This window comes from Sparus aurata, chromosome 7 (assembly GCF_900880675.1).
Source record: "Sparus aurata chromosome 7, fSpaAur1.1, whole genome shotgun sequence".
NCBI classification, from domain to species: domain Eukaryota; kingdom Metazoa; phylum Chordata; class Actinopteri; order Spariformes; family Sparidae; genus Sparus; species Sparus aurata.
In genome coordinates this window covers 29,186,155-29,258,243 of record NC_044193.1, presented here as the reverse complement: position 1 = coordinate 29,258,243, position 72,089 = coordinate 29,186,155, and the positions used below count along the sequence as shown (strand labels likewise).

The 72,089-nt window shown below is 41.9% G+C and overlaps 1 protein-coding gene and 1 long non-coding RNA gene across 2 annotated transcripts; one reads left to right on the top strand and one right to left on the bottom strand.

Annotated features, from left to right (window-relative positions):
• Positions 1-30,533: 30,533 nt before the first annotated feature.
• LOC115585648 (uncharacterized) lies at positions 30,534-32,121 on the bottom strand. The gene is made up of 3 exons (XR_003984736.1): positions 32,008-32,121; positions 31,023-31,102; positions 30,534-30,934 (listed from the first exon to the last, which is right to left on the bottom strand). It is a non-coding gene; the product is annotated as an uncharacterized LOC115585648 (long non-coding RNA).
• Positions 32,122-56,351: 24,230 nt separating this feature from the next.
• On the top strand, positions 56,352-60,581 carry pim1 (Pim-1 proto-oncogene, serine/threonine kinase). Its single transcript, XM_030423865.1, has 6 exons — positions 56,352-56,797; positions 57,066-57,172; positions 57,284-57,334; positions 57,515-57,881; positions 58,526-58,702; positions 58,817-60,581. Exons 1-6 carry the CDS (start codon positions 56,719-56,721, stop codon positions 59,029-59,031), a joined length of 996 nt encoding a protein of 331 aa, XP_030279725.1. The 5' UTR covers positions 56,352-56,718; the 3' UTR covers positions 59,032-60,581.
• Positions 60,582-72,089: the final 11,508 nt, after the last annotated feature.

Below are 72,089 nucleotides of genomic sequence, written 5' to 3'. Positions count from 1 at the left end.
GCTGCCACACATTAGTGTACAGCTCATGTTGATTAACTGACATGAGCTGTAATGAGTTTTGTAATATGAAATAATAATGGAGAAAAAAGCGGTCAGTTCCTTCCAACTCGTGAGATATTCCATTCCCAATACATCCTCACAGAATAGGTCAGATTCTCACCAGCGATAAATTATTACGACTCCTGAAAAAGCTGGGCAAGATGGCAGCGAGCTGTAAGTTTGCAGTTAAGTTTAGCAGTATCTTATATGGCAAATTTGGGCCTTCCAGAGAAGGTTCGTCCCAGGCTTGTCTTGGTTCAACTCGGTGCAGGAAAATGGGTAATGAAAATGCAAATGCTTGGTTTGACTCTGGGCAGCCAAAGTGTGGACCCATATGGTCATTTTTCTCTTGAGGACAGCCTGTAAACATCAATATATGGCAGAGAAAAGCAGCAAATTCTAGAACCAGAAAACATTGGGAACTTTTGCCTGAGAAATATAGTCAATTGAATAAACTTTTCAGTTTTGATTAAAAGCTCATTCTTGCTGCATTAACAGCCTAGTTTGCTTCTGTATTATATACATTGTAGAAGCCATAGCTTCAGTTTCCTTTCAGGTTTTTCATAGCATCTTAACATAGCATCTCGATGTATACATCTTGAACTGTGACTGCTGCTCTCGATCTCTGCTGGGTATGCCTGTGCTTCCCCAGTGGATCTCTTTTGCTTACATACATGAATAACATCTGACATGCCACACGTCTAACAATGTATAATTCATAGATGCAGGATCAACCTTTGATATCTGAGGATTGCAGATGGTATCAGGTCAAATGTGTTCACTAGGATTAGAAGATGAATTTTCCAGTGTTTAAGCACTAGAAGTAGAAGCACTTTGATTCAGTCTCCACAGAAAACATAACAAAAGTCAAGTTGATGTGGCAAGTTGCTTGGCTTTGAACCACTTTACAAAGAGAGAGGATGCAACGAGAGGAGCATAAGGAGAGAGCCTGGACCTCACAAAGGACTGACTAACAGAGCGCTCACACCAAAAGCGGCTTGAGCGACCGTGGCGACCAGCTGCCATTCATTTTCAATGTACGCTGGCGACAAGGAGCGACCGGCGGCGTGAGCGACACGATTTCAGCGATGCGATGTGAGTGACGAAAGCTGACAGATGCTCAACTGTATGCAAATGAGCAGCGGCGCAACCATGGCGACAGCCAATTGGGGGCTGATCTGGATTCCGAAGGCGGAAAAAGGCAAAAAAAGGCAGAAAATCAATTCAAACAATGGATGAGAAACGTATAATTGCGGTCTCCGGTTTCCCTGAACTATATGACGCCAGCTTGTTTGGGCCCTGCATTTCTATCGCAAATGTGCCGATGCTACACAAAGAAGGCTGCCCAAAGTGCGATCCATGGTGAAATAGGGAACCGACATAATAGATGGATTATTATATAGGCCTATGCCTGCTGCTTGAAAGACCCGCCCCTTCGGTCGCTTTGGTCGCTTCAGTCGCTGCCACCCAGGCGACTGCAGCGACGCGATGTGAGCGACCAGTGCGACCACTGGCGATTTTATCGCTTTTGGTGTGAGCGCTCTGTAAGAGAGAAACAAGGGTTCCATTAACACTTCCGATCTTATCGCTCAATCCCAAACTGGTGCTCACATATACATTTTAGGGATGAATGTTGTTGCTTTGTCTTTTCTTTCGCCAGACTTTCCTAATCATGCTAGCTTGGTATCTTGTTGCCACATTTGACAATACAACACCTGGCAGAATGATAGAGATGAAATCTGTATATGTTTTCTGCTATTTTCAGATTTGTCACTGTGTGAAGATTGTATACATTTTTTGCCATTGTAGCGCCCTGGCTCTAGGTATGGCAGTGGTAGTTGCACCATCATTTTGGTCCAGAATGAAATACTGTGTCTCAGTAATTGCTGGATGGATGGCCATTAAATATTTCACATTCAGAGTCCCCAGAAAACAATTCCTAATATTACTGGTGGTCCACTCAATTCATTAGCAAATGTAAGCACACTTACACTGCAAACTAAGATGGTGGAAACGGTAAACATTATACCTGCTAAAACCAGCTTGTTACCAGTGTCATTGTGTGCATGTTAGCTTGCTGTTATTAGCTTTTTGCTCAAAACACAGCTCTGCCACAGCCTCAAAGAGCTGCCAGCATGACTCTAGCCTTAGCTTTACATTTGGTGGACCTTGCCTCCCCAGGAGGACTGGCCTTTGTATCGTGCAAGATAAAAAAGGACCCAGGTTTGAAATATAAAAATGGCAGGATATACAGCCACATTTGGTGGACCAATATTGTGCTGTAAATAAAGAGAGAAGCACCAAGTACATTAGCCTACTTAAGGCAACTATTATTGGCTGATAACTATTAACAACAGACAATTCATAAAAAGAGGACAACTATAGGCTATCCTAGGGGCAGAAACACCACACACGACAGCCAACCAACAACAGCTTCACAAAATGTACAAACCCTCAGACGCAAAAGATTACGTTTCTAGCAAAGGCCACACCAACAGTCTGAGGCCCTGCAAATTCTTTAAAGCAGTACCAGTAGCCACAAGTGACATTAATATTTTTTTGGGGTAGCATCACAAACAGAGAGGAGCTATCAGATAAATCATAATCCAGCAATATTAAGATAATGTTGGCCAACATACATGGCAGATTGTCCTGTGGAGTCTGGTACAAGGGATTTCACGGAGGATTCTTAGAGTTTTGTGTGTTGCAAGGTGGGGCTCCCATGGATCGATCTAGTTCCGGTTCCAGATCTGAAAGTGGCATCTACATGAAAGCCTGGACCAAAGGTTTCCTAGCGGAACATCATTGTAACCCAATGAACGATTGTACTCACTTCATCTGTCAGCTCTTTAAGCCGGAGACTCCTGAATTGGAAATTTTTTTAGTAGACATCAAGGTCAAGAGGAAATATGATTCAAAGACTATCTTGGTGAACACTTTCTTTTTGCTCAGAGAACAGGAGTTACAATGGAATTGACAGTTTTTAATGGCTTTTATTGTATCTCTGTTAGAGGCAACTTCAACATTGCTAAAATGATTCTGCTCTCCCTCTTCAAAAACACACACACAAGGTCAAGCACAAGAATTCTGCTTATATTCTTCACGAAAGCAGACATCGCACAAAATCGGTGGGGTAAAGTGAGGAAGCCATCTCCTGAAGAACGATAGACATCATTATTTTAGAAAATGATGGCATAGTATTGAATGGTTCAAGGTTAAATCAACTCATAGTTCATCATTAAAATCTTTTCATTTTTTCCATTCATTCACTGTTTTCATTCATCAAAGTTCAGTGAAAAATAGCTCAAACATCAAAACTAACTCCACTCCATAAGTTTCATTGAAAATATTTGCACTGTCACCATTCAATCCTCTGGAATGTCAGCATACAAGTGTGGTGATATTTCACAGGGTCGTAACAACAATGCAATATGCTGATGCTTATCATGAAATGTTAAATGTTAAGAGCAAAGCCAATGAGTAGTGCCTTAAACCTGCATTTCTTTTTAAGGCCAACATGGAGTAACTCCACTGGTTTGAAAAAGAAATCTGATTGCATTTAATTTATGGGAAACTGACCCTTCTTCTGACAAGATTTATTACCTCACTAAACAGTTTCCTAATGAGTTCCTGGTCTCAATCACTATATCCGAGTTTTCTTAAATACGGTATGACGTTCATTTTGTAAATTATGGTCCTGTTCAGAGTAAAATAGATGATAAAACAGGGTGTCCTTTAAGGCGTTCCAACATTGTGATTGAATTGTCGCTACCATGGTGTGTGCTCAGGTGCTCAGTCAGATTGTGTCAGGATATCCTCCCCAGGCCCACCCTCTTGTCCAAATATCGTCCATCTGGCCAACAGCTAACAGCTAACAAACAAACAAACACAGGTGTAAATATAATACTTTTTCCTTGGTCCATACATTAAAGTATTTACGATACCATACAAAGCAAATAACATCTGTGAATGCACTCTGACAGTGTACTGTTCCTAACAGCGACTGCAAAGGAAGAGTAAGGAAAATGTTAAGTGGCTAAAGGGGAAATTTTCTTTATGCGTCTAAATTCTGGCGAAGATGAGAGATACAAAGTGTTTACATTCTGTCAGAGTGCATAGTAGTTCTCAAGAGTCACATTTGAGACTTTCATTTATTTCAACAACATACAGATACAGTTAGTCTTACACACACAGACATACACACACACACACACACACACACACACACACACACACACAAACTGCATATGAAGTCTAGATCATTTAGGCTCAACTTCCTCTCTCTGTGCATTATTTATGTTCAATGCATGAAATACAGAATAATCTTTCCCCTTAGGATAGGCTGTCCTCAACTAACCCAACATTTTCCCAACTCATGCATGTGTCTCTTATATGCACTCTATATACTTACATGCCTATATAGTTGAATTCCACAACATGTCATGTGCACAAATCCAATTAAGTAAATGTTGAGAAGGACCAATGACAGCACAGGCATTATCAACAGACGACAGCGTCACTGAAATGGAGAGAAGAAGCTCAATAAACTAAAAGCATGAAGAATTGACCTCTGCTGTGGCATCGGTCCACCAGCATGGGTTTATGTTTTTTTTTAAAAAATCAATGACATTTTAGGTTTTTTTTTCCAACAAATAATCAAGAAATAAAGCCAAACACAGACACTGCAAACACATCCTGCTTTTTACCTTTTACAATGTATTCTGATAAGAGATTTTCGCACTCTTCACTGTGACTGATTTGTTTATATGTTTTACATTTTCCCAGGCCTCAGCTTTTATTAGCTGTAGCTTGCTTGACAGTTTGATTTTGTCAGACTGGTTGGCTTTGTTTCTCCCTGACACCGACTCTGATATGATTGATTGTCAAGAGGATGTTTTACTGTGAAAGGCTCATATGAATACAATTTGAGGTCTGAATATGGAAACAGACAATGATGGAGAACTTTCATGTCGTGTCCGTTTTATCAGCATCCACACGCGTGCAGGCTAGAGTTGTGGTGAATATGTGTGTGTGCTCCTGTGCTGTGAAGACATTTGTGTAAAGTTAGGGTTAAGACTTGGTTTGAGGGGGAGGCAAATAATGCAGTTAGAGGGCCTGGGAATGTATATTGATAATAAGCGTTCTCACAAAGACAAAATTAATAACGTGTATATGCGTGACGAGTTCCTCTGTGTGAAGCTTAATCAACATTTCAATTGTCTGCATGGAAGGATCCCAATTAGTTTTCCAATTTAATTCAAAGTGTACATTTAGTTTAATTTTAATGATCTAGATAATAAAGCGGACTTGTTACAGCAACCAGCAGTGTGAAAATACTAACATATGAGTCAGTAAGAATATAAATAAGAGGGGATATATCATGCTCAATTTCAGGTTCATGATTTTAATTTGTGTCTCTACTAGAATAGGTTTACATGCCTTAGTGCCTTAAAAACACATTAGTTTTCTCATACTGCCCAGCCAAGCAGCTCTATATTGCCCCTTGGTCTGAAACACTCTGTTTTAGTTTTTCTCTCTTTAAAGCCTGCACCAGAGCAAATACTGAAGGGAAGGGTCTCCTTAAACTGATCATCAACCCATTAAGACAAACATTCAAACATAAAAGTAAAAATGGGTGGGCACAGCTTCAACTCAGTTTGGATGAAAATAACTAGAAGTTGCTCATTTAAACCTGAAATTGAAATGAGTTGATCCAAAGCTGCTATTTTTTACTAAAACTTTCACCTTTATCACTGGTACGGCTATTGACACATTTTACTCTGATGATACTCTTACTATTTCACTTTCATTTCCATAGAATTTGGGCACTAATGTTTTTTTTAAGGTTTTTTCTTCGGTTTGTCTGCTACAGATACACCTATACTTTAATCAGTCCAATGGTGTAGTCCCTAGCATGTACCAAAGCTCTTAAAGCACTGGATCCTACATTTCCCATAATGCAGCTTTGTCGCTTCTTTCATTAGACCCTGACTGACAAGTAGCTGCACACACATCTATCAAACCCAGCATCCCAAGTTTGCAACACAGGCCCTTGGTTGAACGGTGTCTCTAGACCCTAGCTGAGATAAACCTCAGAGTTATTTTCTAAAGCTTCACAAAGGCTCCTCCAGAGCAAATGCAGACATTATATTACAGTGTTCAGTAGTGCCTTCACATAGGGAACAAACTGCACTGGACAAATGGCACAGTATTCACCGATTCAGAAGTTTCCTCTGTCAGTTTTAAATTTGTTGAAAAATTTAAAAAATGTGTACATGCTGTCATTAACTCAGAGCTCAGAAAGGAGTAGCAACACTGTCCCCAATCTCCGGTTCATCCTCTCCTGCTTCCCAGCTACTTTCCTTTACCCGTTGCACTATTGTCTGCCTCTGTCACTTCTATCAAAAGGTTAAAGGAGGATAACTCTCAGTATCTTAAGCCACAGACCTGACATGCTCCCTGATATAATAGTGTGGTAAAGCACATCAGCACTATATTCCCAGGGCAGGTCTACATGGGTTGACATTCATTTCCAAAGTGTGTGTTAGTGTGTGTGTGTGTGTGTGTGTGTGTGTGTGTGTGTGTGTGTGTGTGTGCGCACGCGTGTGTGTGTGTGTGTGTGTGTGTGTGCGTGTGTGAGAGGGAGAGAAACATAGAGAGAGAGAGAGAGAGAGAGAGAGTATGATGATGAGAGGTCAAAGGTTAAAGATCGAACATGGTTGCAGGTATTGATTTAGCAGCCAATGATGCAGTGCTTCGAGGCTTTAATATGAGCCCCACGTACGTTCACACACTGATAAACTTAGCATTGTCTTAATTGTTTGTGTAGGGAAATATGATGATGGTGATGACGCGGTAGCTAATGTGCACCATTTTCTATTTTTCAGAAAGGACATAGTCCTTTTTAATAGCTAATTTGTGGACGGAAATAAACTTAAATGAGTATCTATGTTTCATGCCTCTGTGCATTTCTCTTACAGCTGTTTTAGACATTTCAGACCCATATATATATAAATATATATATATATATATATATATATATATATATATATATATATATATATATATATATATATAAAATATTACATATAATATATATTTCACACACACACAACAAACACATGTGCCCTTATACCTCTATATTATATATATTATATATTTCAGACCCATATATATATATGATATATGTACATTTGATTTGAACAGCTGAAAAATCTTACAAGGTCGACAACACTGTGTCAGTTATTGCTCCTCTGTAAGTAGTTCTGTAAGGGGAATTGTTGTTATACAGCAGTATAATGAGGACCAGGGACTTGCTGAATGGAGTATTAGTATGCAAGTGTGTACGGATGCACCATGCTGTGGGCTTGGCTTGTGCCAGTATGGGGGGTTATATACTGGTGGTGTAGGGAATTCATGTGTGTGCATGTATAGGAAATGCACACAGTCACACACACACACACACACACACACTGCACTTCTCTCATAAAAGGAAAGCAATTATGGCGGAGCAGCCCGGCTTTTGATGCTGGAAATGCGTGTTGAACATTCGTTACGCTCATGGTATGCTATGTGTCTGTGCAGACTGTATGTCAATGATGGGGGAGGTGTATCTAACGCATTGAGTAACATAGTTGTGATTCCAATGTATGCATTTATATTATAGCTCTGTGCATGAATGTGTCATTCCACATGCATGTATGATGAGCCCATCAACCACAGCTGTTAAAAATTTAAAACCGCTGCCTTCGTACACGATGTCAGCGTCTCATTACCTGTGCATGATAAATCAGCAGGCTGATTAATTCCATATGTGTTTTCATAAGGACTGGCATACATGCATACAGTACAACTGCCCAATGGGAGATGGATTGCAGACCTCTCAACCCACGGTGCAACTTACAGCCGACATGAACCACACCCTGAAATATTGATCAAAGTCTGCGCATCTCCACACAGACAGACAGAAACAATAAGTGTGAGTGCTTCTAAGATAGATGCAGTCACATGTGATTCAGACCGAATCTTCAAAAACTGAGAGGCTCTATGGAGCCTGTTTAATCTTTGCCATTAATTGATTTGCTTGGAAACCTATTTCTACAGTCAACCAGAAGGTTACAGTCATTCTTTGCATACTAAGGCTTAGAGTAAACTTTACAGCTCTCAGTAGTCAGATAAAAGCAAGCAATCCATATTGAAGAGGTATATCGAAGCATGCAATGCAGAAAAAGAAAAAGATTAGGATTTTTTTTTTTATCATTCCCAACAGTGCATTTACCAACAGGATGAATCTGTTCTGGAGTCCACAAAAAGAATATAAAACCCAAGGGGGGTTTTCAGGGGTGTGATATAACCAAGTCATCAGTGTGGTGAGTTAAAATGCAGTTTGTGTCTTCCCCATTTATATCCAGTCCGGTAAGTGCTAACCCTGTAACCACGAATAGTTTAAACATTGCATTGCATCTGGAAATCTTAAGTGAAGCACGGAATCATTTCAACATGATTTCCAGTGAAAGTGATGAATGATGTGATGAATGTGGAGTATCTACACTCCCCCACCACACACACATCTTCATCTATTCCCTTGAGAACTCTGTGCGTCTGCATATTTGTGTGTGTGTGTGTGTGTGTTCCTTGTGTGTATCTATCAGTATTTGTGTACCTCTCTGTCTCTGTTGGCCTGTGTATATTTACAGTTTGTGCTACTTGTGCGTGGTGCAACTTCCTGGAAAGCAGGTCTGACTAATCTGGCCACCCAAACAGCAACAAAAACAACACGCTTGAAGGATGACCTCCAACCACACGAGTATATCACACACACACACACACACACACACACACACACACACACAGGCGTACGGCTGTCTGCAGCTCCTCTGCCTTCCTCTCATGCACAGCCATCTGGCTCCAACATTAATGATAATATGATCACAATGGATTTCATAATGTTATTGGATTATCTAAAGGTCACCATGTCGCATTCATGTCTCACTCATGATGTAACAGTTTACAAATCCCCACCGCTGATATGTGTGTGAGGCTCATGTTTACATTTAGTGATCAGACAGAATGTATAAATATAGACGTATGCACACACAACCACACATAAGAATGAAGCAGCAGGGCTAAATGTTTTATCAGAAAAACAGGACAGGTCATAAACACTCAGCTGTCGGTTCATTTAGTAGCCGTGTATATTCTGTTTCTGTGCATAGTGAGACAGAGCTAGCTTCACACACATGTATTTGTGTTTCAGTAGTAGAATGAAGGTCAGGGCCGGAAAGAGACAGGATTACCTGGGATTAACACAGACTATCACTAGCCTGCTAATGAGGGCCAGGGGTTTCCTCACTCAGTCCTGCCTCTGGTGTCAGCGCCAGAGTATAAATAGCATTTAAACCTGCCACACTAATCCATGTTACATACAAATGAACCTAATCCATTTTTCATTCATTTATCAGTGGGACCGGTTTGGTCTCATTTGTGGTGATGGATCTGTGTGGGAGCTCATTAATGATGGTTTTACTACAGATGTAGTTGACAGCCCCGTAGGTAGAGGATGGAGGGATTATATTCCTCAGTTATCTGGAGGAGAGAAATGCAGTGTGTGACAGAAAATGTAGAAAGAATATCCAAATCAATCAATTTGCTGTACAAAGCTATGTATTTGATATATATTGCTTGGTTCTGTTAATGGGCATTTAAAGGGGAATTACACTTATCTTACACATAGTTGACCTGTTATGGTCAATTGCTCACCTGCTGCAAGCTCACATTTCCTAGCTTACGAGTTACTTCCTGGTTATGTTTCACACTGAATATGTGCAGTAGTTCACTGCTCGGCCCCTTGTGATATTTGAATTAATATTGAAAAGCTTTACAAATATAAAACCTCCATGGATACATAATAGAAGCACTAATAATTGACCTTTGTTAAAGTATTGATAACTATTTGTCGTGGTGCTCTATTGGGAGACTAATGTTTGAAGTTGCAACAATGCCAGTGGTCACTGGACAAAATTGGAAGTGAGGCTGAGCATCGCCTCTGTATCCCATAAATGTCTAATGAGAAATGGATACAACCTGTGAAGCATTGCCCTTTTCATCAACTTTTGTAAAATGTTCGACCTTCCGCGGTGTAAAATTACCCAGATCTCCCCTGCAAAAGCTGTGCACAAAGATGCAGCGGACGGTAGCTCCTCCAAATTATGCTACATTTCTGTATTTTAACTGTCATTTGTTTGGCTGTATTGCAGACACAAGAACTGCCTATGGCAGAGATACTGTCATCATCATTGGAGACGAAAGTGGGTGTTTTGGATTAAGAGCAGCAGATTTTGAGATCATCACAGCCCATGGCAACTTTCAACCATCCAAACCTGACTGGCTGGACCCTCCCAGGGAAGAAAAGAGTCAGAATAAGAGTCATGGTAATCCATCTTGGTTTGAGGCTGCTCCAGGCTAATGTCCAATTGTAAGAAAAGGAAATGGAGGAAATAGGGCTCAGGCTGGCAAAATCAAAAGGAAACTGGAGACTGTTGTGTGGACAGAGACTTGAGTCCACCACAACATCTCCGATCAAGCTGTCGCACTCGACGGATGAGCCGACAGCGTGCAGGACAACAGCAGGAAGAGGAGAGGAGGACTATGTGTTTAGAACATTGATGCTTGGTGCTCACAAGTATCCAAACTGACATAATACATTCATACCCTGGAGAGAGTGTGGTTTGAAAGTGCGTTTCTAATGAAAAATTGAGGGAAATTTAACACTTTTCTACAGTATGTGTGCTTGATGATATTTGTCATAATGAAATAATTACTGGAGAAAAATTGCACATCATAAATCATGCAGACCATTATTTAATGGTTTGTGGTTTGTCTAGAGAGACTGAGGAACAGATCTACTTTCGGGAAAAGGAGTGTGACTTCTGACAGTAGAGAAGAGCTCTGAGTTCCATTCAGAGGTGGGACTAACTAAAATGACTCCATCTGAGAAAAACTGTCTCTATTAATTAAAATATTTCTCAAAATATTAAAATACTACTCTTCATAATGCTGAATCCCAAACTTACACTAGCATTGAAGGAAAATTCATCCAAAAGTGAAAATTCAGTCTGTGATTCTCATAGTGCTGCCTGCTCGAATGTTAACTCTTACATGACACTGTGATAGTGAGGCTGTCTATCAAATGGCACATTTGGTACATTTAACCCTAAAACACAATGATTGTAAAAAGCTTAAAGGAAAAGTTCACCCAAAAAGGAGAAACTCAGTTATTATCTACTCAAAGCGGAGGTTTCATAGTCAACAAAACATTTCTGGAGCTTCAAAGCAGAGCAAAGTTGCAGCATTCCCCTAAACAACTGAAGTAGAAAAGTACGTAAAAAACCTAACCTAAGTCTGTGGAAACCCAGAGGTCCAAAATGAATTTGAGGAGATATTATTCACACAAGCAGTCACTTCAGACAGGGTGGACGCTAATGCTTTAGCTTAGCAGCTACAGTGAAGAGTTCAGCATTAAAAGGTATAAAAAACATCTTTTCAAATCGGTTTGGGATCTCAAAACTTCTTGAGACATTGATCATGCCCAATGAGCTGTATGGTGCCCTTTTTTTTTTTTCGGGGGGGGGGGGGGGTCTGTCTTGTTTCAAAACAAGTCCCAAACCATTTCTGCTGTTTAGGTAAATGCTGAAATGTTGTACTCAAGCTCCTGAAATGTTTGTGGTCTACGAAACTTAATCTTGCTTTTCCATTGGCATGAGGTGGAGTTGATAATAGCTGAATTCAGAAGGTGTTTTGGGTGAACTTTTCCTTTAAGCTTTTTAGAATCATTGTGTTTTGGGGTCAAATCTTTCAAACGTGCCATTTGGTAGACAGTTTCTCTATGACAGTGTCGTGTAAGACCTCATGTTCGTGCAGACAGCACCATGAGAATCACAGTTCTTTCCTCTAAACTTAAACAGAAACAAAAACAAACTCGGACTTGCTGTCTGGGCTTTTTTCATCGCACGGAAGGTCATCAAGCATGCCATGTGGTCCTGGAAGCCGGCCACAGCAGTCCTCTTTTCCTGTGTGAGCCTGAATGGGCAAAAGAAAATGCAAGAGCAGCACAGGAAACGAAGCCTGCTGCACAGCTGCTGATTTCACTACACCAGATCTGAAATGATTTGTCTGTCATCGCTGTAAAACAGCCTGAATTTACAGCTGCTGCTGCTGGTGCTGATGTAGCTGATTTCTCTGCTGCACACTGTCTTCAAATGTTGAACACAAAATGTTCTTAGAGTGTAACCTTCTGTCCTTTTACGTATATGGGTACACTGAAGATTGGAGCCAGAGTGTTCTGAGAACAAGCTCATCACCTCATCAGATGGCAGTTTTGGTTCAGATTTAAAACACCCTGAGCGCTACAAATCATCACTGAATCTAAATAAGGGCTGCTGCTGAAACGCTGTCTGAACACTGTACCAAATGGAGAATAGCAAGTTGCACAGCTGTTTACAGCCACTCCCGCCCCGAAATATTTCTCAGGCAGAGTCACTGACTATTTGTGCCAAGCCTTTGTAGGCAGAATATTTGTGGTTTTCAGACGGAGTAGCAACACATCGTTTCCATCCCTGCTGGTAGTTTTTAAGTCTGTCTGAAAAACCACGTCTGGCCGTGTCACATCATCCTGACCTAGATCTATTCCTCCACTCCCTCCGTCTTCTTGCCTATGAGTGTGCTCGTGGGGGGGGGAATGAGTTCATTCTTCGACCACGAGACAATACCTCACCCTTCCTCTCCAGCCCTCTATCTGAATCACAGACTGGAAAACATCTCCATCTCCCCTCCTCCCCTGATCTGTCCAAAACAAACAGCTGTGGCTTAGTGTAAGTGTGTGCGTCTGTGTGTCTGTGAATTAGCCAATCAGGTCTGCGGTGTTCCGACAGGTTTCCAGTAGCCTGCTGTCAGGTGGGCCATGCAGATGTCTTCCTGCAGGGAGAGGCAGAGAGGGACTGGGACAGCTGCGCCAGGGTCGCTGTGGACTGAGGGCTGACTGGATAAAAGGTTCACTGACACTTTGAACAGACAGACTGAGTGACTGGCTCACCAGATGAAAGACTGAATAACTGACTTGTTAGGATGGAGCGGGGTGGAAAACTTGAGTAGTGGCTCAGGTTTGAGTCACATCTGGGTGGTTCATATCAGAGACATGCAGTGTTTGAACGTCCAGCTGTTTAGCTGTGTTTATTGTTCGCGATCAGTGAATGCATCCACATCAACGCCTAAGATTTGCATTTTCTCTTAAACACAGCACTTTGACAAGTTAACAACAATGGTAAACAAGCTGTTGGTGTCTGACTGGACTTTGCTGACGTTAAAGTCAAGTGAACACCATCCTTGATGAGTGACTCTAAGAACAGCTAATGTTGTCTTGCTGTTGGTCCACTACTCAACAACTAATGCATTACATATACATATACATATACATGTTTGTGCTCAGTGCTAATTAATCAATGCTAGCATGCTAACACCCTTAGCTATAGAGGTGAACATATACTTTTTGTGTCTCAATTCAGGGTCTGCATCCTTCAGAGGCTGCATTCGAAGGCCAATTACGTCACAACGCCGCACCAAGACTGTCCCACTTTGAAGGCTCCTCCAAATGCAGCCCACAAATTCGGCCTTCTTTTCCCTCTTTTTTGAGGAAGCGCGGCTGCTATCCTTCGTGGCTTCACACATCCCAAGATTCTTTGCGCGCCTGAAAAAAGAAGAACGAAAGAGAGAAAATGGCAACATTTCGTGGCGTAGATCGTCACTTTCGCAGGCGTGGGCGGCAGAAATCGTGACGTAAGGGTAAAACATCTGGTGACGCAACCAGGAAATGCTCCAAAGTCTAGACGGTGCCATTTAACAACGGTTGACGCGGTTAACAAGGTCTCTCTGAAGGACTCACCTTCGAAGATTGGAATGGCCGGGTCCTTTGAAGGATGATTTCGAAGGTGTGGCCTTCCTGGACCACAAAGGCCAAACTGAGCATCAATCGAGATGGACTCACCAGTGGGGAATCTCCTATGCACGTCACCATCTTCCCCGAATATATCCAAGCATCACGAGGTACCGCCTTCCGAGGTAATGGAACACATCGTAGGTTCTTGTAACACACTTCATGGCCGCATCACGATTTATTCACAGTTTTTTTTCTCTTTTTTTTTTCTTTTTTATTGAAAAGCTTTTTCCACCTCAGTGTAAAACATTTTCAAATATTTGTATTTTTTTCCTTCAGGTTTGTTTATGCGCATAATGAAAAGGTGAAATGAAACAGACCCACCTGTAGTCTTCCGTCACCAGACACATCTGTTTTGAGCTCAGAAGGTTGAACTTCCTGTCCCCTCAGAATGTTATCATAGTGCTTCCATCCATTCATCCATTCAAGATTATCCTTTGGAAGGTCATGGAGAACTGGCTCTGGAACCCAGCTAGCGGTGGGCAGGAGGCAGGATACTGTTTCTATGTAATGCCAAAATTAGTGGCATGATTTATACTTAAAGGAAGTAAATAGCTATCTGGTTGATAAAGGTAAGGGTGGTGTCATTGTATATATTTACTGGTCGAATCCTATTATATGACAAAAACAAACAAAAAAAAACTTTAGAAAATATTCATGTCCCCAATGCTCCCTATTTTTTAAAATACATTTTTATGTCTCATAGATACATCTGGTTTGATTGTTAAAAAACTCACTTATTTCCTCACATGGCTAAAGAATATTACTCATGCAGGAGTGATCAGGGCATTTCTGGTGTTCTTGGGCGCAAAGGAATAAGATATATAGAGTGTCTAGTGTTAGAGACACACCCAGTACTTGTTAACAAGACCAGTTAATTGTTATTTTTTGTGTTTTTATGGGATTTATTGACAATAAAAAGTAAATCAGGGGTTTCTCCCACCCACAATGCACCATGAGTGTATTTACTGAACATGTGTCAACGAGTGGTTTGAACAGCACCATTTCTGAGTGTTGAACCACAGAGTGTTTGATTGGCATTAACGGAGGGAGGCACTTATCTGCTTGTTACCTGCTTGCTAAATGGCCGGTTGGATTGACTTATCGCCGTGCCGGGCTGCTTGTTTGTATTCTGCATGATCGGATAACTGATTTGTTGGCTGACTTGCCGACTGAAAAGCTGAGATAAATGAATCCTCGTTCGGAGCTGGACGGAGGCATCCGCGCTCAGCAGGAGGCTGCGATGTAGGAGGAGAGAGCAGCGGGAGAGCTGGAACACGTGAGGGAGGAGAAGAGGAAGAATAATGAGGTGCACGAGAGTGAGTGTGGGGATAGAGTACTGACAATCCAATATTGTTCTATTAGAAGTGATTAGGTTTTGAAGATCCAGTGGGATTATGGGTAGAGCTCCAGCTTTGATGCTGACCTCAGATGAACTGTACTGGCTCAGTAACCCATTGGCCCTGTTGTCTTTTTTGGGCACGGAGCTTTTCTGACCTAAAACATGTATCTGTTGTGGTTGATGTTCATGTTAACGGAGCCTTTGATGAGGTTCCACTTTCTTAATCAGTCCACTGTCACAGCTCATAGTCTGTGACGTTTTATCAGAAGTGTTCGGGGAAAAAACCTGCAGTGTTGATGGAGGAGACATTATAAGTGGAGCAGCTGTATTGTATCTACCACTGTTAATCATAGTACACAGGGTTTTTTGTGTGAAGGCAACACCGGGACAAATGTTGTTCAACCGCCATTCTAAAGAAGTTAGGACGCTGTGTAAAAACCTAAATAATGAAGTCACGTCAAGTGTTCCTAACCCATCTAGTATTGTTTTTTATACAATCATGTGTTTGACAAAGTGGTGAACCTTGCTTGTGAACAACTGAGGCTTATGAGGATGCTCCTGTCACATATTTTCATTATTCACGTATATTTACTTCATATGAAACAAAACAAAAAGTTGATGCAGTGAAAAAAAAGCTGACAAAGTTATCACTATTACTAATTGTGATTGAATGTACATTTCTGAGAGGGTTTTCCTTAAAAGATCCGTGAAAGATTTCTACAATAATACGCATGTAATTTTTTAGATACAAGTACTACTTTAAACCCCACAAGTCATTTTTTTTAAATTATTATTTTATGTTGAGGTTAGTCCCACTGAGATCACACATCTCTTTTACAAGGGAGCCCTGGCCAGTGGCAGCAGCACAGGATTACGACAGCTAATCAACAGAAAAAGCACAACTCAAATAATCACATCAAACGTTTGCACGCAGACAACCTGGAATCGACTGATTTCATCGTAGTTTCAAAGCTGTTCAGTGCTACAATGTTCTGAAGTTTGACTCCAGTCTGAAGATTGTTCCATGCAGCGGGTGCTGGAAAGCTTTCTCTCTCAAGTCAGTTTGGACTTTGTAACAACACATCGCAAAATGTATATAGCCTATGTATGAATACAGAACAATGTCAGTCAGGTTAATAAACAGTGAGGATCCTTTCACTGTTTAATCCCACAGTTTCAAAATTAATCTCCGCTAAACAGCTAAACGGCTCTGGGTCAGAGCAGAATCTGAGGCTCCGTGTGTTATCCTCCAGGAGGTGGAGGCTTTGCCTCTGACTCCAGAGAAGGTCTGCTCTGTTTTGTTTAAAGAGGCCCTTGATGGCAGAAATGTCATATTGGCCATTTGATAGAAATAAAACTGCAGAGATGTAGCATTTGGGGACATGAACTAACAACTGTAAATGTACCACTGATCTAAGCACATTGCTGGGAAATTAAGTTAAACTAGCAGCCTGCCCAGTACTGTCCAAACAACGTACATGACAGTGGAAACTAAAGACAAACCTTTGACAAACGCTAGATCTTAAGTTACAGGCTGTTTGTGTGTAGTGGAGGAGGCTGCTGTATGACACTTGACACCGCCTTTTCACCTGATTCTTCCTGAGAAGGTCGACTTCTTCGACTTTCCCTAGTTCAGGACCTAAACCTGACAGGGCAGACCAGAAGACACTCAGCTGAGTCATTTCTACAAAGGTCATGTGTGTTTTGAAAGGCGCAGTCAGACAATGTCTTCCTCCTGATATGGGCAACAGATCATACATGTGACATTTTAAAAAGGCAGCCTATTGTGTCATGTAGTTTGGAGGACGTGTGTACTGAGTGGGATCATATTGCTAAATAATGTGACCTTTTATAAGGGATCAGGCTTTCCACAGTTCTTGTTTCTGAAGAAATGACAGCCACACGAGCGGGGTGTTAACACATGTACATGGTCAAGAATAGACAGTTACTCTGGACAGACTTTGTTCAGGGCCCCCCCATACACACATCCAAATAACTTATAAGCCACATGATTGTTAGTATACTCATTTAATATTATAGTACACTTTAGTACACTTCAGATTTATACAGTATTCGTATGCAGTTGGCGAGTCACGCAAGTAAAGCTGTGTATACTTAAAGATTAAGAGATAATAAACATTGAAATATGGTTTTAGACTGGAGATTTTTTATATCTTTATATTGAATGTGCATGTAAAAAGGTATGTTAAACATTATAGTAGTATGTAGATTTTTTTTTCTTCTCTGTCTGGGCCCCCAAGTAGCAATATGCAATATGCATAGGCTCTGTATGCACTAGGCAAGAACGCCGAGGGCTTCTTGCCTAGCGCATACAGAGCCTATGCCGAGATCCTGCCTAGTACATACTGATGTCTTTACATGCAATATTTAATATGTGCTTGGTCAAATGTTACATTACACGGGTTCTGTATGTGATCCTTGGAGCAGGTACTTAACACTGCCATTCACGGATAAAAGTCTCTAACAGAGGGGGCTCTTACATGAAACAGAGCACTGGAAAATCAAAGGTATTTGTAGCTAATGCTTACAACCAAGCCAAACTCCCTCTTTCAATGGCTCTGGCTCTGAGCGGAGAGCTAAATCTGTTCAGGGAATCTGTTCCCGTGGTTCCTGATGCTGTACTGCTGCCATGCTGGCTCCAGTCCCACTACTATCCTCTCCTCTTCCAGGAAGCAGTTGGGAGACGCTGGGCGCCATGGCAACGCCTGTACACCAGATCAGGCGTCATGTTTGCAGTTATCGTTAAATCACGTCTGTTTCACAATGGAACTTTGGGGAAAACAGATTTTGTAATGTTTGTGTGCGTTTGTGTGTGAACATGTAGGTGTGTGTCAGACGCAGTCATAATCACAAAGCCCTGAAGCCCAGAGCTCATTAGCTATTCAGTAAACATTACAGTTGTGTCTTCACAACCTGCCGCAGTCCTTTGGTCACCATCAGTGGAGAAAAACATTCGACGCTTCAAATTTTGACCGGGCTTGACCCGTCTTTTACACATGGGCATTCACAATTAACACGTGCACGCCTGTTTTCTAAGTATTTGGTTACACTGAAGTCTCTGCTTAGACGTGCAATTGTGCTCGTCGGTATCAGCCTTCCCATAGTCGCCTTCCTGTGTGGTTTCATAGTCACAGGGGTTAATCTGGGTGACTCTGAGGTGGAGTCGCTCATCATGCACTCATCAATAATGCACGTCTCGGAATGTATTGCATCTGTAAAATGTCTCCAGCCGTACACTATTAACCTCATCCAAATGCCGAGGCTCGGGCAACTCGCCACATAAATAAGTCAGCAAACATGCCCGTAGCTTTCTGAAAATATCCATGTTTGAATCCACGTCGCCTCAATTCTTTTCAAAGCGGCGGGTACGTATAAAAAGTTTGTCCCGCAGAGGAATGCATGTATACGATACGGTGGAGTAACTGGAGCAAACACAGCGAAAAGGCCTGAACACTCGGGCAGCGAAGGCAGGCAGATGGTGGTGGCAGACGAAAAGAGGAAGACAAACAGAGAGGTGAATCCACAGCACTAGCAGATGGAGACAGAAGAGAGAAAGACGAGTCATTTAGGGACGGGGAGGAGCGGAGGGAGATGTGGAGAGGCAGAGAGCGAGGGAGCAGATGAGTGTGTTAGAAAACCACTCAGCCGCTTTAGACAGCTTGAGAAAACAGACCACAGAAACCCAGAGTGAGGTTCATCTGAGGTAACGGCTGCTGTATTCATCCATAGAGCTGATAATAAGACAACAGCGCGGCGGAAAGCACGGCTGTTAGTTATCTTGATAAATGATCAGCGTCTCTGAAATCACATTGTCGACTGAGCACTGAGTTGTCTCACCATCTGATTTCATTTATTGCAATATGAGTAATAGGTTTGGGGGGGTAGGTTGTCTTCAGCTGTCCATAACACATTTTGTTACACATATTGTTGAAATAGTTCAACAGTTTTGCCGACATGTCTTTTTTTTTTTTTTTTTTTTTTTGCTTACTTCCAAGAGTTAAATGAGATAATGGCTTCCACACTCGTCATTAGATATGAAGCTAGAGCCAGGAGCCAATTATCAATTAGCCTAGCTGACAGCATAAAGCACAAAATCTATGTTCTATGAAAAAGCTAGTTTTTTTTGTGGTGGGCGTAGTGACTTCCTGTTGTCTTGTTGTCACCATGATGTTGCCGGGCAATCAGGAGAGACCCCAGGGAGTCACGGCGCCAGCTCAGGCTTTAAGGTGTGTTCATGCAGAAAGTGTTTCTGTGTCCTGCATTATTCATTGCATTTATTATCCCCAAGTAGCCGACATACCCATTACATGTTAGATCTAAACTAGCATGACACACTGGCCGTTAACTCTACAGACACTCTGCTTCTTTCTGTTTTTTTCTTTCCAGTCTCTCAGTGTTCTTCTCATGTTTGTATGTTTATGAAGCAAACCCTGGGATTTGCTCCCATTTGTCACTTGAGTTCAATGTTTTACAGACCCGCAAATGAATTCACAGCAAATTGCATCTTTTCATTTCATCCTCTAAGGATTGCTTTGCATGCTGCCCCAAACAATTAGAGCTTTACGCTGTATGTAGGTCTACATACGACGGAGAGTACGTCTGCGTCTGCCCAGTCTACTCTGAGTTCAGGAACAGTACTACGTGTTGGTCAGCTTTGTTTTGGACAGTTTTGTTCCCACTCCCAACACTTTAAATACAGCAGCCTGGTCAGTGGCTCTGTTAAGTGTGGTAGGACAAAGAGCAGAGAAGTCTGAGTCAGGGAGTTGCATGTCAGAGCCATCTCTTCGCAATAACGGAAGCATGGTAGCCGAAGTAGTTGCCGCTGGTCAAGAAACAGCTTCCAAACGTTACTCGATTTAAATGAAATATACATAACGTGAAATCTTTAGAGATAAAGATAATATTAGAGATCTTTAGAGAACTTAATAATAGCCAGGCCTCCAGCCTTTATGCTGAAGTCGAAGCTAGGCTAACCATATCCCGTCTCCAGCTCTGCACTTAACGCACAGACGGGACATTTGTATCAATCTTCTATTTCATTCAGAAAGCCAATAATTGTATACACTATTTTAATTCCCAAATTGGGAAATTCTTTTCTCCACTCACATTACACACAGGAGCGCACACACAAACACACACATGCAGTGTAGAGGAGATGAGCGAAGGGGCTGCCACACGTGCCACGGCGCCCAACGAGCAGTGTTAGGGGTTGTTGCCTTGCTCAAGGGCACCTCGGCAATGCCCAGGATGTGAAACGGCATTCTCCAACTGCCGGCGGGGGACTTGAACCAGCAGTCTTTAAGTCCCAAAGCCAAGTCCCTACGGACTGAGCTATTGCCGCCCCTAACTATATTGAAAATACTGAAATATAAGTGGAGTCTAATTAATTGTAATGCTACGAAATTGATAAGAAAGTAGATTCTAATAAAAGACTGGACAATCAATCTCTTGGGCACAGCTGCAAGAAACTTCCCAGCAGCTCTATACATTGTTAAAGACACCAGCATCCTGTTTGGACACACACACACACACACAAACACACACACACACATTCACTAGTGTGAGAAACAGCAGCTGTCCGAACTTTTCTCAGCAGGGATAGTTATCATATCATATAAGAGCAAAGTCATAGAGTTCAAGTCATAACAGAAGTGTTTGTATGGGTGCAGCTGCACTGTCACCAGAAGGAGCTGTTTAGAAAGAGGCTGCAGGACTAATGCAGCACAGATGCAGCCTTTTAAGATGCACTCTGGCCTGCCTGTGTGTGTGTGTGTGTGCGTGTGCGTGCGTGCGTGCGTGCGTGCGTGTGTAAGTGCGTTGATGCACTGTGACTACATACATTTGAGCTTTCCAAGGACTCTTTTGTTGTTTTTTGAGTCGACGGGTGCGTGTGTGTGTGTGTCTGGCAGTTGTTTGTGTGTACATTCGGGTCGACTAATCCATCAGGCAGAGCACTGTCAGAGTGAAAGTGAGAGCTGAATCATTTCAGTTCTTCAGCTAGAGTTTCAGAAAACACAAGCGGCCGGCCTTTGATGGGAAGTTGAGTCGTCTTCATGTGAAACAGCGTTTGCTTAGCTTAAGACTTCGTTCCCATTACTGCAGCAAGTTCTGTCTGCTCAGGAGGCAGCCAAGTACAGTCGGTGAATAATTAACCTTGCTATCCATCATCATGTTTCAAAGCTTTGAGTGAACAAAGTTCTTTAGTACAACGCATCCTCATACCTCAATGACTGACCTAGCCAAGACAACAACATTATCAGTCAGTACAGTCATAGCTCCATTAGGCCATTTTATTTGACTACTGCCAAGCACCAGGTATGCCTCACTCCACCACGGTAGGACGCGATGTGCACCGTTTCAGCTAGTTGCTACTGGACCTTCATCCGGTGGACCTATTATGTTACATACCAAACAAGTTAAGAAGAGGCTGCACAGCGAACAGTGAAAAGAATATGGATGGATTTTCAGTGCTGTAGATAAAATAATATACAATACATAATATAATATTATGTATTGTTTTAATACCTACGTCGTCGTCTTCTGCTTTTGTTTTTCCCAGCTTCCTGCTACGGATTTGTGCCATGGATGACTTCTCAGGTCGATGACCCGCATTGGGGTCTGTAGTGCACAGGACACTGCGACCAATTCAGGTCTGACTAAGGGGTATACGTGAAAGAGTAAATTGACTTCCAACCATATTATCTGGGTGTGTTAGTCCCACTTTCTCAGACCCAAAACAACATGGCTGCCGCAGCGTCCCAGCACAGCCCAGTCCCAAGGATAAAATGTTAGTAGTTAATATCTCTGCAAACCACTGATAAGTTCACATTTTTAGGTGTCACAATACATTCACTTTTCATGATAATGACTTGACTATCAAAACAAATTGACAGTTCAAATCACTGTTTTAATGTTCGTAAACAAGCAGCCGTTCGATGGTTTTGACCACTGAGGACCTCAAGACAATTACCAGCCATTCATAAACAATCCACCCATTTGGTCATATTTCTGATGAGGACAGCCTGCTGGGGAAAGACAGTTGATGACACAGTGGGTTGTGCCTGTTGAGGGTCAGACCAAGCCTCCAATCCAAAACTTTGTTATTTGACTCAACAATCAACCCTCTTTCTCCAGAATCACTCACCCCACATTTAACGATAAAGGTCATTAATGGTGTTTCCGTAGAACCATAATATCTCAGCTGTGATTCAAAGGAATTTCGATCAGACTTGAGTCTGGACTGAGATCAGCTCTGCAGCTGTTTTTATTACTTCACCAAATTCTGGGAGGGGATGAGGGGAATCAGCTGCCAGAGGTCAGCGAGTGTATGGACGAGAGAGGAAATATCAGCAGTACAGTAAAAAGGAGGTCACTGAGTTGGTGGAAGGGGCGAGGCAAACTAGCAAGTCTGTCTCTGTGTTTGTGTGTTTGAATCAGCTGTGTATGGAATCAAGGAGGCCCTAAGTGAGGGTGACACAGAGCAGACCAGCAGTATTAACCAGACATGGCCATGAAACAGGCCCACTGCCTTGGAGATGCTGCGTCTTCCTGGAAAGAATGTGACCTGTAGCAACATGCCTCTAACTGTCCGTCTAGCCTCACTATTGTGGTTTTGGGATAATTCACTGAATACATTCCTTAAAAGGAACAACATTCACCAAAATGTTAAACTTGTTTTCGGGAAGACTGAGCTCCAAATCAATACAGTGGAATAAAAGCTTGGTCACAGTGAAGTGCCACGGTTAAATTCACTTTGTCATTGTTGGAAGAACTAACTGCTAACGCGCTAGCCAGCAATAAATTGGTAGTGCAAGTTAGCATCACAAGGCGTCCCTGCCGTTTACGCTTCAGAATTTCATTAAATGAGTCATAAGTTGTCCAAGCAAACAAGCTTGCTAACTGACACTTGGCTCGCCAGATTGCTAAACATATATATATATTTGCATCATGACTCCTTGTCATATCTGAGAACTGTTTCCCTTTTGTGGAACAGTTTATTCCCAGACAGGTTGGTCCAGTTGGTAAATGTCACAGACATTCAAATCAAAGTTAACAAATATTGAACATTAATTAAAAAATTTGCATGGATTCACTTCACTCCAGCTTCACTGGAATGAACTGATTTCTAGGAAAGACATTTAATTAAATTCGTCGTCATATACTTAGAGGAGGTATATATTAACGTTGTTTCTCTTTCCTGTTTTGGGGGATCCTTGAATTATTCTTGGGGTATTTTTTGGATTAACAATAGGGCGGTGATAGAAACAAATTGCATGGTCAATGTCTATGAACTCTGTGCCTCCAAGATCACATTTTCCTCTTAACCTCTTCAAATATGCAGAATGTTTATGCTGACCAGAACTAAAAGGAAGTTCAATGTAGCGCCACCACCCCATACACAGGGCAATAAATGTTGTACAGTGTTGAAAAACTTTAAATATTGAAAAAGGCCTGTTAGTTGGAGTCGGCGCAAATTTGTTTTATGGCTGTCTTCACCGTTTGGACAGTAGAGGAATGAGAGAAAAACAAGGGGAGGGAAAGATGGGGAATGCAACAAAGGTTCCTGTCTGGGTTCAGTGTTGCAGTTCATGGTTTTTTAAGCTCCCTGGTGCTGCCTGGTGAATGTCTCTGAAGCCTGAGGAATGCACTGACATCATTGTTTAGCATTCTGCCAGGACTGAGGAGTTGGGAGTTGTTGGATGTGAAAGACTGACAGAATCTCCTCAGCGTACTCCCCATGCGAGGTTAAGGCAGTCCCATATGTTTTTTTTAGCACTGCACAGTGTTGATATAGGAGCACAGAGAGATGACGCTTTCCTTGGAAATCCAAATGGCTATAGGCTGCACGTTTGAACTGATGAGTTTTTTCCTGGTGAAATATCTCCTGCTCTTGTTACCATGCAGGGCAGCTGGACTCACTTGATCATGTGATCTCACTGTTCCGTCTTGCCAGGCTTCAAGCCATGTTCTCAGGGCTGAACACACTGAACGACTGTTCGTTTGAAAACAAGAATGGCAGCCCATCAAGATGTTAGAGTGGCTGCTTTAGAATCAGTTACATCAGAACTGGAGAGAATATTCCATTGAAAGGTGGATCAAGGAACGACTCTGAGGGGTTTCCTCAATGGAGAAGATGTGTTCGCTGTTCTCTAGACTCGATGGGAGTTTGATCTACTGAGCTGGCTCCGCTGGCAGCGGCTCTCTCCTACAGGTGATCTGTTTGATTGATGGTTCTGTTTTACAAACTATCTGGTGTGTCAGGTTACTGCACTAGGAGATAATTAGTATATATTAATTACATTAGCCAGGGCAGTGGCAAGGCAAAGTCAGCAGGGGCAGACCTAGGATTTTTATAAATCAGGGGCCTCAGGTGGCTACACAGCAGGGCTCGGTATTATAAGTGGGGTCACAGGTCCCACGCTACGAGAATTTGAGCATTAGACACTAGACATTTCCTGCATTCTGGTGGCTATGCATGTTTACAAAACCAAGCATCCTGACTTGGAATAAAACCAAACTGGATCAGCGCGGCTCCGGTTCCGTCTCTCTTCCTCCTTCCTTGGCACCAGGAATCAGAGAGGGACTCATCACTTGCAATCTAGCATACATGCTAGTGACGTGAACATGGACATGTTGCAGGGGCTGTCATGCTCTTCCTGGAAACTTCTGCTGACTTACAGGCCACCAGAACCGATTATGCCATATTATAAACAAACAGACGAGGATGTGCAATATCAGTGGACCATACCACCCCTCCCACCCTGTGTACACACAAGCAGGCACTCAAACACACACAGAAACGAGTATGCAGTGGAGCATGTGCACGTGCACATGCAGGAACAAACACACACAGACGCACACACAGAGTGCACATGTCTGAGTGGAGGGCTGGGGTGTGTTGGTTTCTCTGGAAGAGGGAGGGTGAGATAAGAATGGGCCGGGCCTTCCACAGAACAAGTAGGAGGCAGCAGCAACATGACAGCTGAAAGACAGAGAGAGTGTGCAGCGAGGGGAGGGTGGATGTGAACAACCCCCTGGAGGACCTGGAGTGAATGAGTGTCACTGTTGCTTTGTTTCTGTGGAAACATTCTTACACTGTTTGCTGAGCACATACAGATGACTCACAGTGATGAAGAGGAAGAGTTTGCCGGCAGGTTCACTGAAGCTTCCTTATGGTTTGTTCAACCTGCGCTCTGTCTCCATTATTGGTCACACTCACACTTTACAGCCACAAGATTTAAATGAGTGCAACAAAAAAAAAAAAATAAATAAAGTAAGCCTTTATTTTTGGGTTCAATCCAATTTTCTCCAATTTGGACCCCTGCCCCTTGGTTTTGAATGCCCCCTCAGAAAAGAGTTTCAAGGGGTAGTGGTTGAAATCTCCCCCTATGAAACAGGAGAACCCTTCAAGACCCTCATATGTCATCAGTTGTTGTCTATGACATCTATGCAATCAGAAGCATCAAGACATTACCAATATTCTCAGGAGTTAACATTAGGGCAGGGCAGTATGTTAGACCCATACTGCAGGAATTAGCCATTTTTACATGACATTCTTTTATGACTTGATTATTATTCGTTAGTAAGTCTATATGGCTGGAGGCTGTGGTCATGTCGGCTGGCATGCCAGATCGGTGGCACCCACACTCTGCAACTCCCTGTACTTTCTTCTGGAGTCACACCCAAAGAGGCGCTGCCAGTTACTTCTTGGTATGACACTGATAACCTTTCACTCAGGTTATTGGGTTCAGACAGTATAAATAGGCTTCTATCAACTGACTGACAGTTAATGAGGAGGGATTACGCCAGAATTTCCTGCTAGAATGCGGTCAAAATAACATGCAGGCTGGTGGATATGCTCCGTGGCATAGGAGATGGAAGAGCTTGCTGTACATCCAATCTAATGCATTCATTAAATGTGTGATATGGACCAGAGCTAACATCACCTGAGGTGTCACAGTCCCTACTCTCAGGTATCCAGCAAGTGGGTTAGCAGACAGCTGCAGCCGAGCACCCTCGCATTATCATGGCTGCACACATGTTTGGCACGATTGGCCCCAATGCATGTAACCCCCACTGTGCCTTACCCATCATGCACAAGCTCCCCTTTCTCTCTGTTTGCTTTGTCAAGGGTTTTGAGTTTGAATATATTGTTGGAAATTTTGTTGCACTTAGTGCTAAATTATGTTGGACTGCAAAAAACAAATCAACAACTTGTCAATTTTCAGGCTGTATCATCTATATCACCGTCTATTTCTTGGCCAGGTGCAGTCATTTCCTGAGTCTTATCATCACCTTCCTCTCCCGGAAATTACTATAGGCAGTCAAAAAATAGTCCGCCACACTTGTGAAACCACATCTAGTTAAACAATTTTTTTGTGGGGATGTCTGTACAAAAAAAACAAACAAGTTCTAAGGTGTCAATAAGCAAGCTTTAGATGTGCTGGCAGAGCAATTTAGTTATCTTCAAACAGAGCCAAGTTAGCAGTCTCATCCTGTTCCTCGTGCTCAGTGAAGATACATTTCTACTGACAGCTTTATGGATAACCATCATCATTTAATGGTAAATTTAGAGATCATTAAACTTCATTTAATAGTTATTTCACCATTAACAAACAGTGAAATTCTTCTCCACCTGTCAAGTCCACACTCAAAAAAATTGTGGGGAGCATATCACCAGAGTAACAGGCCAACTGCTGCCATTGGTAACATTAGCTAGTTAGCTCAGTTAGCCATGTAGCTAGCAGTACGGACTGGGAGTTTGGACCTCTGGGGAGTGTTGGTGTTAAAACTGCTACCACAGGTGCTTTAAATCTGAAGAGCCGAGGCTAGCTGGTTAGCATGCTAACCTCAGGAGATACATTGCATCACAATGAATAGACGTCATAACATCATAACTTCTTCACATTCTGTTGATCATTTTAATCTTTTTAAATGTTTCAAACAACAGCTTTTACATATTGTACCTTGAAGCAGGTGTTATGGTTTATTCAAAAACACAGTTGCATCTTTATCACATCCATCAAAGTAATGTTTATCAATGACCTACACAGAATTAATTAATTATTTACACGGTATGATAAATGTTATTTGAAATGTTCCAATAAACAGTTGGTTGATGAATGGTTTAACAAAGCATTATATTGTTTATCACAACAAAATAAACATTGACAGAAGTTAAATTAACTATAACTTTAACATTGACTAGTGGTAACGATTGTTATAGTTTTCCCGCTTTATGTTCAACAAACAGATGTGAGATTAGGACAGAAAGATGCTTTTATTTATTTAATTTTTTAAAATATATTTCTTTTTTGGCCCTTTATCGGCTTTATTGATAGTACAACTGAAGATATGATAGGAAACAGGATGAGAGAGAGGGGGAGTGACACGTGGCAAAGGGCGCCCAGGCCGGGACTCGAACCCGGGCCGCTGCAGCGAGGACAAAGCCTCTGCACATGGGATGCCTGCTCTACCGACTGCACTCAAAAAAATAATCAAGCCTAAAACGTTGACTTTATGTATTTTAATTACATGTAAATTTTCCATCTAATTTTATTACATAAGTTCAGTGTAAAGTGTTGCATTAAATGCAGTGTTTTTATATCACATTGAGTTAATGTGAATAAATTTAATAACTTGGTGAGATTTGATTAAATTAAATTAATGCAAACTTACACATAAACCTTATGTGTTTATTCAGTTACCGTTAAGGGGAACTTATACATAAAAGTGATGTATTCCAAATTGGTTATTCTACACATACACGCATAGTTGTGAAAACTGCAGACCAAACAATTAAATGCGACCGTGGCACAGTTAATAGAGCGGGTCGGTCCATGTTCAGAGGGTCTGCGGTTCGATCCCCGCCCGGCCAACTGCGTCATGGTCGTAACTGCATGAAAAGTGGGATTTTCGTCCGTGAACGCCCAGGATTCTCCCGAACGGCTCCAATTAGCATATGAACAGCGGCGAAACCACGCCTGGTTACTCAGTATTGGATGAAACCACTACTTTTAAACAAGCATATATGTATATGTGTATATATATATGTATGCGTATATATATATATATATATATATGCTTGTTTAAAAGTATATAAATAAATATAAAAATTGGATTGTATTGGATGAAACCACTACTTTTAAACAAGCATATATATCTCATCAAACACGAATTTATTGAGGAAAGGAAAATTTGCCAGGAAGGTGCTATTCATTCAAAGACAGAGCTTTATTAGCACAAACACACAACTATGTACAAAGCATCGGAGCTGTGGGTAACTGCCGGCCTCCTGTATGAATTCGGTCCGTTTTGCAGACGTCTGTGGTGCGTCGCTCTGTACTTCGGAATCGCCTCTAATCTCGACTGCAGCGCGGCACAAAGCTCGGTGAGCTCCTGGCTCCATCCAGACACCCCGCCGTCTTCCTCCTCAGACATCAGGTCCATTGTGGCGCACTTGCAATGGTCCACCTCATCCTCATCTAGCACACGGTCTGGCTTCCAGCAGCTGTAAAAACAATCAATAAAGACAATCAGTACTGCGCGATGCACTGCATATGGACACATCACATCTTTTAATGCACCTGAAAAATAGTCACATTGACCAAAAACGGATCTAATCTAATAAATCTTACCCTCTTTGACTCCGAGCTGAACTCCTCACAGCTTCCGCCTGCGATGCAAGATCTGGTTGTTTGTACCTGAAGCTCCTGCGTAACGTCACCGTCTCTGAATGTCTTACAGGCAGCTGGGAAACAATTAAAAAAGAAAGGTATAACGTTATATAAAAAAATAAAAAAAAATACACGAGTCACAGTAAAATTAAACAAGGAGGGAGAAAACAGTAAACGTTACTTACACACGATGGCGTCATTATCGGCATCATGTAAATCTGGACTTGCAGACATAGCTCCGAGCTAATAGGAGGTCACAGCCTCGTTGTGATGCGAGGTTAGTCTGTGAGAACAAAATGCTCGCAGCGATAAACCTCCATGTCCCTCGGCGGCAGCGAAGCGCCTCCGTCGGCGACACTCTCTGTGGCGACCCGGCAAAGCTCCTCCCATCAGCGCAGGCTTCCTCTCGACAATGGCCGGGCCGCTAGCTTAGCTCCTACTAGCCTAGCCTAGCTCCTGCTAACTAGCTTAGCCGAACTTGCTTCGTGTACAATAAAACACTTCCGACTGCGATGGAGAGTCCAACTCACACTCTCACAGCACGTCGTCCGACAACAGCTCACAGTCCGTTAGTGATAAAACACGACACTGACGGCACACACAGTCCACTCGCTGCTGGACGCCATTAACTCTCCGCTCCTTCTTCCTCGTCACTCACGCTCCGGTCAACCCGGAAGTCTAAAAACTCTTACAGGTCATGAACTCTCACACGTAATAAGAAACAGAAACAGAAATTATTTATACATTTTAATATCTTATTTATCTCAAAATATTTCATGCAAATTTGAACTTATTAACAACTGGCGTTTTATCTTTATCTTGTTCCCAGGAGAGAAAGAAAAAACTAAATGTGTGTGTCCTTTTTACACAACACTGGCCGTTGCTAATGACATACACAGTAATTAATCTAGTATACTTTCATTAAATAAATCAATTCAAGCAAAAATGTAGTCTATAATTAGGCTATACTGAGCCTCATCTATTTATACCAGAGATTTTCTTACCTTTTGGAAAAAGGTCACCTGGGGTAAAACTCCCCCTGCTACCCTGATTTGCATTTGTATAGCTCACAGCATTTTCATTTACATGTTAAAGCCTCCCCTAGAATCAGGGGGAGGGGGGTCATTGGGGGACAACTGCCAAGCAAGGCCCACGTCAATTTCCAACAATTCACAGCAGTTTTCGGTGTTGCCTGAAAATTGCCGCGTACAGTCGTAAACCTGAACTTCCACGACAATCTACAGTGCCGCACAGTGACGAAAATCCCACTTTTCAAGCAGTGTGTTGTGTCCTTGGGCAAGACACTTCACCCACCTTGCCTCGTGTGAATGTGTATGACTGCTGTATGTCTGAGGTGGTGGTCGGAGGCACTGAATGGCAGCCATGCTTCCGTCAGTCTGCCCCAGGGCCCAAGTACTAGCTGTGGCTACTATCGTAGTTTACCACCACTAGTATGACTGTGGGTAAATGAATGGAACCTGGAACCCTGTCAGGCGCTTTGGGTGTCTTGAAAAGTGCCATACAAATCCAATCCATTATTAGTAAGTCCCAAATTATGAACACTTTAAATGCAATTGTTCCATTAACAATTCCAACAGGGTGCACACATCCCAAAAAAACCTGTTGGATCAAAAAATAAATAAAAAGGTAATGTTTTTGCAGATAGCTTAGGTTGATTGTGTAAATCAGGCTGAAAAGCATGGCACATCCAAAAGAGACACTTTGCAGATTGCGTAGCAGTTCCACACCCTCGATGACTATTCCAACATCCTCTGGCTTGTCCACTGCATCAGCACCATCTTTGCTAATCACATAAAGCCCCATGGTGGTCTGTGCAATCCCTCTCTCAGCTTCCTCATGATTGGCATTCTAATGGTGAAAAACATATTTACCAGTTTGAAATTGAAAACATTACAAGTTAATTACTGAAAGCTCACAGTAAAATGCCATTACTAACCAAGTACTCTTTAATGACAGTGTCGCTGTCTTCATTGAGGTAGACACACAGACCTCTAGAATGCAGTCAATGTCCTCACTCTGCAAAAGAAGGCATAATATAACAAGTCTCCACTTTTCAAAACATTTTCCAGGACATTGTTCATAGCCCTCTTATTTTCACCCCTGTAGTTACTTTATTGACACTTCACTAAAGATTGCCCCATACAAGACGTGAGCTACTTTGTTGATTTGGCCTTATGATGTTGTACCTGGAAGTAATGGAAATATATTACAAGGTTAGTTTCCAACCAGGATGAGAAACAGGGATGTGTGTGTGATTGTGTAACTGTCTTAATATGATCTTAAGTTAACATTAAGTTCTTACATTTACTATATTAAATAAATTCTAACGTTGTCATAGTCTGGACGTAGTTTGGCTTGCCTGCTGTAGAACAAGCCAGCGAGTGAAGTACATTTACTCTAGTATTGTACTTAAATACAAATTTGAGGTACTTGTACATATTTATATACTTATTGTCTGCTACTTTATACTTCTACTCGACTATATCTTAGTAGGAAGTATTGCTTTAGTTCAAGTTACTTTGCAGATTCAGATTAACAATACAAAATAGGTTAATAAATATATTGTGATATATTATATCAATAAGACTTTATTGGTCCCCAGGAGTAAATTCACAAGCTACCCAGCAGTGTCTTAAAGTAAAGTATAATATACACACACAACAAACGACTAAGATGTATAAGGTGCATCGGCCTATATTGGCATATGATGCAGCCTGAGCGGCAGCAGCCTGACGTTAACAGTACCGCAGAGTACCACAACCAATGTTTTTTTGCTGTGTTGCTATCTAATGCTAATGTAGCTATTGGCGCATTTCACAACTAGCATGACTAACGTTATGTTCACCAGTGTCGAAGCAGTGCTGCTAGCTTCGTCTTCATCACATTTAAACTTAGCATACTTCATAAATAACATTACTTACCTCCTAGCTTTCACTCCACATTTGTCCCGCTCAGACCCGCTGACTGTGTTCTGGTCCTGCTCAGTATGCCAAGTCCGGGGTCAGGGTTCAGACTCAGAGTAGCCTTCACATCGGTTGACTACTGTGACAAAATGACGTTTCCTTTTACTCTCGCACATGCGCATAGCTGCCTTTTGGGATCGAGTCCATACATCCGTGATCAAGTCAAATAAGGTTTACTCAATTTGTTTCCATTCAATTTAAACTAACCATTTTTACTTTATGTTTATTTGTTTGAATAAATAAACTTTACATTTTCATATTTCAGTTACATTTTAATTAAACGTATTGCTTTATGTTTATTGGGGGCAATAATCATTTTTTTGAGTGCATACATCCGTGATCAAGTCAAATAAGGTTTACTCAATTTGTTAACATTCAGTTTAAACTAACCATTTTTACTTTATGTTTATTTGTTTGAATAAATAAACTTTACATTTTCATATTTCAGTTACATTTTAATTAAACGTATTGCTTTATGTTTATTGGGGGCAAGAATAATTTTTTTGAGTGTGAGCTACACGGCGCCCAGAAAGATGCTTTCATAACTTTTTATGACAAAACTGGAAAATGCTCTGCTGTTTAGTTTTCATATTATAATCAGTGCAATACATCTAACGTTTATTATATATTTACTGACATTATTTTTTATTTATATTTCAGTAAGAGAGTGAAAGAGAGTGAAACTGGGAGTTTTCCATGATATCACAGTCAATTTTTTGATTAATCTGCCGCTGATATTACTAAAACAAAAAAAAAACAAAAAAAACTAATAGTAATAACACAGCCAGATTTAGGGTTTAAAATAAAATTAGATCACGCTAAAGACATCAAGGTATAGGACAGAATATGGGAAGGCTGCCTTCAGTATTGCTGCACCCATTTTATGGAATAACTTTCAAACAATAACCAGGCTTTCTTCTTTGGTATCATCTGGTGTTTTTAAGGAGCAAATGTCTCAACTGCTCAAAGAAAATACTTGCTGTTGTTTTGAATTGTGCGCATTTGTATTGACTTAAGGGCTTGCATGTATATGTGTATGTGAATGTATCTGAATATGTATTACTGTTAGATTTGTCGATTTCCTTTTTAAATGTAAAGTGAAAGGTGTCCACACTGAAGTGTATTGGATACTCTCCTTAGAATTTCTGGGGTTTTGAATAGACATCTGCAGGACAAAAATATGTTGAGATGTTTCATCAAAAACTCATAAACAGGTTTCAACTACTTCAGTGACAATTTGCACTGCATATGACTTTGTGTTAGACTTACATATTCTTTATTATTTCTCAAGCTTTGCATATGTATTGTCCTTCACTTTAAAGGTGACCAACAAATACAAATTATTTACAATTGTAAAAACCCTATGACATACTTTGAATGGCAGCCCCTTATTTCCATAATGAAGGAAATCCATAAAGAAACTGACATTTGTGGAAATAAAAAGGGTAAGCAAGCAAATGTCGGATAAAAAATTGTTATGTAAATACATAAATAAATGTAGAACAAAATGTATGTCACTCTATAAATTAATTATAGCTTACATTTATTTCAACATTATTTTTGGGCATTATTTATGTATTGGTTTGATTGTTTGTTTGTTTTTGATTTGTTTCAGTTCTCCACATAAATGGCCATCTGAGGTGTTCATTAGGGGTTTAATCCAATAAAGGTCCAAATGGCTTATTTCTATCTCTAAATTTTCAGCATCAGATCATGCATGAGTGTATCCTGCATCTGTTTTCTCACAGTGTCAGCTACTCTTCTGCTTCCATCTGAATACTTACGCAAACAAAACATTGGCCTGATAGAAACTTGCTTCTCCAAACTGCCAAAAAAAAATGTGCCACACCCTCCCTGCCCTTTGACACCCCACCCATCCCACACACAACAAACACACCCCAGGTAAGTTATGCACTCATGTAACCCAGGGCCTTTGTTGTTCTGCGTTCTTTTCACGTGGTGAGCACTGCAGATATATTTCTAACCGGTGCTTTACTTTCACACTTGCACTCTGACTCATAAACAGAAAGATGTGTGTGTGTGTGTGTGTGTGTGTGCACGCGAGAGAGTTTTTGTGTGCGTGGCAGTCGCTGTTTTTGTACTCGTGGCTGTATATGAGTCACATCCTTTTTGTTTTACTATCTTTTAGTGGATACTCAATTGAGGTAGAAAGTATTTGTGGGTGTAAATACAGGAATTCAAAGCTCCAGCAGAGGTCTACTTCTCTATTCCTGCTTTCTCTACGTCTGAAAAAAAACATCTGTCTCGTCTATCCATCTGTCTGCACCTCTCTTTCTACCTGCCTTCCCCTTCTCCACGTGTGTTTACTTTATGATCGTGGGAAATTCCCGGTCCCATTTCCCCCAAAAGACTCTTCTCATCCTGCAGGTGCTTCAGTTTCCTGGTTGTAAAATCTGCATCTGTAGTCAAAAGGCCTTTTCTGCATGTTTGTAATGACATTATGTAATTTTGTACCAGTTTTAATTTCCCTCTTTTATTGGCAGGGATAAAAGCACTCAACACATTCTCTCTTTCCTCACTACATAATGAGCCATGATTTATACCTGCACACCTCCAGGCAAAGTGCAAATGATGTGATAATTTTGGACAATGAGGCTTTTGCTCTTACAGTGCCAGGCTTCTCCGAATGGTCTGTACTGTTTCTAACAGTGTCTAAAGGTTGAGATTAATGAATGCTAAATAAAATATACAAGAAGCTTGTACTGAATTCCTGTCCTTGGTCTGATTCTGTTGAGTAACACCAATTGTTGATACACCTGTGTTTATCTGAGGAAAAGCAGATTGGACCATAACACAAGCATCGTTGTCACACCTGATAATAATACCAACTTCCCTTTACCAGTACGACGCACCTCATTGCTGAGAAAATGGAAACTAGGTTGAAAGAAATCCCCACTGACAGCTGATTTCCAGTTCCCGTCCCACGTCAGAGTCACTTCCTCATACTGGGCCCTTCTTGGATGGCCAGTGACCAACCAGTGGGGGTGTTGCTGTTGACTGGGAGGCAGCTGCTCTGCATTGTTCCCCTGTGTCACCACCACTTGTTCCCTAATGTGACGCACATTAGAAAGAATGTCAGTGTTTCGGATGGGTTCCATATGTCTTATCTCAGGGGATGTAATGACGTTTTGATTTAATGATATATTTCATTTAAATGTTAGAAAACACTTTGTATAGCAAAGGACTCACATGCATTGCATGCATGTAAGAGTCACAAACAAACAATCTGATATCACTAAGTAGTTACATAAGATGTAACTATGCAAATGTAAATGTTGCTAATGCAAGCTAGTGTTAACTTTGCTAACTCCAGCTAGCTAGCTAACATTAGGCCAGTACAAGTTGCTGGGCGCCTACTGTAAAACTTAGCCATTCCTCCTTTTTTCCCATTAACTGGCAACTACCAAGACTGTTGATTGATAACATAACACAGATGCCAAACAATACTGGTGGTTTTATTTATTGGCTGACAAACCTTGTTAGAGGCTGGAACCAACCATCAGAATTTACATAGAGATAAACAGAACAAGCCACATATGTTTTTAGCAGGTAGGGACCAAAAACAGAGGTAAAAGTGGGTTGATATTGGACTAACATTCAGCAGGTGGCTAAAAAAACAAGCCCAAACTAATGATTATGTTGCTCTCGATTTCTGAATAATAAACTAAGCTAACAACTTTGCAATATCAAGTGTAACAGTGCAATATGTAAGAATTGTCCAACTGTCAAATTCCTACTTATAACAATTAGGTGGCAGCATTCTGCCAGAGTTACCACTAACTGCTGCTAACTGTAGCTGCTCTTAGCTAGCAGTTCGGACTGGGAGCGCTGGAATTAGAGGAGCGTTTAGTGTTTAGTGTAAGCTCAGGAGCTTTGGACCAGGGCCGGCCAGGCTAGCTCATTAGCAACTAATTTAACATAATGTCATAATTGCTATTTATTTACATTCCACTGATCATGTTAATTAATCCACTGTCCCCCAGTAGCTCAGAAAATGAGATATTTCAGGGATTAATATCTTAACCAGAGTTTATAAAGTTAAAATACTTGAAAAAAGAAACACAAATCAATTATTACTTATCACTCATTGAGCCGGCAGACTCTCTATTGGATCAAATGAGACACTGTCATATACCAAATGGCCACTCCACAGTTTAGAGGTTTGTAGGAAATAAAGCAGAACAGGCACTCAGATAACTACGTGTGTTGAATCTATGTATATGCATTTTGTGTCTACGCATGATTTAAAGGGATCTGTAGTCTTTCCTTGCTCACCCTGACTCTCTGAAATTATTAATTCTCAGTGACAAACAATACATAATATTTATTCAGCTCGACTCTGTTTCATATTCTGTATTCAGTTCAAGTTACAATTCTCCCATCACAGAGCCAAATATTCCACTCCCCTGGTGTTTCAGCAGGGCCATCATTACATGATTGCCATTAAAGTAATTGTTGCAAAAGCATCATTAATTGATGAGTTGCACAAGCGACCTGATTCCCAAGTAGCTAAATGAGCTCAGCAGGGCGGCATGGCAGCCAGTAGCGCTGCAGCTTCTGCACAGATCAGCATGGAGGCATTGTGGTGCTAACTGTCTGTGATCCGCTATTGTTGCTAAATGGCCGCTGTAACAATAGGTCACATTCCAGTCCTGCTGGGCCCTGCAGCCGCAGCCAGCTACTGTATCTGTGCGGGCAGATGAGAGGTGTGTGCATCTGTCTGCAGTGTGCGTTGGTCTGTGTGTGGCCTGGCTGTGCGCTGTGACCACTCTGTCACCAGAGGAACTTGTCAGAGCTTCACGTGGGTGAACTCATCCTTGATGACACTGTTATGGCTCCATGCTGGGCAGCCCCTTCATCTGCTGCCATACTGGTTGGCCTCTATCGACCGCCCACGTGGAGAATAGATGGGGGAAAAGATAAATTACAGGACAAACATCCAAGTGGTGCCAGGAAAGGAAGAAAGAATTGCGCTCAACAGAAGGATGATTTTTCTGTCCGAAAGGAAAAAAATATATATATATATTCAGATGGTTGATCAGAGACAGAGTTTCAGTAGTAAATCAAAGTAGAGTAATAGATTACCTTATGTTCCATTAAGCACTCTCCTCCTAAATCTAAAATTTCATCTCTTGCCCTGGGACCCATGCTCATTAAAACATATTACCATGAGGGGATCCATCAGTAATAGGCCCACAACCTATTTAGAGTCCTGACCCACAGGAGGCAATCCAAAAGGAATTTCCCCAGAGAAAAGCTTCATTTCCATGAAGAAACACCCCCCACTCATTTATTTTTTTGTGATATTCTATTGATCTGTGAGGGAGAAATGTTCTCCTACCTTACACAGGGAGGTCAGAGGTCAGGGTCGGCTACAAAGGAGCACTGAATATAGAAGGGATTCAGTAGCTAGTGAAGGACACTTCCGCAGGTGTTCGCTGCCTCACAGGCCTCGACACAAAACTGACCGGGTGAAGGACAGGCTCCTTCCTCTCAATGACATTCCTCTGCTCCTGCATGTCCACAGAAAGGCAGATTAAAAACAACAATATTTAGCGTTTCCTTTGATGTATTTTGTCTGTTTCTGCTTAATTTCACTGCCACGGAGCACTCCATCGTGTCTGTGAAGGCTTGTGTTACTATTTTGGAAAAACTGACAGCCTTTAGACTTACTGTAACAGCACACACCCTCAGGCCACTTCACATGCTAATGTGTCCACTTTCAGTCAGTTCCTCCTCCGTCCTGAACATGTGAAAATCAGCATTTCAACACAGCAGAATTTCCAGTGTCTGTTAGTGATGGCTATTTTAGGTTGACCAGTACTTACGTGACAATGTGACAACATTACAAATGTTACCAAAGTGTAAAGGTGTAATGTAATCGTAATATGTATAATATCAATGAGGTAAGAAATGTTTATCTTTTCCAGGACTGAATAAACAAACAAATAAGGTCCCAGAACACTGTTTGAAGCAAGAAAGGTGGCAGGGTCCACCACATATAAACAAGGTAAAACAGTGATCGTCTTGTCCTTTAAGGTCAGTTTGTTTATTCAGTTTGTTCATGAAAACGAGGATAGGTCATTTAGTTTGCCGAAGTATAAGAATCAGTCAGTGAAGTCTTTCTCTTCTGATTCATTTTCTTCCTCAAAACAACACAGTGCACCTTTAAATGAAGACTTGTGACTTCTGGTTAATGTCAAAGTCGGAGACTGTAAAGATTTAGTGGAACGCAGGGAATAGTTATGTGAAGGTGGTGAAAAACATGATGATTCATGAAAGACTCTGAACACTTAAACCTGTGTTTCACCTGCTGACACAGTGCACAACAAGAAAGACGAATGCGAATGAGTAAACAACACACCGCAACAAGCCAACCCTGCCCTACAGGCTGCCTGGGAGCTGATCAGCACCTGCAGAGAAACCAACTCTCTCTTTTACAGAAATCCCCTTTAAAGGTGCTTGGTATGAGATGTAGTTTCGGGGAAGACATTTGAATGAGAAGAGAAAGATCTTAATTGACTTTTTCTGTTTTCATGGCTGAACAAACTGAACAAACAAACTGACCTGAAAGGACAACAAAGTTCATACTGTTTCACTTCATACATATGTGGCGGACCCTGCCACCTTTCTAGCTTCAAACAGTGCTCTGGGGACCTTATTTTTCTTCTGAGAACAGCTTGTTTATTCACTTATTGGAAAAAAAAATAGTTCTGTGTTATTACCTCAATCATATCTAATATCACATACTACATAAAACCCCTTTGAGCTAATTTACAACTGCTGGAGGGCCGCCTGAACAGCACTTCTATCTGCCTCAGAAGCTGATGTCTGATTCTTGACTTCTTGATTTTAGTTTCTAATCCAGGTTTTCAAGTGCAAACACCTTTTTGATTTTGAGCTGATCATTTGATTTCATTTGCTCTGTTTCAAACGTGCTTCTGTCCCCTTCACTTTCATTTTTGCACCTCTTCTTCTGTTTCAACAGTGTTCTCTTACTGTCCCGCCACCCCAGTCTCGATGATATCTGAGTGAATAAAAATGTTGAACACACTCAGCTGAGTTGCTTCCGGTTATGACCGAACACACAAACAATGAGCTTAACAATCGAATGCTTTTCGCACCGGGTTTCACCTCTAACGCTCTAGTACATACCAGCTGCCTTACCTCACTGATAACAGTTGATGGGGCTGTATGCAGCCCGAGACAAAGACCTCATTAAGGCACTTGCAACTTAAAAAGACTACAAATGAAGCAAGAAACCTCTGTTTTATCCTGGATTTTAAGAGTTTCAGTCAATCAATTACGAAATCACCTCAAAAATATTGCATGATCACAGACATTATTTCGAAACATGACCTCTATCTATATAAATCAATAGATTTGCCCTGTCTTGCCTAATCTATATTTTCAATTACAGTTTACAAACTGGTAAAAAAAAAAAAAAAAAAAAGAGATGCTAGAATTTATTATTAGACAAGCCAGTAAAACACATGTCTCTTCCAACATTATCTATTCAGAAATATCAGTTATTTATGTAGAATTCTACTCATTTCTAGAAATGTTACTTGTATAGTTTAACTTGCATGTATCCTTGTGTTAATATGCTCACAGCTTCACTTGAACTAAAGTAAAATTTGACTAAACCAGTGGCACTTGAGTAGAATATTTGACTTCTTCCATTCCTGCTGGCCCCACAGACCCAGGCTCCAGGCTATGTGAGAACAGCTTGGCTCACTTATATTGCACATGTCGTTTTATCCATTAACTGCAGTCCTCCTAAATGCCTGTCTGGAACACTCTGCCCACTGACAGGGATCATGTTCTTCCATCCTCCTGCCTATCTTATCCTACTAAGTGTCTCTGTTTCAAGACTCCAACAGTGGGAAATGGACACACTGTTCTACACAATGGAAGCTGTCTGTGAAGACATGAGGTTATAAAGAACAACGAGTTTCAGGAAGAAAAACAGGAGAGTTGTTTCATCAAGGTTAGGGAGTGATGGACAATGTGTTACTCTCTCATATCATCTATGACAAAGACAAATATGCAGGGGCAATAGCAGAAGTCACATAGCAGTCTGTACTTGAGAACACCTGTCTTCTTAACTGTTTATATGGAAAAGGTGACATATGTGAGGAGTATTATGGAAAAACAGTCCAGATTTAGCTGTTTATTACATTCTGTCCTAATATTGAGAAAACATCGCATTCCTTCTACAATGCGTTTGTCCTACTAAGACACTGCAAGTCAACATAACAGCACCTCAGTAAGAACTGAGCGTTCAGTTTTGTAGCAGAGAACAACTTAAGGACAGTTGCAGAAAGTAACTTACTTAATCTACGATGTAGAATTTTTGTGTACTTGTACCTTAAAACCTGAAAATGCTAGAGTTCCCATCCGTGCTACATTTGAAAATGAAATGAAGTACTTTTTACTCCAATACATTCATCTGACCTTTATAGTTAAATGCTACAGAGCACACCAGTCGCCAGGATTAAGTGTTTCTGCGAACCAAAGATCACATCTGTATATGTCATAGACTACGTGCCATACTGTCATTCCCACAAAATGTGTCATATCATGTTCGCATTACATGGTCATGACCTGAATGTCATATCAGTCGGTGGGAGGGACAGAGTTACAGAAGAGAAGGCTGCCAAGCCAGTGACCATAGTTCAAGACTGTGTTTCAACATTAGTAAGCATGATATTACTATATATTATTAAGGCAATTTCCAGCTGTGTTTATGGCACCAAAACAGGTAGTTTATGAGAAAATTAGATATATTCCTAACCTTAAACAAAGCCGATGACAATTAACAATGACGGAGTAATCCAGGCTGACTTCTATCAGGGGCTACATGCGCACATTTTGATATTGGCAAACCAATATAATACTTAAAGGCCACATGATACACATATATTTTGGTATTCATATGCAATTGGTTATTCATAACATAAAGTATAGCTAACATGTGTGTTTTAAAATAAATACATAAATATTTAAACTATATATTCAAACTATTTTGACAACATTTTACTGTTGATTATGTATTAATAAGTATGTTAAACATTATTTAAAGTAGGGAGTCTTTGTCTCCTCTGTCTGTGCCCCATTGACAATAAGGCATGTGTCCAGAATACCCCTGCATAGATCCTGTCCAGACCCTAACCAAGTGTTTTTTTGTGCCTAAACCTAACCACAGAAGTTTTTCATGTCTGAGGTTCCAGAAACCAACATTTCAAACATTTATCCTGCCAATTGGTCGAGAGCATATCAGTCCCTCATTGATAAAGGTTGACTTCAAGGGTAGGCTCACATTTTTCCATTGTGTCTCAACACAGCTCTGAGCATTCAAACAGGTTCTGCACTCAGTAATCATTGCCCCTCTTCCGCCTGAGAACCTAATTAGAAATGGCATCACTGTCCCTCTGTGCAATTGAATTCCAAACTAGTCTGACTCTTGCAGAGTGAATGGGGGATAATGGGTGTAACACAGCATCCATGCCTGCAGTGCGAACAGGCTGTTCTAAGGCTAGCTGGCAAGATAATAAGCGACCTATCATTTGCGACACACTGAGTACCAGCTACTGCCATCCGAGAGGAGGGTGAGGGTAACACAGTGTCAATTGAATAGATTTAAATTCTCTATTTTTCATTATATAGTCATACCAAAGGTTTTATCTATTTAACATTAGAGTGTGTTTTTTCACTGTTGAGTTCTTATGTTTCGATTTTCCTGTAGCTGTCTTACCATGGTGTTTTAAATCTCTGTAGGTTTTTTATGGATCTTGATATGGGTGGAAGCCATGGAGAGTGAAGAGTACTTTTATGGAAAAGGGAAATACATTTTGCTGATATTTGCTTAATTTTACTTGACAGATGAATGTACTGGTATCAACAGAATGTGAAAAAAATAACAGTTTATAATGTCTATGTATTCTGTTGCACAGAAATCTACTTACGTTAGCATGCTAACCAGCTAGCTTGGCATGGCCCAAATCTCATGTGCCAGCGGTTGGTGGCCAATTCTTACATATTACACCTTTAATCTAAAAACAAATTGTATCACTTTCTTTACTGAGCAGTGCATGTACAATAGTGTCAAGAGTACAACACAGCCAAGTGACCTAACTTTCCTATTTTGTGTATTTACTGTTCAGCTTGTGGCTGAAATCCTCCTCAGATCTGCAGATCACCAGTGCAGAAGCTGTCACACAGATCTCACTACTTCACCTGACTGAAGTTGCGTAACCAGACAGATGATCAGCTGCAGGGCCTGCAGTTGTGAAAGCAGGCTCAACTGGGGGGGGGGGGGGGGGGGGGGGGGCGGTGTTAGCATTTGCAGAGTGTTTCTACAGTTCAGGAGGCTGTCTCCACCTGCCTGCACAGGATTCCTTTGGAAACTTTGACATGACAATGCACGAATGATAATGCATGACTGATAGCATAAAGATGCACCCATGAAATGTATGGAACGTGACTGAATTAAAGCTGTGGGGAAAGTGAAGAGTTTGGGTGTGACTGGTGAGTGAAGTCCATTCATTCCTTCACCGCTCATCTGCAGTAAAAGTTAAAGGTAAACCTCAGTGAGATGAGGCTCCTGTCATGAGAACCAGAGGCAGGACTGTCTTTGCACTGCGACCTGAGGGCAACACCCTCAACCAAATCACAAACGTCACATTTGTCCTGAATACTGATGGCTCTGCTGCAAGGCTGCAGGATTCACAAGAGTGAAAAAGACTGTTGTTGCTCCCAGGCTTGAATCCGAATGAATGATGGAAGAGGGATGACAGATGAGAAATGGGGCGATTGAGAGGGCAAAATATCAATATGTCTGCATGAAAAAAGACAGGAAACATAGAGTGATATAGAGCACACAGAAGAGAAGTGAGAACCGAAGGGAGTGAAGGGTGATTAACCAAGCCTGAAGTTTCGAAATGGAAATCTCTTGTGTCAGCGGCTGACGTCTGACAGTGTCTCAGGTTACAAGCTTGACCTGGACTGACAGGACTTGATGCCTATACTGTAGGTTTTATCTCTCTCTGCTGTTCTGGCTTTTCCCTAGATTTCTTTCCCTTTTCCAAACTCTTTATTTTCTTTGTTCCTGTCCCCACAAAAAGCTTTCCACTCAATGTAGTCCCCCCCTGTGCCTTCCTGTTCCCCTCCACCATCCTGTCTGTTTGCCTAAGATGTAGTAGAGTCATACAGTAATTTTCCCAGGTAAGTAAACAGGACTCTCCCGTATGGCCACTGTTGATCCACCAAGCCCTCGGCTCTTGGCTGACGTAAGGGCCAGAGAATGTAAACAGAGGCTGGGACTCCGGGCCGTGCCTCTCCCACGTTCCCATCACATTAATGGCCAGTGTTTATAGTAGGCATCCCTGCTGCACAAGTGGCCACGATGGCGTGTGAGGAGTGTGAAAGGAAAGTTACACATCCGTGTGTGTTGTTAAGACTTTGGCTGTGGCTGGTGTAGCTTTTGTTTGACCTGTCCACATTGTGAAGCCCTGTGAGTTTAGCAGGCGGTCATCTGAGGGAGAGGAGCAAAGTAAACAAATTCTTTGACGTAAAACTTAGGACGGCCTCATCAAATAAAGAATAGTTTACATAGCAATGTATTACTTTAAAAGCAGAATTGAAATCTTGATTAAACAAATATCAGTTTTTACATAACATCAATCATTGGGGGAATTTTATACTTCTAGTTTACATTTCTGAAGCAAAATCATGCTAATGTTACTCCACTGCATTCATTTAAGAGCTGACACTACTGTACATTATTTTGCTGATTGTGATTCTACATGCGAAACATTTGATCCATTAATAGATTACCATATTTTGCTATGAAATTACATATTTTTACAGATTATATATTGTTTACTGACAAGACTTTGAATGTAGGGCTCCTAAATGCTGGAGGTTTTGTAAACTGTTTCATTACTACTCTTATTTTCAAAGGTCTGAATATTTGTTTCATTACTGTGCCAGCCCGTTGTTTTTTTTTAAAGTTATTCCTAAACCCAACCAAGTTCTTTTGGTGCCTAAACCTAACCAAACGCAACCGTAACATCATAACATCAGACCTAAAGTCATAACATGTGAACTGGTGGCCAGGAAGTTTTCTTTTGAAAGTCTAACCAATGTTGGATATTGAGCATTATTGCCTTACTTTTTCCAGCGGGTTTCTTATTCTATTTTCATGGCAAAGAAAATCAGCTAGGTAAATTCTGGGCTCAGGTGGCTGCGAGCTATTAAAATGGTGGGAAAGTTATCCAGGCAATGATTAAAACCATGATATTGGCATGTCCTCAATCGCATGCAAGTCTAAACAAAACAAATATTTTAAGTGGCAGCCACTTCCATCATTCTTCCAACCAAACAGCTGCTGTAAACTCATTGGATTGCTCTGGCAATATGTGCTGCACCATGTGCTCCCTCTATCATTAACTTCCACAGTGACCCACAAGGTCACCAGAGTCATAAAGAGGCAGGTCACTGGTGGAGAGCTGAGAGTGAAGGCCACAGACTGCAGAAAAGAAAGAAAGAAAGAAAGAAAGAAAGAAAGAAAGAAAGAAAGAAAGAAAACATGCTTAAATGCAATTATTTTATTTGTGCGCTCAAGCTCAGTTTGATTCATGAAAATCTGAGGAAAGCACAAAAGCATTTAAATCTTTTAAGAGAACCGGGAGCAAAATCACCAATTCCCCAACAGTTTGTATACACAACACCGGATGTTCAGATTTTTGAGCATTTGGTGCAGACAAAAAGGAGATAGGACAACATGTCCTTCGAGGCAGGCTCTAAGTAGCTTGAAATGTTTATTTACAAGACTTCCATCAAGTGGGTGGTATTTTCATTCATTCTTTCTCAAACCTCAGACGTGAGGAATGCAGGGTATGTGTCATCCTGTGATGGCATGGAGACAGGACGTGATCAGTAAACAGATAGAGGGGAAGGAGATAGGAGAGGAGGAGAAAGGGTTAAAAGTAAGAAGGAATGGGACGAGGAGGTGAGGAGCAAAAGGAATTTTTGCTGAGCATTCCCGCCCTTCCCTCCAGGGACAGTGAGGCCAGACTCTTCAAGCTTCCTCCGGCAAAGCTACTACACACACCCACCCACACACACACACACACATTAGGGTGAAATAGCCATGCTGAGAGGCCTCTCAGCAGCATGTGCTGTCCGCACGTGTAGAGGGGCCAGCAGAGAAAGGAGGCTGGGGCCATGGTGGGTGAGGCCAGTAGAGTGATGTTTTGTGTTCCAACCATTCAAAGGTTAATCCACTCATCAGGAATCAGAAAGGGAGACTGTAGGTACACAAACTTAACCTCTTCAATGTGAAAGGGACTCGGCTAGTGAATTGAGGAGAGAAACTGAATATTCAACATTGTAAGCCCGAATAACCATGAGCACCTCAGCCCTGAGGCCAAACACAGACAGCTGTTAACTTATCATTTAAAAAAAAAACGTTATTTAAACCAGTAATCAAAACTAAAGATCAATTTCAACTTCCAGGAACATTCAACTGGCTGTGCAAAATTCACAAACAATGGTGTTTTTTACGGATTTGAAAACGATTAATACAAATGGTGAGGACTATTGTCTGAGACCTCAAATTTGCAGCTGACTACTAAGTAAACTATTGAGTTATACAGGGAGGAGTGAGTGAGTGAGTGAGTGAATGAGGGAGTCATTTGGAACACATCCACGGTCTTTATCAGCGGGTGGCATATGAGCTCAGTTGCTCTTATGATATCATCTGCATCTTGGCCAGGACCTCTCTAACAGCACCCTCACATTAGGGGGAAATGAAAATGAAGGTTTGGAATAATTTTCTACAGTGATCGGGTAACAGGGGTAACCACGCAGTTTGGAGCTAACAGTGTAAATATTAGTCATTTGTTTGGCGCAGTGTGGGTGGCTCTGGCAGTGGACTGAAGTAGCCTATTGCTTCAAAAAAGGTATAGACTACAGACTATAGACTTGTCCATATGGGGGTTTACATCACAGGAAATAACACTTCCTAATTTATGCTTCTGATTCCTGTTGATAACGACACTGTTTACGGAAGTGATTACACGTAAATTAAAGCAACAAAGTTTCATCATCTTCCATTCCTTGAAGAGCCAATACAGTGATATTGTGAAACAAAAAATGAACTGTCATTAGTAATGGAGAAAGCATTGTAGCAGACAGCCTATATTCACTGGTGGTGCCCATAAGACGGCTCATTAAACCGCGATTAAAACTGGTCCTACATGCTAAGGCTAACATTAGTGGCTGTGCCCAGCTCTATATTGGGGCAACAATAATGTAGCATCTGTACATACAATAATATGTAAATAAATAATATGTGAATAAAGTAATATGGTACTTCGGCTAACTAGCTAACTTGCAATAAACAATTCTCCTCCTTTCAAGTTTCTATTACAAAGTTACTGACTCTTTGCTTGGGACATGCAGTTTTAGCTTCAGTCTTTTAGCATGATACCATGTGTGTAGCCATCATGCATATTGAAGACTTTTTACAAGATTCTTATAAAACTAACAATTTTAACTGATGCTAAATTCTTAGCTGTTGCTAAATAGTAGTACAGTCGCTCAGTGACTGAATGTCATGACTTGATCCTGGGGTAATGTGTGGAGAGTTGAGGCCACAGGACTATCCATTACTGTAGGTTTTGACAGTCTGGTCATTTGCAGTACCCACATCTGGATCATCAACGCTAACAACATCCTTTCCTTTGAGTAATGCAGAACAAATGCACGATGTCTGACTATGTTGGAGAAGATGACTCATGAATAAAATAACATAAAGTCATTGGAACGACTAGTGGGAATCGGTTACAGAATTAGCACATTAGGCTAACTAACTCCTACTGTCCAATAAAAGGTGAACAGCAGGATGTTGAATAACGTAAAGGGACAGATGTGCTTGATTATTAAAAGCTAATAACCAGCGCTATGTGGGCTTGTTGCTGAAACAGGAAATACAAAACCTTATATCAATGTGTTCTAGCCTTTAAATCTGATTTAAGGCAGTTAATGTGAGCTGAGTTTGCGTCACCCTATCACGCAGAGTCACACATGAATGTTTGCTGCCTGGAAATGAACAAATAGCCTCTGTGTTGCATTCAAGTTTTGTAACTTCAATAACAAAACCCAGCTCTTAACAGGACACGGAGGGTGGGATCACCTATTATCCGTTATCACCTGATATCTATATATGTTTTACACTATGTTTTCACTGAGGAAAGCAGCATGTCAGTGGACTGGACTGAACCCAACCAGCCCCTGGACATCGTTTCAAATGTCTTGCCTGAATAAGGGCAATGGCATGCACCAGTCAGTAACACACCACTACAGTCAACCGCTGTAAGGGAAACACAACATTCCAAAGGTGGCTCCACAGATGCGCACAAACAGACAACAGACAAACAACATCTTTATGGGGAAACCCTCATAAACAGGAATTCTGGTAAACTGAAAAAGTTATTTCCAACAAACTGATTCCAGCTAACAACACTTGTTTTCCTGCTGTCATGCTGGAAATTTGGCATGCAGAATCTTTATAAGCTGAAGGATATTATACTATGTGACACATTTACAACCAAAGGCCGCATATACAAACGCAGAAAATAAGGCAAAGCAAACACTGAATCATAAATATTGCCAAGAATAAGATTTAGTAGAAACTACTACAATGGTGATACAACACTGCATGTCGTCATTGTGGCGTTTGTAGTGTTTGTTCAGCGAAAAATGATCTGTTTATTCTACAACAAAGCAATGAAGAAAAATCAGGGCAGCTGAACGGGCTGAGCTCCGTTGTTTGAGTTCAGCAGGTTCACGTTGGCCATCTCAACCGGCGCTGTATGGGAACCTAATCAGAAACCTCACAGTCTCTTCCAAGCTGCTCTGCTATAACAATCAAGGGGGTGGGGGGGGGGACTTCGTCTGGACTTCCTGATATGGGGTTTCCCAGGGAAGCAGCTTTGAGTAGTTTCTGGGCCATGACATCACCGGCAGCAACACAGAGGTGTTTTGATTCAAGCAGAGGAGAGGGAAGAGCTGGTGGGAAAACCCCTCTGCCATCACGACAACAACAATGACTGCCTACCCCGCTCGCTGGGCCACAATGCAAATCAACTGTAAACAGTGCGAGGAGGGTGGGGGGAGTGAGAAAGAGGGGGAGAGAGTCGGGTGGGGGCTGACCCGAGAGGCAAAAACAGAACAGAGCAGTTGAAAAACTTTAAATGGAAAGAAAAGGCAAAACTAACCATAACTTCTCAAAAGTGGTGGGGAATTTTCGAATGTTCCACAACCCAACTGAGGAGTCAGGCCTATTTATAGACGATTATCTGTGTAACCTGTCTCTGATGTTGTTTCTCACGTGAATAAGTGGCTCATTCAGGCTGCCTCCGTCCTGCTCAAAACAAAAACACACCAGCTGATTGCCAAACGTAAAGAAAGGGCAAAGGCAAAACCCCCTTCTTCTGCTCCTGTGGGAAGTTTGAAATAATCCCACGGCCAACATTCTTCAGCAGTGACTGGCAACAGTGTCACTGGGCTGTTTGTGTGACGGCAGTTTAATATGTCACTACTGTCTGTTTCCCACGTGGATAAATGTGTACAGCCCCCACCGGGCAACAACCCCACCCCCCACCCGTGTGTCCTCTTAACCTCCGTGGGAAGGTGACACCAGCAGCCTTCTTCCTGGTTCAGCACATTCCTCCCCATCTCTTATTCGTCTTCCAAAGGCACATGGCTCCCTCCAATCCACCCACTTCTCTCTGTGACCCGTGAATCCATTACAGCACTGTTGGAAGGGCAGTGCCGAGGGTGACGTTTTGGTGCAAAGCCAAGGTGGTGCTGCAAATCAACAGTCATCATCCTGGGGCTGGGTCTTGGTTGGCAGAAATGGCAGATCATCAGATTCTTTGCTAAGCCCCGTCCCCCTTAGCATCTGCTACACCTGTCAAGCTTTCAATCTTAGCATAGCATGTCTTTAATTTACAATTATACATTTAGCATTTTTAGCCCCCTCTAGAAATATTTTTTAATGTTCTAAACAGCTGGTCCTGTTGACTATCTCTCTAGCAGGTTTAACAGCTGTAGCTAACTAATGTTAGCCCCATGATCTTGTCGAAAGCATTGTTTCAAACTGCGTTGTTTTAAAACAGTAATCATGTAAAATGGTCTGAAACATGCTCATGAAGGAAATTATATGTTCAGGTGAAGAGACTGAGGCTAAAGCCACATGTCCCAGGCAGTCAGCTCACTTGTCAATGAAATGGAAATAAGACACAATGTTGTTTGTTGCAGGTCAGCTTGTTAGCCCCAGTTTAGTAGAAGGCAGTGTTATGAAAATGTTGTTTATCGTTTATTGTTGTTATTATTATTATTGTTCAGGTCCATTATGGGCTAGATCAGGGCACAGTCACTAATGTAAGTCTAAGCTAGCATCTAGGACCAGCTGCTGGCTTTTGAACATAGCCCACAACATGCAGGTCATATGCTAGTTAACCAGAAATTAGCAGCATATAGTTTTGAGTTGTGGTTGCTAGATATTGAGAAAATGTTGACTATTCCCAGCGCATTTTATCACCTGTAGCTAGCTAATTAACCATGTCAAGTCAATGAGCCTGTTGAAAGCATTGTTTCTGGCTAACTTTTTAATGTTTCCTCCAGTAGCAAAACCTTTTTTGTTGCAGTGTAGCTAGAATTTTTGTAAGCAGTATTATATGAAGAAAAATGTTTGAAAAGATGTAATATTGTCGTTTTATCTTCAAAAAGGATGTTCCATGAAAAAGTAATGCTATGTAACATAAAGAGTTTGGTTGTGTTTCCTTAAGTGTTAACTCCCCCAGATCTAAAATGGAGCAGACCAAACATGCCAATGTAATCTATAACTGAAATAGCATCTTGGACATTTATAGTGTAACTATAATGTACTGTAAACTAATGTAATCTATATAGTAGTTGATTAAGTAATGGTATTTTATTAGCTTGTTAGCCAGCATTGCTAGTTTGCAGCTTCTACTTTTCTATTTGTCCTGGTCTGGAGCTCAGAGACCTGCCTACCTGTTATGAGTGAACAATCATTGGTCAGGGGAGTGGCTTATCAAACACTCCATTGTGCACCAACAAAGAATATATCCACCACACTGCTTACACCAAGAGTAATGACATTTTTTATTTTTTTTATTTCATTATTGTTAGGTATTAACTAACCCTTTATGGGATGGAATTTTTGTATTCTTTATTTATAGGTCATCACTTCTGTCAACAGGAATCAGAGAGATAAACTAGGAAGTGCTGTTTCCTGGGATAGACACGTTTAAAGCTGTCAACAGTACTATTATTGTAGCCGCTGGCAACCTTAGAAGCATCCTGCCCTTTTTTACACACAGATTATACCCTCCTCCTTAACAAGCACAACAATAGCCATAAACAAACCTAACATGGACCCTTCAGTAGCTCAACCCCATAATTGAGACAAGTGGGGATAATTTCCTGAAAGAACAGTCTGATTGGCGCTGGACAGGTATGCCAATAACCTCTGACCCTGAATCAGGCCTGTGCTGACATGAAAGTTGACCCGTGGTGACCTCCAGGGTTCTCTATAGGCCCTCTGTGGTGCTTTCCCACATAGGCCTGCCTTTGATGCCTGCTTGAGCCTTTTCCCATGGCCTCGCCAGTCAAGACCTCTCAGGACCTGACGAGAGGAGGGGTTAAGAGGCTACCTGAGGAGAGGTCAGGCCACACCGGACGCTGCCCACCACACAGCTTGTCCCTCTTCCTTTAAGAGACCTCTAAAAATAATTTACCCACCTTTTTATGCCCCCCCCCCCCCCCCCCCCCCCCCCCCCCCACTCCACGCACCCACACAAACTTTCACACATGCTGATGTGTTCCTTATTTGGGGACAGTGAAAAAGCCTCTGCGGCTAATTTGGAAGCATGACAGATAATGTTTCAGCGTTTGTGTTTATTTGTGTATGTGTGTTTAAGTGCTCATTGCCGTGGGGTGGTCTTCCAGGTCCCACGTTCTCAGAGTGGGCAGCTGCCACCCATAACTTTCTCCTCAGACATGTTTATGCAGTGAGATCGGTGTTGAGAGGGTAGAAGAGGTAACAATAAGTGACAGGTCGAATACAACCAGGGACCTGAACGGGTTACACTGCTTGTGTATCACACAGTCATCTCTCTCTTTGATATGTTCATAAGCCTGCATGTACCGATCTTCTTCACCATCAAGTCGACTGAAAATATACCCCTGAATTGTCTCATTGTCTGGTAGCCCAATCAACATAACAGACATGGGCAGGCTTTGTTTGTCTGCTCCTCCTGCTGGGCTGCAGGGCAGTATCTCGACTCTCCTCTAATTATGGGGTTATCTTTGTCAATCACTGTCAAGGCACACGCAACACACAACACCATGAGACACCTGGCCTCATTCCAACTCTGCACACCGCACTGTCCGTCACATATGCAGGATGACGGGCTGTCAGTAAAGAGCATGCAAATGACTTTTTGCGTGCTCTGAGTGATTTAACATAAGTGCTTCAGATGGCTTAATGGTCCCATTTATTATGCCTGCGTGAAATAGCCTTTTCACAGAAATAAAAGCTTCATTATGAAGCATGCAAGCTATTTTATAGATTATATTTCTATTAAGGATCCATGCATATGTTGTTGCACATGGGCAATAACTCTAATGCATATATGAAGGCCAATCACTGCGATAAAATGGTGCAAAGATGTTTGTCACTCAAACCTATCTATTAAGAGAATGTAAATTATATGCACTGCCATCATCACAGTTGAAAATGTATTCCAGTCCATTGTAGGCTCACACACCCGCAAGCAATTATAACATAAAAAAAGGAATTATCCTTTAGTTGGGAATATTTACACATCTGCAGCCCTGAGTTGTATTGTGTGCTTTGAAGTAACCCTCGTGAATGACAGGGGCTGAGTGTAAGGTATCAAAACAATTACTGGGGAAAATTACAGAGAAAGTCCATTAGCCGTTAACACAGCGATCACTATATGCATATGTTTTTTGAGGGATCGTTGCAAAATGTGTGTTCATGTAAATATTATGTTACTCCCTAATATGGCATCAGCACCAAAATTCCGGTATTGGCGTGGATGCGTGCACTAGGGGTCCTGAAGGGGCTGCAGCTCATATTATTGAGAATTTCTCATTGACAGCAGTACACATAGTTTCTCATGTTTTCTCAAAACATTCTCAAAATGTTGTAAGTTACTGTCAATAATGAAATTCAAATGAGTGACATCATCTGTCTATTTTTGATTATTTATTTTTTAAACGTGAATGATGCGCACCATTTACTACGACGTCAGCATCCCCAACTGTGACTGACTCCCCATGTCGCTGAACACTGGTCGGGCTTTACAGCAGTTGTTTACAATAATGACACGTCTCATTTCCATACAGTGAGTTGAAGCATAAAATACAACTAAATCCACATATATCATAATTTTATATCCATCCATTGCACGCTGCTGTGTGAATACCTCTGCGTGCGCATGACATGCACGTCTCCATTTGAGTGACCAAACACTGCCATGTTCTCACGATTATGTATTGTTCAACGCACTGATGGTATCGAGAGCCATGAAACACCTCGTGTAAGCCCACACATGTCTCCTCCAGCTCCATAATTATTTTTCCTGCTGCTTACAGAGTGGCGGCAGGTGGGATCTGGGGACAGCTGGAGAGGTGATTGGCTGGCCATCATGACTGAAGATCATGAACAAGTGTTTTGAGTGCAGACAAGTGGCTAAGCCCTTTATGACATCAAGTGAAGGAGAGAGACAGAGGAACAAAGTGACAGGAAGAGCCTCCGCAGAATCTGTGAGGTCACACGGGGGAAAGTGAATCATCTCCATGCTCGTTTAATATGTTACATAGGTAGTGTCATAAGTTTGTGATAAAGGGAGGAGGCCGAGCGCTGGGTGAAAGTTGTCTTGAGGGGTCAAAGGCTGACAACCGAGTTAATGGGAAACTTCACTTTGCAACAGCATTTAAGGTGGAATGTTGCGCAAAAAGGAAACTGACTTACAGTATCAAGAAAATCAAGTGAAACGTGTGCTGCGTACTGCAGATAATGTGTCATCGAGGCACAGTTTATTCAACCATCAAATTTTAGTCCATCTATTTTACTGCTCTAAAGATGCATAAAGAGTAATAGTGCTCACATAATCACTGTCATTAAAGGGGCACTATGTAGTTTTGGAGAACAAACTCAAACTCAGAACGTTAATATTTACAATATTAATGAGGTAATAATACAAACTCAGAAATATGTATTTTTCCATAACTGAATGAACGGGCTGCCAATGAAGGTCTTTCTCTTCTGATTAAAACCTCTTCCCAGAAACTACAGAGTGCACCTTTAATATCAAAACGTCCCAAAAATACATCTCTGAATGAAAAATGCTCAGATTCAGAAATTCCAGTCGATTGTGCCCATGGAGATGAGCCTTCTTGGTTGAACAGTCTACGAAGAGAGATATCATGTGGCGTGTTGAAACCTTCCTGAGGGCAGGGTTTCTATTTATCTAGAAAGAGGAAGTAATTCATAGAAGTATTATGTAAGCCAAATCTACTGCCACAGTGCTGTTTCCCTCGTGTCAGTGAGCAGTGCACCAAAATGTGGGAAAATCCTGTGGCAGGAATTTGAGTGACAGTGACAAAAGCCTGTCAGACACGGGGCTGGATGAATGTAGTTGGTGCTCACGGACGTAAAACCTGGGATGCCCTGCTTTACTGTAAGAACCTGTTGCCCTCTCTGCAGGGGACACCAAGACTTCCAGAGATGGGACTGAGCAGCTGGCCTCAAAGTGAGCGGTGCAACTAATAATCTGTCCCTCTGACGGATGAGGTTAGGTGGCTGTCATCTGATCGCTGCTGATCATGCAGGCAGGGGTATATCTGCAGCCCCGGAGAGATGCGTCACTGGTGGCATTTCATAGGCCTGCGGTCGCTGTCACACTTACTGCTCTTGACCGCTCCCCTTTCACACACCTCTCTAATGGCCCTGACTGAGCATGAACTCACACTCACTCCTCTCTGCACCTTTCAGAACACTATACAGCCACTGGTGCTTAAAGGAATGATTCACCCAAAAATGTAAATTTGGTCATTATCTGCTCACCCTCAGTTAGGTTTTGGCTTTGCACACAGCATTTCTGGAGCTTCATATTAAAATAGCATTGCAGCATTCGGCTAAACGACTGAAGTAGTTGGGGAGCTGTTTTAAAACGTAAAAAAAAAACAAAAAAAACATAAATGTCCCCGAGATCCCGAATGTTATTTACACACTTTGTTAAGCCAAAAATCTTCTGTATCTTCTCCACTGTAGCGACCAAGTTAAATCGTTGGGTGCATGAGCTTGACCGTATGTCCAGGGTGTACATTAATGTCTTTTAAAATCAATTTGGGTTCCAGAGACTTGGATCGCCCTGGACAAGCTGTATGGAGCCATTTTATGTATATTTCCAGTTGTTTTGTTGTTTTTACATTTTAAAACGACTCACTGTCTACTTCAGTTGTTGAGAATGCTGCAACGCTGGTTTCGTTGAATTCGACTGGATTTTTCATTTGTTGGTGAACTGTTCCTTTAAACTTCATTTACCAGAGTGCTACTGCTGTAGCTTCACAATATCAGATGCTTCACACGTCCGGCTGTCTTCATTAAAGTACTAGAAAAACAGAGTTATTTTACTCCGCAAGATATATTTACTACCTTCAAATGTGTTGGTGTATTGCTGGCTGTCAGGAGTTGTGTAGTCAGGTGTAGAGTCTTCAAACACTCAGAGGAATTAGAGGAATTTGCCCAGGGCATCCCAACAGCAAGTATGAACTCCACCATGCTCTCATTTTCATTCCACTGGGTCAGGGTGACCTTTGCAAACTCTGTGAAACCATCCACCAACTTTTTTACGAGTACTTCATGGCAGAGATGACATAGGTGCATATTAAACGTACATTTTTGCATCCACATCTCCCTATGGGGACCGTGCAACTCAGTCAACACAGTTGAATAAACAATTGCTTATGCATGCATGCAAAAACTTGGATGAAGATCAGCCTGTATTATCAAACAGTCTATCTGCCAAAAGTCCATTCAAATAATTACAAATGAAGCATTTCTTCCTCTTTAATCGATGTTTTCCTCCACTTTAATGGAGAGATCCAGTCATTGCTTATTTGTGCAATACAACGCATCAACATTACAACTTAGCATGAAATTTCAAAGGAAAACAAAACTTGTTGAGGGGAGGGAGAGGGAGAGAGAGAGCATGCAATCCACACAATAGCGTGCGCGGGAAAAGGAGGGCGGAGAGAGGAGGAGCAGAGAGAGGAGGGGGAGGAGGAGGAGGAAGGGGGGGGGGGTAAATGGAAGTCTTTTTATCTCTAGTTTCCCACATCCTGTGAACGGCTGCAAACGCGGCCACCCAATTTGAAAGAATGAGTGGAATGCGCCTATTCTGCCCCGCGCGCTTTGATGCGCAGCCAGTTGAGAGGCATTGTCAGGCAACTCAAACAGAAAGCATAGTCCTGGACTTCACTCCGGCCGTAAACCTCAGTGTTTAATGTGAAAATAATCAGGTAAATGGCAGGGGTTTAGAATAGGTGGAATGCGGTTGATGAACTGCTCTCAGGTTGCGTGGGGGCTGTTTTGTGTGTGTCGTCGTGCAAAAAGCCTTTATTAAGCCATGTGGATGCTTCAGTGCAGCCAACAGCAACAGTCTGTTTCTGTCTTCAGACTGCAGACACAGCAAGTGGAGCACAGGGAACACTTAGAAACAGAGACTGAGTTATCAAATGTGTTGGAATTGTATTTATTTGATAGGAGAGTAAAATATATATCCAGCTCATTAACTTCTTCCGAAGCCTATTAATAATGGTATAATAATGGTCTATTCATAGGGTGTATTCCCTGTGTCGATTTCCCGCGAAAGGATAGACAGGGGGAGTACTTGGCTTTGAATTTGCATCTCCCTCCAACTTGAATACATAATTGTACTTTAGTCTCCCCCCTTTTTAGCGCGTTTTTTATTCCCGCCACGTCTGTGTCTGGCCCAGCCGGTTATGAGGTTGGCTTTATTTTCATTTGGTGATTGACGTGCGTTTGGAACGCGTACTCGCGCTCTCATTGGTGCAGAGAGCGGAAATGGGCGGCGACACGGCGACGTCTGGGCGTTTTGCGACGCCCTCTTACTACTGCCTTATAAGCGTCCTCCCCCCTGCTCGTTGTTTCCAAGAGCCGGTGTCTAACGAAGACATTGGTCGTTTGAACGTCTTATCTGTGTATACCGTCAGTTTTACTCAGCTGTTTACAAAACATTGCTGGAACCGCGCGGTGTATACATTCGTACACCGGGACGAAGTTTCGGGCTATACTTTTCTGGATCACAAGCGGGTTTTTCTTCTATTCGGATGAGAGGACCCCGACCGCATTTGTGTCGCTGCAACGTGGACTTACAGCTCTAACGGGAGCCGGGAGAGTCTCACTATCGGAATAAAATAACTGCTTTCAACCTAAACAAAACAAAAAACGAAGAGCACACACGTCGTCGACCTGTGGTGGATACCCTTAAAGGAATGCTGCTGTCCAAGCTCAATTCTCTGGCCCACATTTCCACCGACATGCCGGCGAAAATCCAGCTCCAAGTTCATCAAGGTTAGACGCCCTTTTTCCACCGTGTTGTCATGGAGGACGGAGCTGCAGCAATGGCTGGCAGCGCGCTTATCGCGGCTCCCCTCATTCACGCTGCTACTTGGTCATTTTCAAGGACGGCAGTTAATTTAAGCCACAATTCAGTGTATTTACAACATAGTGTGTGTGTATTATGTTGCGTATGAGTGCCGTCGCTTTGCTGTGGGTGCTGGTGTTTTTAGAGTGTGGAGTGGCTCCCGGTGTTCACCGGCTGTGTTTATGTCTATTGCAGTGAAGGAGAAGGAGCCCTTCGAGAAGCTGTATCAGGTCGGCGCCGTGCTGGGAAGCGGCGGGTTCGGCACTGTCTACTCGGGTACGAGGGTAGCCGACGGAGCTCCGGTTAGTATTCCCTATATGTTGTTATAGACGACGTGTTGAGTTTTGAACCAGCTGCTTTATATTTTGGTTTGCTGTACACGACATTTGACGCGGTCTGTGCTCTTTTGCTAGGTTGCTGTCAAACATGTGGCCAAGGACAGAATCTCCGAGTGGGGAGAACTGGTAAGAAACCTTTTATACAACTGTTTTAGTGCTAATATCTACTTAATTAACATGATATTTTATAATAATAACCTGCATTGTTTTTAAAAAGTGTAATATTTGACGTATTTGATTAAAATATGTCATCATTTGATCGTGTTTACATGCAACAAATACTGATGTTTATCATGGTCTCTGCAGCCTAATGGCTCCCGGGTCCCGATGGAGATCGTGTTGTTGAAGAAGGTCGGGACGGGCTTCCGTGGCGTTATCAAAATGCTGGACTGGTTCGAGCGGCCGGACAGCTTCATCATCGTGATGGAGAGACCCGAGAACGTCAAGGACCTGTTTGACTTCATCACGGAGAAAGGTGCCTTACCGGAGGAGCTGGCGCGGAGCTTCTTCCGCCAGGTGCTGGAGGCCGTGCGGCACTGCCACAACTGCGGGGTGGTGCACCGGGACATCAAGGACGAGAACATCCTCATCGACCTCCGCACCGGAGAGATGAAGCTCATCGACTTCGGATCCGGAGCCTTACTGAAAGACACCATTTACACAGACTTTGATGGTGAGTCATCAATACGATGCATTTGAAAATGGCTTTATTGTGAATATAAGCCGATTATTTTATTGGATATTTTTTTAAAGTCATAGCTATTTGAGGAACCCTGTGCGCCTCTTTGGTCTTATGATTCGTGCCCACGGACACTAGCAGGAATCCTGGGTTGTGTAATTCTCCCCCCCCCCCCCCCCCCACACACACACACACACACACACACACACACACACACACACACACACAGAGCAGCCTTATAATATATGCCGAGCAGCATTGACTTTGCTTTGGCGCCCCCCATTGGAGGGAAGTGGCATTTTTACAACTCAAAGTTTGTAAACAAAGTCACATGTCTGCTCACCCCTCCCACACACACTGCTCCCTCACACACACGCCGTCTGTCACACTCCCTGGCACCTGAGCCCAGATAATACCCTCAGAAACAGGCTCAGCTGATCAATCTGCATACCTTTGTTTATCATTTAACTTTGTACGCAGTGGTTTCGTTTTGAGTTAGTCAAAACAATATTTGATTGTCAGTTAGAGGAGGCTGCACCACTGCTTCTCTGTTTCTTTCTTGTGATTGTGTGTGTGTAATAAATGGGTTCACAGTTTCTAAAGGTGTGTTTTTCTTTTTTTTTCTTTCTCCCTGACAGGCACAAGAGTGTACAGCCCGCCAGAGTGGATCAAATATCATCGCTATCACGGTCGCTCTGCCACAGTTTGGTCCCTGGGTGTCCTGCTCTATGACATGGTGTGTGGTGACATCCCATTCGAACACGATGAGGAGATCACAAGAGGGCAGGTCCTCTTTCGGAGGAGAGTTTCTACAGGTAAATACACATTGCAGTGCATGTATGTGGTCTTTCACCACTTGCCTAATATTTCATAAACAGTTTAGTGCTCCAGACTTATTGGTTCTCTCCCCCCCCCCCCCCCCCCCCCAGAATGCCAGCAGCTGATCAAGTGGTGTCTATCCCTGCGGCCAGCTGACCGCCCATCCTTCGAGGACATTATCAACCACTCGTGGATGCAGAGCACGTCCTCCTCCGTAGTCCCAACCACAGTGCAGACGGAGAAGACAACCACAGAGATCAGGCTGCACAGCATCGGCCACGAGCCCACAGCCTTCATCCCCACCCCCGTGGCTGCGGCTCGGTGATGGAGGTTCGCTCCAGTCTGAACCAGACCCTACAGACACAAGAGACTATTACAAATAGACTTATGTAACAGACTTGAAGCAGGGAGGAGGATGGAGTGGGCCCTGCACCAAGGTGTAAAGGACTACACACAGAGGAGGTCGATGTCATAAAAAAACATCTCATGGCTTCAACCTGGCAGGCCACACCCTCTCCACCCTCATCACCCCAAATACTTGATTCTCCCAGCCGCCGACATTGTTGATGTCAGATCATCATCCTCGCTGGACTATGATCTAAGGCAATGAGTGTTAATCAGCGTGTGGGGGGGGTGCTCTGTGTGCACAGACACCTGCGTTGAGCAAATACAGAACGTGCTCTCACTGTTCTGCTGAATGGCCAGCGGACAGTCTGAGTTATGTAACCTCTCGCTACACTGTACTCTACTCTCCCTCCATTCTGTAGAGTAGATGCGTTGGCGAACAGTGAGGTGATTTTCAAAAAGTGCCTTCTGTGAGATTGTTGGGGGACCTGAAAATACTTGAATTTGTGAAAGTGAAAAGGCGCTAGATCTCAACTGCCTTTCTGCTCCTTACTCTGTACAAGGCTTTATATTGTTTATCGCTGTTTTATTTTCCTCTCATGGGCCTAGATCAGTAAAGCCTATGCCATTTACAACCACTACTATCACTACTACTACTACTCCAATGTCATTAGCAACCAGACAACCTCATAGCTCCGGCAGCAACCTGTGCAAACAAATCATAAAGACAGCAACACTGGACTTACCTCGCTCTCTTTACTACAGCATGCACCTCTACTCTACAACCTCCGCTTCCTCCTCTTCTCATGTTGTACTGTAAACAAACAAAAGGCTTAGGCGACCGCTCTTTCACACCCACCTGAATGCACACCACAATGCAAACCATACCGAAATACAACATCCTCTGCTCTTCTTTTTTTTTTTATGTTATGTTTAAACAGTGCCTCACACAGGTCTTAAAATTGGGCGGAGACAAGAATTGTAAATAATATTTATTATTGCTGTGGCTTCTTTCTCACACTAAGTGAGCGCAGAATTTATTTATTTATTTATGAGAGAATTTTGGCTGTATGTATTTCATTCCACAGTCACTGAAGGGCCCACAGATTATTTAAAAGATAAACAAAGATGAGATGATTTTTTTTTTTCTTACCATATTTATGGCTTGAAATTTTAAGAAAGAGCAGATGTGTGTGTATGTTTGTGTATGTAGTGTAAATAACGTTGTAAATAGACCCGAAAGCACTTCCATCTTAATGTATGTAAACATTGAACGTCTACTGATGGTAACTGGTTTTGTTACGCTGTCGTCTGCTGTGGGAACAAGTGAATTCTGAATGTTGGATGTTTGGGCGCGTGAATGTATTTGTGTGTGTGTGTGTGTGTGTGTGTGTGTGTGAGAATGAGAAACTCTTCTGGTTTCATGATTGCAGCTTGGATTGTTGTTTTTCTCATCCATTCAAATTAGAATTGTAAATTATGTTAGAAACTATTTTTATACAATTTCAATAAATATTTTTTTAACTATGACACTTGACTTCTTTTTATATTGCTTCAACACATTCATGTTATAAACGCACTGTTGATGCCACAACACACTTTTATATCAAGGTGAAACTGTCCTACATCTATCAAAGCAGACAACAGGTGTGCTAGAATACACACTTTATTGATAAAAAGATGTTACAAAGAACAGTGGCACTATGTTAACACATGTATAGACTAGTGGGTCAGAGGGAGCAGGTTTCCTGTTTGACGTCTCTGTAGAAGAGCAGCACATACGGAGAGACTAGATGAAGAGATAAGACAGGCTGGTATCTACTCTTCTCATCTACCCTCTGTGTCTGCGGGGTGCTTTCACATATAGGGGAGAAAAACAAGTTCAAAACCCAGCACTGACTTTCTACTTCAAACGGATATATTTAAGAATGGCAAACACATTCATATATGACGTCTCGTATGCTGCAAAAAAAGTTGTTTATCCAGTTATTTATGTGAAAGTCCACACATGCAGGAACAGACCTGTTAAGCACTGGTTGCTCCTCAGCAGTGTTTGTCAAGTTGCTCAGGGATTGTAATATGTTACGTCCCTTTATTGCTCCAATAAAAAGTGATGTTATTACGTTACTTATCACTCGGCATTAGAGTCATTAGTTACATGTGACTTTATTATATCACTTTTACATGGGTAACATCTACTCCACATTACAGCTTGCCCTCCAACAAGCGTAGCATCTCTCCACAACCGTGTCCTCAACTGAAATCTCTTTTCAGTTGTTAACTGGAGTTCATGCTGCTTGTAGAGGCCTGGCACTGGCAATAGAGGCCTCAGGCTGCATTACTTAGTATAGTAATATTACAGTTATTTAGCATAGCAACTGTAATATTTTTACCAATTTAACTTTAATATATTGTTGAGTGATGCATCATTGCCTAACACTGTTCATCAGGGCTGGAAAGTGACTACATATCTCAAGTTCTTTATTTCTGTACAATTTTGAGTTACACTTGATGCTTCTTGATTCTACTGAACTACTTTTCAGAGACCGATACTGTACTTTTTCACTCGACTTCATCTACAATACGTGACACAAACATTATTTTACATTCAAAAGATGTCATCTTTGATTTAAAAAAAAAAAAAGGTATATTATTAATCCTTTGAATAACCCAGCAGCACAGATCAGTTGACCTTTTATTGGGCCCCAATGCAGAAAATAGTTTTGTGCCCCTGGTCCTCGTCTCCATTGAGTAACCAAGACCCAGAAACCTAAGTAAGCCTATGTCTGTGCATAACTATCTCTATATAGTCCAATTACAATAGTGAAATCCTACATCAGCAAAAGTAATCCAATATTGCATACAAAATACTTTTAGTTTTGATGTGTCAAGTACTTGATGTTGTAAAATGTTTAAATGCAAGACATTTACTTGTTCTTGTGTAATAGGTGACAGTGTAAGAACCTCTACACTGTATTTTTACACAATTATTTTACTTAAATGTACTACAGGGAATTTTTCCTACTCAATTTATTACCTCTGCCAAGGAGGTTGTGTTTTTACCCGCGTTTGTTGGTTGGATTAAGACCCCGCTGACTTCTGGTTTGGATCCTGATAAAGGGATCCAGGAATTTCTTTTTCACTTTCTTTAACACTGTGAGGCGGGGGATGTTTCAACATTTTTGTTACTTTCTCAGGGAATAATGCATGGATTTTGATGGCATGTTTAGCAGGCTGGTATCTATGAGTGAGTACAATAGGGGTCTCATGGGCCTAGGCAGAGGTATGCACTCTATATATTACCTCTATATGACCTTCATAAGCAAACAATTGAAGCTATATAGTAATCACCCTCTGCAGATTCACAGCTGTAATGTTGCCGCTGCTTGTCTTCATGGATTCAACCCAACTAACAGGCTGCAGGTGCTCCTGTGGGTTAATGTAGACATTGATAGTGAGCAGCAAGCAGCAGCCTATCACAGATCTGCTCCTCTGGACAGATAAGAGTTGTAGGTTTAATCAGTTGTGAAGCTCCCATGGGACCCCTGGCCTCACCGCTAATCTTCCTTCCAGACAGCGCTGCTGGGACCCCAACTCCAGCAAAAACGATTTACACAACAGCAAATTACATGGAGGTTGGAAGCACCGCTGCTCCCATCAGCCCCAGTTAGTGCCTGTCAGGTGAAAACAATGTGTGTTTACCCACTGTGATTTGGATGGATGGATGGGGACGGGGAAAAAAAGCATGGGCTTCCATTGTACACTGTCTCTAAAGCATCTGCAGGTCCCCTCACCTCTATTTTAGCAGCTTTCAGCACATTAATTAAGTTTCACAGCCTGTCATTTTACTGTTTTGATTCACGCTCTCAGCTCTCACGGCGTTGTTTTTTTCTGGATGCAACAGGTAGCTTTCGTTGACAAGCTCTAGAAACTGACTGCACACTACCTGTGCCCAGCAACAAACAGCTTACTACAGCTAGCTACTAGCACCTGCTTTTCTTTTTGTGGAAGTGGAATAATTCATGGATATTAAGGAAAAAATCTGGTGTATTAAGGTGGCTGGTATCAATGACTGAGTACAATTTTATACGGATCCTAATAAAAATCCAGATCTAGCAGTCTGTATAGTTATAATGTAATGTTATTTGTTTGTTTTGTGTGTGTGTGTGTGTGTGTGTGTGTGTGTGTGTGTGTAGCTCGGGAAATTACAAAAACATTTTTTATTATACAATCTTGCATTCCATGTTGAATGTCGTGAAATTCTCTTAATGTCACATTCATGGTCCCCAGAGGATGAATCCCGCTGGCTTTGATGATGGTTTGTGGTTTCTAGTTAAATGTCTCGATCACCATTGGACGAATTGTCATAAAATGTGCATCATACAATCATGCTTCCTTTCAGGGGATATATTTTACAATCACCTTTTCTTTTCTTAAATTTTTTTTTGTAATCTAGCACCATCAGCAGGTCATAGTTCTCTCTTGCTCCCATACTTGAGTTAACAAGCGGATACCTGAAAACTAATAACATTTCCATCAGCATCTGTTGTACCTTTAGGTTTTGCACTAACTAGCAAATGGTTCTCTCTAAGATGGTTATCCTACTGTTGGTTAACATTTCCTGCGAAACATCATTGTGCTAAATTTACACTCTGAGCATGTGTCTGGGCCTCAGTGCAGCATCACAGAGCTGCTAGTGTGGTCATAGACTCTTTTTACAACACAAAGGGTTTCTCTGTCTACACTTACTCCGAGTGATCTTTCTCTTTTTGAGCACTCAATCTTGAACAACCGAAGACATAAAGAGCAACTGCTTTTAATTATTTCTCTGTCTTGTTATGTTGCAGAAGTGTTTTCCGTTAAGACCAAGCTGCATGAGTGACACATGGGTAATTAAGGCTTACATCACTCATTTGTGATAAAGGGTTTAAGCCAAGATCATCCCAAGGGTTTTACTAATGCCCCTCCACTGGTGTACACACACTTGCACAGTCAACCTCCGAGGGTCACACTCCTTTAGACCCCTCTAATTCAAAGGCCTATCCCCGATATCTGTTTCCCCAATCAACACCTGCAAGCCTTTGGGCTGTCTGTAAACCTTTATCCTTCAAAGATTCAAATATATCTATGTTTCAGTTCACAGATATAGCAAATCAGAGTCCTTCGGTGGCTCCATTCAAGAGACAGAGACAGAGACCATCAAAGGAAACCCTAGAATGTAATCATGCCAACATGAATTTAAATTGTAGTGTCAGTCTTCAGTGATCCTTTTCATCTGCTGCTGGCTTTCTATTGCAGGTACTCAGACAACATGCATTTTCCCTGAAGAGATCACGGCGCATCGGAGACCACATGTAGTTTCCGCGAATGACACCGCCATTCATTTCCCCTGTCATTCTAAGAACCACACGCCACATCAAACTCTGCATGTCGGCTTGTCCTGTTGTGAACGGCCTCAAACAGTTCTGTTGTTCCAAAGGTTTGAAGTGTTTTTGGCTGGAAAGTGGAACTTATTCATTCATACTGTAGTTATAGTGTAATATGAGGTAAATGTATAGTTATATTTCTCTATATAATTGTCATGTTTCATACTTTAACGCACATTTGTTTAAATTTATATTCTATATTTTTATGTTATTATTTTACTGCCATTTCCTATGAACTTTTCTCTATTTCATATTTTCTTACAATTTCTCTAAGCTGTAATGTAGCCCGATTCCTCCCACGCAGATCAATACATTATTTCTGATTCTGATTCCGATAATTAGTATTTCTATAATAATGTACCAAATGACAATGTGAAAACAATGTTACTAAGTGGTCAGTTGTAGTGAACCTATAGGTGCAAAGAAATAGCACTTGAATCTGCAGCTTTCCTCAGCTTTGTGAGGTTTGATATTGAGTATCGGCTCATTGTTTAACTGTTAGTCTGCAACTTCCCCACAGCAGGCAGCTGTTTTCAGTTAAAGCCCTTGGAAACCCCGCTGTACACTACCTGCAGCACCAAACAGCAGACAGACAATGTTAGTGACTAACTGTTGAGAACAAGGCCACAGCCAGCAACCAGTTAGCTAAAACAGAAGGAAACTGCTAACAGAATTTGAGGTGATAAAACATAACTGAATAAACAAGCTGTTCTCAAAGAAAAATAAGGTCTCCGAACACTGTTTGAAGCTAGAAAGGTGGCAGGGTCCGCCACATCCAAACAAAGTAAACCAGTAGGAAACTGTGTTGTCCTTTAAGGTCAGTTTGTTTTTTCAGTCATGAAAACAAAAAGAGTTTGTTTATTTAGTTTGTTTTGGCAGTAAAAAAAAATCAATAAATGAAGATATTTCTCTTCTGATTTAAGTGTCTTCCCCAAATCTACAGAGTGCACCTTTAACACATGATGTCTCGTTTGTTTGATTTCTTCTAAAACAGAGGTGTAAAAACGAGTTGGCGCCTCAGACGGAGCCTGTGTGTTGTGCTATCTCTCCGCCGGACACAGTGACTCTCCGGAGCCTCTGCCGGTTGCCTGTCTACCTAGGCATTATGTGATATTGTCGCGTTGGTGTTGTTCCTGACATCATAATCAATGTTGCTCCACGATGATCTTTGCAGCTGACCAATCATGTTCGGTGCTTTTTTTTTGGAAGTGGAACACCAACACGGCGATATCAGTTGATCTAATGGTGATGTAAATTTCAGGAAGTCATGTCCAGCCAGGCTATATCGCTGTTTACCTCTGTTTTTAGTCTTTATGCGAACCCGTCTGGCAGCTGCAACTGACACGAGACTGGTATTTATCTTCATCTATCTCATCATTCAGTGAAAGGTGAATAAGCCTACTCCTATGTGCATTTGAGGCAGTTGTATGAGGACACTGTAGTGATGTGTTTTGTCCCATTGTTCATACTACCATTGTTTGTTGACCCTAGTTTTCCCTGCACATGGTGAAGGACTAATCATGCAAACTGTCAGAGTTTGGTATTTGCATGGACCTTCCTGGTGAGTCACTCTCTCCCACCCAGAGTTCATTTGACTGCCTTAGTTCAACACTGAGTCATCGCCAAGCAGGACAGAGTGAAACAGCAGCCAGAGACATTTTAGAACAACACCGTCTATGTTTAGCTCCCAGAGGAGAAGATGCATTGATAACTCACTTGTGTCTCCTTGAGCAGGCCTGCTGTGTGATAATGAGTCAGTGAGTGTGTCACTTGTTTTGATCCCATTACAGATGCCCTGCTGCCTTATGTTCTCCTCATCTGTGCTGTGCTCACCCTCAGCAGGTGTTATTGACCAGAGACTTCTACGTTACATCACCAATAACAACTGACTGGCTTGACTTTGACTGGTTCCCGTAAGTGCTGTACTGCACCTTCTATTGAGAAAGACAGAGAAACCCCAGCTGTTGCATTATGACCCTCTTCCCTGTTCCAACTGTAAGGTACAGCCGGAACTGTTGGGTAACGTTGTCAGGAACTTCCTAAAGCCCACAATCACAGGGACATGGGATTCAAATTCATAATATAAGCTTTAAGTACTCATATATTTATCTTTATTATACTACTGAGGCCCTTTCACTGACCTACAGTCACTTATGCATCTCTGACCTAAGTGCTCCGGAATGGGCACCAGATTGCTCCTGTTGTTGCAATTGGCCATTGCAACTGGTAGCCTCCAAGTGAATATGGCTGTAATCGCTCCTTTAACAACATTTACTTAAGTACGGTACCAAAGTGAGTATTTCACATGAGTATTATATATTTCTCTCGCATCTCAAAGGGGAAATACTGCACAGACACATAAAATGCACTCAGATCATATTATATGATCACGGAATCTCATTCATTACTTTCATTCCTCAGATTGAGTGCGTGCGACATCATCAGCCTGAACAGAGTGCCGGAGTCCCCTCCTTTGGTTTGTCCCAGGGGCCTTATCTCAGAACAGATTTGTACAGCAGTCAGTGAGGATAGTGAGGATTTTTGACGATTTAAAAGAAGATTTTGGAAGACAAGAGAGTTGCAATTTGTAAAATGCCATGTATTCCGGTACAAAACTGCTGATTGAACTGCATCTCGCTCAGTGGACAGTACGTCACCTACACCAACACGGCCATCACCTGGTCATATTCACAGTTGCAGTTATGTGGAAATAGAGTTTGTCAGTTCTGTGAGCCAGCTCATGTAGGTGTGGGTTTTGGTGAGAGAGTATTCAACACTCTTCCTTTTGACACTTTAAGACATTTTTTTTTAGAAAGTAAAAAGTTTGAATCCTAGCTTTTGCTTGTAATCAAGTATTTTTACAATTCTAAAGGATGTAAACATTTCTTGTCACACTGTCTGATCTTTGTTTCACTAAGAGGCTGCACTATTTAGTCTCTGTGAAAAAACTGTTGAGAGAAAGAGAGAGGAAAAACCTTCACTGGGCCTCTTTGTGACCGATTAAACCAACTGTCCTCAAAGAACAGACAATTTCATACTGTTTCACTTCGGTTTCATTTGCAGGACTCTCCTAGGTAGCCCCCTTTCCAGCTTCTTCTGGGAACCTTATTCCCCTCCGAGGACAGCTTGTTTATTCAGTTCTGAAAATATAGTTTCTGTTATGACCTAATTGACACTGTAAATGTAAATATCAAGCTGGGTAATTTTAAAGAGACAGATGAAAGAAAGAACAGTGGGAACTGAAGGCACGAGGAGAGACATCCTGACTTTTAGTCACTTATATGAGTCAAGCTCCAAAAAACCCTGGCTCATGCATTTCCCTTTATTCAACGTAATATTGTATTTCATTGGATCCTCCCTGACCGACATTTTTCAAACTCCAATTTTAATCATTAAACCTGGAAGACATTATACAAGAAGCACTCTGATCTTCTTTCTCTAGAAAAATTGGTGGGCTTCTCCTTTAACTTCACACAAAATATATTACCCATAAACTAATCATCAGTAAAGTGAGGAGCACCTAAATGTCCTCATCTTGGAGAATTTCCCCCGTCTGTCTGTCCTCATGAGGTCACTTTAACCTCATAAAGGCAGAAGTACAGGAATACACATAGTCTCACACACACACACACACACACACACACACTTGAGTGAGTAATGGATGGTGGGCAACCAGTGTCGGTGTCACTTGTTCCAGCAGAAAGGAGGGTACAATGCTCCAGGAAAAGGTCGAGATGAACTGCCTCCTCAAACAGCAACACAGTGTTCCACATGTCACAACTCGGCTTCGTCCTGGCCCGTCTTCACTGCTTGTCTAAAAGTGTATTCTGTGTGTGTATGTGTGTGTGTGTGGTCGGCTCTGGGCCTGACTGCTATTCTCAGTCAAATTTAGCCTTTAAGGATCGTTTGTCTGTTGCCAGATTGAAAAAGTGACTTTCCATGGATCAGGAGCTCACAGTTTCCATCTCTTCACAGGGGAGTGAGTCACACATGATGTAGTGGTGAAGGTGGGTAAAACTTTGGCCTCCAGCTGCTCATCAACACAGGGAAACAGCAACCTAGACCTCAGTTCATCCTTTCTCCTTCATGTTATCATGTACACATCCCGTCTCTGTTGTGGAAGTAACTATTGGTAATTTAAAGTATATACTGATATTATACTTGCCTCCTTCTGGAGCCACTCTGACATATTATGCATTCACCCCAAATACAGAAATAGCTATGCTACAATGGGCAGGTCTCCAAATTGGCCAAATTGCAGTAAATAATTGGAATGGTAATACCACATTTAAATCCTGCCTGAGTGAGGAAAGAAGCCAGTCCAGTCTCACAGCATAGCGTGTAATAGACCCGCCAATCCACAAAATTGAGCGAGAGTGGGAAGGTTTAGCTTGCTGAGACGCAAAAAGTACCAGCAAGAGGGGCAACAACGACGGGAGCTGTGGAAATATGCAATTCAAAGAGCGAGAAAGTCAGCAGTCACCAAAATAAATGGTGGCATTTTATGTTTCTGCAATCCACTGTATGTGTCATGTTTACATTTTTACAGTATGTGTGACATATCTGCCAAGCCAGAGACCACTGTTGAAGACGAGTGTTTCAGCATCTGTGAGCACCAAACCACCAGATATTTTTACAATATTGGGACAATATTCAGCCATGTTTGCGGGGACAGAGCCAGGTAAGCCAAAACATGATTTTTTTTCATAACCCTAACCTAGTGTATGTTTCTTACCCAAACCTAACCAGAGCATAAGCACAACATTGCTGCAAGACACAATTAAAAATGGAGCCTAAAAAAAAGGTTTCAATGTAAAGAATTGTTTTTAAAGAAAACTTTCTGTATTGCTTTTTTTTGTTCCCAGTTGTTGGTATTTTTTTCTTGTTTTGTCATTTGTTGTGTGGCGCGGGCACCACTTGGCGATCACTCGGCCTGCTCAGACGTCCCCTGGATCAACACACTTTACATATATCGTACTTTAAATCAGATATTCTTGTCAATGTAATTTGTAAATTGTGATTTTTTTGCTTTGTTCTGTACATGCCACGTATATTGCATGTCTGCACTGCCCCCCACCCCCCAATAAAATTAATTAGATTTAGATTCTATATGACTGAAGATACTATATATAACATTCCATTTGTTTATCAAAAGGAAATTACATTACTAAGCAATAGAAAGACGGTCCATGGAAAAACCCCATGAAACAAATGCATTTTGATTATTGTAAACACGTTTTGCAAGGTACCAAGTCTTTTGTTGTTTTTATTTTTTGTTGTGTCTCATTCCCGGGTCGTCAGATAGAGACACTTTTGGTAGGTCAGGCTGGACACCAACCTGAAGCGTCAGTATATGATGACCTGGGAACAAGACCCAACCATCGACTATTTTACAGGTTGCACCTTTAAGGAATTCAACCACTCTCCTCACTTTGTCTATCAACCTTGCCAGAGTCTTTCACAGGGTGTGTATCACTTTACCGGGCAAACAAACTGACTCTTAATTAGATCATGGTTTAAAGACAACACAGCAATTATACGCTGTTTTACAGTGCTGTGTCAGTTTGTCCCACCCAGCAGCTGCTTCGAGCATGATCAAACAGATGCCCATAAAAAGAAAATAGCATGTACCATCAATAAAATAGCATGTTATCAAAAACTGAAAGAAAAACAGACCAACTGCTGTCCATGCGATTTACAAATAGCACATAAGGACCTGTATATATGTCATACTTTATTAATACTGCATCATCCCTGAGGTCTTCATTTACAGTGTAAGCTACTGCAGAAGTCATCCCGACCATCTATCCCGAGTAGTATAGCTTTGGCACAGAGTAATCAAGTATTCTCAGAGCACCAGTGATGATGATTGTATTTGTATTGCATTCTGCAGGGACCACATCTGTAGATTCACTGCAAATGGGACACAGCAGAGTGTGAAATTAATGAAAGGAAAACATGGCAGCAAAGCATTTGTTCATCAGCCGAGGTTCCCATGGCGGTGTTACTTATTGCCTCATTAAGTAGGAACGTTTTTTTTCTCTGTCCTACGCACAAACTCCTCCTGTTCACTTTAATCTGCATGAGAAGACGGCCGGCAGTCATTCTCTCTCTCAACTTGTAGTCACACGATGGCAGTTATGCTGTTGACTTTGTTTTCGCATTTTTATGAATGACTCAGACTCATAATGAAAGAGGAAGATAGTGGCCCCACGCCCCACCTCGGCACTCTCTCAACAGCTACGCTGGATCCCACGGGTTGTGGCCATCCACGTTACACCTCCATGATGAACAAGCCTGGACATGGAGGGAGTGAAGAGGTATCGGCTGACGGTTTGAGGATGGTTGGCTGGGCTACACAAACACACAGACACCGCCATATTGTGCAAGTGTTCCTGTTGCAGCCCTTTTCCCATCAAGATTGTCTGTTTAAGTTCCTCAAAAAAAAGCCAGAATTGCTGATAAGAGATGGGAACAAGAGTGCATGCACCGTCATTTTGACATTTCAGTTTCTGTGGCGGAAAACTACAGTACATAGTGTTACTGTGTGCATTTTCAGTTTTCGCACTTCTGTAAAATATTCACGCTCCTGATCAGACAATCCTCTATATGGGTTGTTGGTTTGAATTTAAAAGCCTTTGCAAAAAATAGGCCAATTAGAATAATCACTTCACCATCATGTAATCGGCTCAGTCAGAGCGGACCAGTCTGATCTGGCCTGATCGCAATGAAATTTCAAGATCAATGGGTAGGGGGTTTAATCAGATCATTTCTTTCTGGTTGGAGAACATACGTATGTTGTTTCTGAATGTGGCTGTCCCAATTTGGGGTAACACTAGGTGATGTGAACCAGTTACCAGAAGGGAGCAGAACATGGTGGTAGCAACAAAAAAAACTGCAGCTTGTAGGTTCTCGATGAGCTGCCAAGGTCCTCTGTAGCTGAGATTGCTGCTTAGTTAAAATAAAAATTGGCAGAAATGCAAATATTGGTCCAAAGATACAATGTGGGTCCATATTAAAATGGTCATGAATAGGAATGAGTCCTTGAAACCTGGGAAAATAATTGAGGATTAATGAACTTCCTGTTCCCTCGCCTCAAAGTCAATGGGTTTTTTTCAAGTGTTTTCCGTAAAATGTCTGAAATATGATGCTCAATGATATTGATTACAGCAGCTTTAACATATTGACAGGGACTTTAATTTGGGGCTAGGAGGAAATTCATCTGGATCAGTGCCACGGGGGGAAATAAATATTCAGTCAGCTACAAATGAGCTAAACTCTCTTCCCCCCCCCCCCCCCCCCCCCCCCCCTCTTCAACAGAAGAAAACAACAGAGAGGACAATCAAGCTAAGGAAGAAATTAGGACCTCTGAGCAGACACAAGCCTGTTGAAACTTCTCACTTAACAAACTTGAACAGCCTCTTCTCTTTTATCTGCCTTAGTTAGAACATTTTCAGTGAGTAATTTTCCCAGGCCTGGCTGGGAAGGGTGGGAGTCCGGGAACTGGCTGTGGTAGCTCAGTGGGTCTGTGTTTGTCTCCAGGATGCCTGTTGGGTTTCCACGGTAGTGGGAGTAAGATGTCTGAGCCAGGGGTGACCCTGACTCTCTCTTT

Bases quoted from the DNA above. Each gene is read 5' to 3' on its own strand.
- pim1 (XM_030423865.1), top strand. From the start codon at position 56,719: ATGCTGCTGTCCAAGCTCAATTCTCTGGCCCACATTTCCACCGACATG. The intron at 57,173-57,283 runs GTTAGTATTCCC...CTCTTTTGCTAG, and splicing joins GGGTAGCCGACGGAGCTCCG to GTTGCTGTCAAACATGTGGC. The intron at 58,703-58,816 runs GTAAATACACAT...CCCCCCCCCCAG, and splicing joins TCGGAGGAGAGTTTCTACAG to AATGCCAGCAGCTGATCAAG.